General features: G+C 41.2%; 3 protein-coding genes across 7 annotated transcripts; 1 reads left to right on the top strand and 2 right to left on the bottom strand.

Moving 5' to 3' along the window:
• Positions 1-13,340: 13,340 nt before the first annotated feature.
• On the bottom strand, positions 13,341-27,451 carry dedd1 (death effector domain-containing 1). Of its 3 annotated transcripts, XR_004555333.1 has the most exons (8): positions 27,352-27,451; positions 26,849-27,024; positions 25,415-25,922; positions 25,172-25,252; positions 24,680-24,820; positions 16,400-16,818; positions 16,037-16,137; positions 13,341-14,597 (listed from the first exon to the last, which is right to left on the bottom strand). XR_004555333.1 is itself a non-coding variant. In XM_034124009.1 (7 exons), exons 3-6 carry the CDS (start codon positions 25,887-25,889, stop codon positions 16,430-16,432), a joined length of 1,086 nt encoding a protein of 361 aa, XP_033979900.1. In that variant the 5' UTR covers positions 25,890-25,922; positions 26,849-27,024; positions 27,352-27,451; the 3' UTR covers positions 14,978-16,137; positions 16,400-16,429. The 3 variants fall into 3 exon arrangements, 2 of the variants coding, with proteins under 2 accessions (XP_033979900.1, XP_033979899.1); XM_034124009.1 differs by lacking the exon at positions 13,341-14,597 and having other exon boundaries at positions 14,978-16,137; XM_034124008.1 differs by lacking the exons at positions 13,341-14,597; positions 16,037-16,137 and having other exon boundaries at positions 16,148-16,818.
• Positions 27,452-28,075: 624 nt separating this feature from the next.
• On the top strand, positions 28,076-33,210 carry rabac1 (Rab acceptor 1 (prenylated)). Of its 2 annotated transcripts, none has more exons than XM_034124006.1 (6): positions 28,076-28,179; positions 29,414-29,549; positions 30,078-30,290; positions 30,553-30,650; positions 31,408-31,509; positions 32,212-33,210. In XM_034124006.1, exons 2-6 carry the CDS (start codon positions 29,428-29,430, stop codon positions 32,298-32,300), a joined length of 624 nt encoding a protein of 207 aa, XP_033979897.1. In that variant the 5' UTR covers positions 28,076-28,179; positions 29,414-29,427; the 3' UTR covers positions 32,301-33,210. The 2 variants fall into 2 exon arrangements, with proteins under 2 accessions (XP_033979897.1, XP_033979898.1); XM_034124007.1 differs by having other exon boundaries at positions 28,085-28,179; positions 29,417-29,549.
• A 1,843-nt stretch (positions 33,211-35,053) lies between these two features.
• On the bottom strand, positions 35,054-58,709 carry atp1a3b (ATPase Na+/K+ transporting subunit alpha 3b). Of its 2 annotated transcripts, none has more exons than XM_034124004.1 (23): positions 58,478-58,709; positions 58,270-58,359; positions 48,428-48,538; positions 47,825-47,884; positions 47,383-47,586; positions 47,144-47,257; positions 46,818-46,952; positions 46,070-46,187; positions 44,892-45,160; positions 44,377-44,575; positions 43,240-43,484; positions 42,242-42,434; positions 41,380-41,555; positions 40,675-40,811; positions 40,432-40,582; positions 39,775-39,943; positions 39,516-39,670; positions 38,687-38,810; positions 38,312-38,457; positions 38,091-38,221; positions 37,617-37,718; positions 37,159-37,250; positions 35,054-36,651 (listed from the first exon to the last, which is right to left on the bottom strand). In XM_034124004.1, exons 2-23 carry the CDS (start codon positions 58,273-58,275, stop codon positions 36,623-36,625), a joined length of 3,066 nt encoding a protein of 1,021 aa, XP_033979895.1. In that variant the 5' UTR covers positions 58,276-58,359; positions 58,478-58,709; the 3' UTR covers positions 35,054-36,622. The 2 variants fall into 2 exon arrangements, with proteins under 2 accessions (XP_033979895.1, XP_033979896.1); XM_034124005.1 differs by having other exon boundaries at positions 48,428-48,499.
• Positions 58,710-72,089: the final 13,380 nt, after the last annotated feature.

The raw sequence follows: 72,089 nt of genomic DNA, 5'->3' as shown, positions 1-72,089 counted from the left end.
GAATTACTGTATACCAATGTGATATTCTCACAGCATGACAGCTGCATACAAAAACACCCTTTAAATCGCATTCAGACGTACAAGCTATTTGAAAAGCTACACCCGGCCCATGCATGTTTTTGGAATTAGTTATCAACCATGCACATTGTAGTGTGACAGGCGAAGCAAAGCAAGGATAACCGTCTGTCTTTTCCGATCACTTTTCTTCTTGACATCCTTTCGGGCAATCCTTTTTCACACGTTAAACGCACAAAGAGAATGGAAGTGAGAGGCGTATGAAGTGGAGAGGGTTTTTTCTTTTTCCTCTCTTCACAGACTGTATTTCCATGGTGGACCTAGGGAGGCAGCGCGACATGACTACGTTTAGGCCCTAATCCGCACCTCCACACTGTTGTGCTGGGTTATGATGGAGATGGAGAGCGAGAAACTTATTGAGAGAGAGACATAGAGGAAGTGTGAAGGCGTATTGTTGAGATGTCCAAGGCCAGTCCAGATGCATTGGTTCCGTATAACATTCCTATTCCACTTTTAACAGAGGGATGCTGCAATTCTGAGGGAACGCAATCCTGATTTCTCGCTTGAGACCTAATATCTGCACCATACAAAATAGGAGGGTATGGAGGGAATGCGATACAGACTTGGAATATGGCTCTTTCTTCTTATCCTGCTCAGCCATATTGATGTTTTTTGAGCCTTTCATTGCTCAGCCAAAATGAAGTCTTTCAGGGCCGGAGCTATTGACAGATTAAGAAAACATATCCTATTTTGTAGGACACGACAGAGGCTTTCTTGTTATCTGAATAATATGAGCGGTGCTGAGGTGGCACGGAAACGCTATTTGTGAAACATTGTGTGGTTAAACTCAGGGGTGAAATTACAGCCCACTCTCACAACAAAAAAGTGGAACAGTGGAAGCGAAAGTAGTTTTTTTTTTTACTGTGATTGTAACATCAATTTAGTTTTTTTTCCCCTTTTCATTCATCAGCTTGCAAGGGAAAAAAGGTCATTACACGCAGTAATTTTGTTATATAATTGATAATGGAAAAATCAGGCCATGATTATGCCTCCATATCCACGACTTCATATTCCTCGCTCAGCCCTCGGATACGGTTGAAAGCGTTGAGCTGCACATGGCAACACAACAGAGAGACTGACAGGCTGCAAATCACTGAAGCCAAATCACAGAAAATTGATCACATCCAACAAAATGGCCGCAGAGACTAAAATTGGTGTGAGCTTGAGCTTGCTCAGGACAGAAAAATAAAATCTCTGACAGGTGCATTGTGGCAACTGAACTGGAAATTGTTCCTTCATAGAAAATTGATTTTTGTGGAGCCCTAATGAATTTATTCTGACATTCATTGTGACAGTGGCATTAGTGACATTTAAATCTGGCACTAGTGTAGACAGCGAGCGACATAATGAAAAGAGGGGCTGGTCAGGGGCAATAAGTGGATGTGTGGATGATAACAAAGAAAACAGGGGAAAGGGTTCAAGAGATGAAGGAGAGAAAATAAGGTGTGCTGCAGTCATCTGGAGTGTGTAAAAGGGTTATGCTGAGAGGTGGCATGTTCAGATGCGATAGACAGGAAGGAGAAGAGGGAGGAGGTGGGTAACAGAGAGGTACAGGGAGAACAATTGAAAAAAGGGCCTGGTAGAGAGGGAAGAAGAGATTTAGGATTAAGGAACGAGTGTGGGGTAAAAGGAGAAGGATTAGGGGGTTTGGGTGAGAGAAGGACAAAGTGAGAGGCGGGCGGGATGGAGGAGGAGAAGAGACGCAGAGAGAGAAACTGTACAGGGCTTTTTGACAGAGAGAGCAGGGATGAAAAGATGTATTTTCCTGCTTCCTCTGTTGTCCTCCCTCTCCTCTGGGCAACTTCCCGCTGCTCTCCCCCTCTCTGCTGCCTTCCTCCTCTGTCTGACACAGTGGGAAGATAGGTAGGAAACCTAATGGAGCCAGACACAGGGGCTGCTCTCTGCTGACACTCACAGGCGGAGGGGGGGCACTGCATATTCAGCTGACCAGCCCCACAGAGACCCTCTCACCTATCGGCCGGAGAGACCATCAATCCGGCACAATAGCTTCAGGGAGGCTGCGGGAGATGGGATGCGAGGGAAGAGCGATGCGGACCTGCGATGCTCGGCGGGTTACGCACGGCACTAACTCCTGTCAAGAATTAGGACTTTAATTCCTGCTGGGCACGAGAGAAAAATATGTGTCTATACCTGGCATCCCTCAAGAACACTGTAGAGAATGATCTGGCATCTAGTAAAACAAAAAAAGAGAGCAAATGATACAAAACAAATAAAAATGACTCCTGACAGCTTTAAGAATACAATAGGACTGGTTGATTGATTCATAAAAAGAAAATTGGTTCAAGTTAAATGCAAGATAAATACAATTATGTGTAGTGATTTGAGTATTTTACAAGAAAAAAGCACTTTCTAGTTGCATCTTCATAAATAGGGAGAATGTAATCTTAGTTGTGTTTTATACAGGATTTTGTAATTTACAGTAATAAATACATTACATGTTTTTACTGCATTAAGTTACCAATGTCATTTTAGAGTCTGAAAACTGGTGGTTGGTATCTGTTATTAATTTTGACATTTAAATGTTTAGATACAATTGTAAAAACATTAGTCCATAATTAATATATACACTAGCAGCAATAAATGGAAACGTACATTAATTTGCCATATAGGAGTTATAAATAAAACTGTAGGACTGATTCTGCTACACATTCAATTTAAACTGGTGTATTAGTAAACTGAATTTCAGGAAACTGGATATTGTTTATACATCTGGTGCATTTTTTCTGGCAGCAGATGTATATACTAAGTGTAGCCGTTAAATGCAGTTACATTTTCTTAACATTTTTGCAGCAATATAACTAGTACATTGTCAAATTAACCAATAGTCCCAGCCGTAAAATACACCGCTAAGGCAAGCTGCCACCGTTGCGTTTCACATCCATGTAGTTGTTAACCTTGGTTTCCACAAGATGTTCGAGGTTAAAATGATTTGGTTTAGTTTTTTCATGTGAAATTATGGACTCTCTGAAACTTTAACTCCAACTACCGTAATATAGAAAACATTATTTAATTGATGCGCTCACTGCCCTGCATAAGCACATTAGTATTTATTTGAAGGTGCATAATCACACTGTTATGGAGTAAAAAGCTATAGGTGGTGGGACCGGCAGGATGCCAGGACGGAAGCTTGTTGGGGATCCAAAGCTGTGGCAGTGGGGCCGACGGTGGGCTCCGTCCTGCAGGTAAAATGGATGAGGGTCAGTGTGTGGGGGAGAGTCTGCCTCCCTGGTCATTGTGTGGGGGGAGGTAGTCATTACAGACTGACCGTTAGGGTGACAAGCAGTGACACACCGAGGCTCCTCTCGGGGGAATTAGATGGTGGACAGACGATGGGATGTGCAAAGGTTGTGTGGACATTGTACACCGCGCTGCATTGTTCTTTTTTTACTCTCTACACATTAAGTGTGTACATGTGTGATTGGGATTCTGTGTTGCTGTATATATATCTCTGTGTGTGTGTGCAGGCTAGATAGCACATATTTGCTAATCTGGAGGGGGTAGCAGGAGGAAGGGGGTAGGGTCAGAAGCTGGGGTCAGGTGTTAATTCACTGCTTCAAACCAGCACCAAACACCAAAACCAGGGGAGACTGCAGCGGAATAGATGGACTGAAACCACAAGGATATACTCAAGGTCCACTGTGGTAGCCACCTCTGTCTCTCCCCCTGCCGATTTTCCTCTTTAGATTCCCCTTCGCTCTTATTTTCCACCCTTCTCTCCTAAATTTCACCTCCTCTAATTCCATCTTTCCCCCCTCTCCCCCTACCTCCCTTCTCCTCTCTCTGCTGGTCCGGTACGCCACCTTCTCCCCCAGCTGTTAGACCCCCAAAGGTCAGTCTGTCTGCAGGGTCATCAGTCTGGGATGAAGCTGAACTCTGACCCCAAGCCCTTGATGTATTCCAACCACAACCCGCAGACACACTCACATAATGGACATGTGTGGCCCCACAAGAGGCACGTTTTATTGTGGTCATTTTTGATCGATTTATCACTTCTTTTGTCACTTATTGAAGTCCTGTCTGTGCTGCTGGAGCCTCGGTGTGTGCGGTCAGGTTAGGAAACCCAACGCCATCGACAACCGGATCTTTTCGGATGATTAATCCAACTACCATTTATCAGCTAATCGATGCGGCGATGATCGTGAATTGACTATTGATTACATTCAATAACCACAATTGATACATGACTATGTGGGGGGGAAACACGTTCCTCCACAGGAAACACACACATTAAGAAAAATGGTACCTACATTAAAATTGTAGTACCATTTTTTTTCATTACTTTCTATGGCGAACCACCCTTGATGGAGATATAACTGGCATTGAAAACCGTGACAACATGTCTGACTTTCTGCTTATCCTTGGTGTTTTCCTTATAAATGTATTCTGTGAAGAAAAATTCAAACCAACTATAAACTACAACTTAAATATAAAGACATATTTAAAAAAAATGTATATAATATTTAGCACAATTTCGCAAAAAAATATGAGTACGTAAAGAAATTATTTAAGAAATTATTGAAAATATACAATTTATAGAGAATTTGTTTCTGTTTGGGGTGAAAGTTTGATATTCAAGCAAATGCTACATTAATTTATTCTGTATATACCGGTCACTGCTGGCCCTTTCTTGTCACAGAAACGATGAATCGTGCAACTGCAATCTTTCCGCCTTAATTGAGGAACTGGCCAGGCGACCTTTGACCTCGGGGTCATTACCGCATTGTGCACCGGGCCGCGGAGAGCAGCCACACCATTTGGGAGGGGAGTCGTGCGCGGAAAATGGATTAATTTTGTATTGCCTGTGGTGCTTGATACCGAGTGGAAGTGGCCAGTATAACACAAATGTATAGAAAAACCCTCCACATCAAAGCGTATACACGAACGATTTTGCTTTATGACGCCAAAAACTGAGCCAATAACCGGTTTATGGGACGCGCTTTTGGACAGGCGGCATAGACTTTCACATTAACCATAAAATTGAATGTATCGGTTGTGTGGTCTGTTTCAAGTTGATAAGGTGCAGGACATGGCGTCAGGGTGCCAGTTCTGCAAAAAAGAAAAAGAAAAAAAGAAATGACGACAGCCAAAGATCATGCACAGGCTTTTCATGGTAACGTGCATCTAAATCCTATTTGGATAATCTTCAAAATATCAATAATCACGTTCCAGGAACACGCTGCTTTTCAAATCCACGCAGAATTATCAAAAGATACATTTATGTTGAAAACAAAATCGGACTATCAGTTGCAGGTTTACATTTCAAATGGTGAAGGTCATCAATTTGTTAACAGTCTTTAAATATGCTGTGTTTTATTATGAAACTTGATGAAACTGCAGGCCTATTATAATGATCGTCCTTACTTACACATACGACCCAATTTCAACTGCGCATTTGTTTTACTTCTTCAGTTTTCCCTCGAAAGAGAAAAAAACCCATGTTTTCTGTACACGTAAAAACGCTCTAAAAAGCCAAGGTTATATTTGAAAGATTGTCTAGTGAAATATGTTTAGAATATGAACGCGTCCGGATGAGTTTTAGTCGTGTCTTGGTGCGATAAACTGTAACTCCGACAGTTCTGTCTGCTCTTCCTGTTGTGTTTTATATTTGCAAGAAGACGAAATATTAAACAACTATTTCCGTAAATACAGACCTGACAATTGGTAACAGAAAAAATGAATATATCCCTAAAAGCGAAACACACCCATTACTGTGCAGGTGAAATAAGAGGCCTGCTGTTTGGATATGGGAATTAAAGTTTCGAAATATTCCTGAACTTTCTTACAAAGGATTTTATAACTTCGAAATTAAAATAGAAATTGTGAACACCCCTCATCTGAAGGATGTATTATGTTGTCAGTTTACCTGAATGCAGATTTAAATACCGAAGATATAAATAATAAGGAATAATTTTGTATTTGAATATTATGCATACATGCCTAAACATACATTTTTGCGCAACAATGTCTGCAGAATGAGCAGCAACATTAAAAACCATCAGTAGTAGCAGTTTTAAAAATATATTAATATGCAGAAAAGATATGCATGAATATTTGAATATTCTCTGACAAAACGTAAACTTAAAAACCTGTATAGACTGATGATTTAAGACCTAAAATGTTCAATGTATGATTAATAAGTTTGAGTCAATTTATGGCTACGTATAAACCGTAACAGATTTGGAGATTTAGACTTGTTATGCAAAGCAACAGTGTTCAAAGTTCTCTCCACAAGCGCAGCACAACTCAAATGAAATACCCTTTAAAATGATATTACCACTTACATTTCCATTAATTTGCAAATAATAAGGTATAGATATTTAACTGTTAAATTACGCAGAGGAGTTGGAATGGGGACACACACACATACACACACACACACACACACAAACCTAAACACACACACACTAACATTTTTACTTGATGAATACTTAAAAAATATAAAGGAATGGCAAGGTGAAAACTACAACCCAAAACAACAATTATTGACGAGCCTTAATACAATTATTCATATAACTTCAGGACAAGAGATGAAAGGAAAGAACAGCCAAGAAATATTTTCACTGCCACACATTAAGAAAATCTTTGGACAAATAAAACAAAAAATGCATTAGTGTTACTATTCTTATATAAAGACTCGCTTTAGGTAAGTTAAGGGCTTTCCCACAAATAAAGCACCAACCTAATGTCTGTCTCAAAGCAGCATGAATATGCAACAACGTGTTTGTAGTAGAAGATGCTCAATTGCGTGAGTGCAATAAATGCAAACTGTGGTCAAATAAATTATCCCAAAATACGAGTGTTAAAAACCAAAATGGTCGGTTTTTCTTGCCTTACAGCTGCAGTCTTAACGAGATCTGTCTGCTGAGCCAACGTGCTGTGTCTCAGTCTCATGGGGTTCACAGTCATGTGCACTGGGGTTCACACTGCTTATGTTGGGCTGCAATTCAATATAATTCTAAACTGATTTCAGTTTCGTGTGATTTTTATACAGGGGAACTCCTAAATGAATCTGCATAACACGAGTCAAAATACACACTGACAATAGCACGTGTATTCAAATTACTCTATGCACTTAGCCAAATATTGCGTGGTGCTGTGCCACAACCATGCCCAAAGCCTGGCAGTATAATTGATCTACAGTATATTACCTTTATGCCTCCCAATTTAAAGATGCACCAATAGGACACTCAGGCCTTATGCATTATACAATTAATTCATTTCCTGGTCTACTTTTAAACAAGTGTGAGATTCTGATTGCCAGAATAAGACGAGGCACTAGTGAGTCCACATGTAAATATGACTTTGCAATGTGTATCATTTGAATGGAGAGCAAAGGTCCAGCAGAAATGGACAGAAATGTGTTTGGTGACCACATCTAAACCCAATCACAGATATGATTATTCAGCATCACTGCAAACCATCTGATTGACCACGATATCTCAAAATATGTGTAAGGGTCATCCTGGTAGAACAATGACAGGATTCAAGGACTTGGCTACACGGATTTATACACCGTCGTTGGATGATCATAAGGCTCCGTGCAGCAGCGGACAGCGGGATCTCAGCCAGGCGGAGACAGGCACCGGCAGGGGGGAGTCCACCATCCGCTCTCCCCTCTCCTCTCCTCTGCCAGAGAGAGCTCTCTGCTCGGCCTTATAAAGCCCCATAGACCCCCTCCTTTTAATTGATTTTCTCATAATTAACTCAGTCTGTCCATCGATTTCCCTTCGGCGGCGTATCAGCCATCACCAAGCTGAGGTGTTATTGTGCTATCTGCGGCCATCGGGATACCGACGAGCAAATATCGACCACTGATTAAGACCCTCACTGCGCGGGTAAATTGGGCCGTAAACTGCGGTGTTAAAAGCCTCATTATGCACGAATTAACACACAGGTTGCCCATTAACAAACCGGCCTGCACGCCCACCTGTGCGTAAAGAGCTCTCATGACGTGACCTTTCAGAATAAGGAATAAAGCAACGACGAGGAAAGACGAGGAGATACAGCAGCAATACAGTCTAAATTGTGTAAGTCAATGTCTCTATTTAAACAATTCCTCCCTTCAAGCCAAACTGTGCTGCCAGGTGTGCATGGACTGAAATGTGAACGAAATTACGCGCAAAATCAAAAAACTGCATCCACTCAACATCCTCACATTCACTCACATCGTTATATATTAGGCAGACAATGTGCATGACACTCGCAGGTGATGGGAGAAAGCATTGCAGGTGAACAGGTGATGTTTGCATAACACACAGAGCATATTCCAAATCAAACATTCCCGCGATAATACAACATGCAGAGCGAGCGAGGAAACACAACGCTATTCGTCCAAGGAGCAAAGGAGCAAGGGAGGAAAGGGGTGAGAGAGGGGAAGAGAGAGAGTGATAGAGATAGAGAGTCGGAACACGAGGGTTGCCCCCGTGAATTAATTTCTATCTAATCAATACAAAAAAAAGAAAAAGACCATCCCCGTACAGAAAAATCATTAAGACCGATATTTCTGTAGCCCCTCTCTCATCTCTCCACTGGACGCTGCCATGGAGAGAGCATTTTGAATTGACACAGAAGAGAAAGAATTGGGATTTGAGAAAGGGGAGAAAGGGGGAGTGTATAGTAGGAGCTGAGGAGAGGAATGGTGAAAAGACACATGGATGAAAACAGAGGTTAAGTCTGCATATCTGAGCCACCGCGAATCATTTCCTGGTTGGTTTTGTTATGTTTTTGTGGATGTGAAAAATTTACCAGTGCTTCCATCGGCGAACGTCTCCATCCCCGCCATGCGAGCAGCCTGTCTGGACAAGAGAGGGATGGAGAGCAACGAGATGGGGGAGAGGGTACGGGAGGGGGGCCAGTGTGTGGGGCGGTTGATCTGAGGTTGGGGTCTCAGTATTAAACTGAGGGGTGGAGGGGTTAGAGGTGAGAGGAGGAGGGGGGGTTTGGAGGGATATGGCAACACCCTAACCTTTCATGTCCCCCCTTTTCTCTCACTCTCTCTCTATCTCTCTCTCTCTCTTCTTGTCCACCACCCTCGTTGTCCCTGTTTCTCTCTCCATCCCTCACCCTCGACGTGTGTCTCTCAGCGGTTTCCATGGCGACCCGGTGGCTGTGTTGCTGCTGCTGAGGAGAAAGAGGCGCGTGCATGAGACAGGCAAGGAGAGAGCGAGGCAAAGCGGTCGTTTGAAGTGCAAGGAGGGGACCATGACACATCTGAGGTAATAAGCAATCAGAGGCATTTATAGGTTAAATATCACTGCAGAGAACTCAGGTTATGTTCTCCAAAAGACGCATGTTATGGTGCTCATTTACTTTGTAGATGCTACATGTTTAAAGGCCCATCAGCTATGAGTGGACTGCATACAAATACAATAAAATATGCAAACACACCTTAAAGTTCTGCAAGTGTAAGTTTAAAATCTCTCTGAGTTGCTGGAGGTTTTACTCTTAGTTGTGTAACTTCATGACTATCACGTGTTCCTGATGTGACACAGTGGATATTCAGCAGGAGAGCTGCTGTTTTGAATATGAGGCCTCCTCAGATGTGTGATTCATCTATATGCTGCCACCTGCAGGCCACAGAAAACACCTTCAGTCCTGCTCAGCATGCAGATAATCCTGCATAAACGTGGTTTGCATGATAGATTTGATTAACCAATGCAACTGGTCTGTTATACCAGATTTTGGGCAATGAATAATACTCTGTTTATAACATTCCTGTTGTCCTGGGGTCAAGTCTGACCGGTTCGAAGTGTGTCGGTTTGACAGGTTCTTTCATTTCTTTGCCACAAAAACAACATGGATGGTTTAATACCTCTTTTGAAGAAATAAGGATGATATAATGTGGTAAATGTATAGCATCTGGTGTCATTACGTGCTGCCATTAAAGATTTGAAATGATTGCAAAACCTTGACATATAACAGTCTGTCATAATCTATGAGGATATGGTCATTCGAACTATTATCAAATTATTCAAATTATTTGTCTTTTCAAAATTCAAAAGTACGCTTTTGGTTTTGTGTAAATTATGAATTAGCCATAATTGCAAAAAAAAAGAAAAATATAGTACAATTTATGCTAATGAGTTTGATTGAAGTTGGCTTTGGAGGTGTAATCCAGATTTGGGTGCTTTTGAAACAGTCAAAAATGTTGCAGAGTTCACAAGAAATCACAAACGTTGAATAATTGAATAAGGAAAACATCAATTTTTTTTAAATCAAATATTTTGGCTTAATAATGATAAATTAACCAACTGGGACGAAAAAAAATCCAAATAACATTACCTGTAATTGGAAAAATGTGCTCATATGTTGTCTTTAAAAAATGTCCTTTGAAACCCGGTGGGACCGACTATACCAGCTTTACAACCACACACAGTGCAGAGGCAAACCAAGGATGAAGGCTTTGGTCAAGATCACCTAATCTAATTTTCTCTCCTCAATAAAAGCCATAGAATTTCCCCCATCAGAGAGATGTACCATATGCTGCAGGGTATACATATAATAAAGGGAGCCCCAGTGGGCCGGCAGACGGCTGTAGTGTCTATCAGCTTTAGATGACACGTTTCGATAGGAGACTGATTTAGGGCTGAGCTACCGCAAGATGACTTGAGTCTCCATCCAATCAAGGAGGTGCGAAGAACACCTGCGGACAGTGGAATAAAGTCTACAGAAAGATGATGACCGGTGTCCTGCCACACAAACCCAGCATTGCATTAGCTTCTGCACCCCAATACAATTTGCACCATGGAACACGAGACTACCTCTGATGTCTCTATGAAGTGTTTTAGGCAATAAAACTGAACAGTCACCCCACCAAATGTCCACAGTGGGCTAGGGCCGCTTAATATATATATATTTGAGTCCAAGTTATTCCCCACTGCAGGTGATAGAAAATGAAAACACATGTTGAAACTGATCGATTCATTAAGGAAACAATAGGGTGGTGTTATTTGCAATGTTGGCTCCATCATTGTTTCTTTTTTTGCTCTTACCGTGGCTTCCCCTGGTTGTTTTGGTCCCTGGCTGACTGCATCACGGTCCTGCCCAAGCTCTGTCACCATAGCAACGGGATCTTTGACCCCGTCTCTTGAATCCTTGACCTGGATGTAGATCAGCGAGGCAGCGAGGGAGCCCATTGGCCGAGAGCTGCTGCTGCTGCTGCTGAGCCGAAGCTGCAGAGGAGGGGTGACTGTGGAGATGGGGATGGGGTTTGGAGGGTCAGCAGCAGGCCGGAGAGATTCAAGGATTCAAGGCTTTTATTGTCATGTGTACATAGCTACAGTGTAGTTATGACAATGAAAATCTTAGGTCACAGGCTCCTCCAACAGTTCAACAGATAATAGTGCAAGTAAATAAAATGAAATAGAATATAATAGAAATAGTGCAGAATAGTCTATATACAAGTAATTTGAATATTGATATTTATAAGTTGCAAACAGATGAATGTTATTGATGTTCTTTCAAAAGTTCAGGTGTTTAACAGTCTTATGGCCTGTGGGATGAAACTGTCCCTAAGATGGGAGGATCCGGGGGTCCGCTGCTGCTGACAGACTCAAAACCTCCCTTCAGCGGGGGCTCATGCAACCTTGAGAACTGGAGCTTTGGACAATGAGGGTACTCTTTAAAGTGTAAAGACATTTGGATTCCATTCTGATCCGGTACTACTCTCATGTCTGTCTGTGAGTATTAAGGTAGAGCCAGCAGCCAGTTATCTAAGCTCAGCATAAATACCTGGGTTAACAGCTAACCTAAGACAAAAAAGATCCACTAACCCTAGTTCTCAAACGGGGGGTCGGAGAGTCTGGAGTAAGATTGTTGATAGAAGAAGGCCAGTATTGGTTATTGGCTGAAATATGGCAATGCATTGTTTCCCATTTACAGAGCCAGGATTGTGAAGATGTTTAAAGCACACAGAGAATGTTCAGCAAGACAATAATCAAAAGTGTATTGGCTTAGAATCGCTAACTATATGTGTTAAGCTCACTAATTAACTAACCCTGTGTCCGTCCAATACATAATCTGCCAACTAATTCTTAGTATTAGACCGTTCCCCATTAGTTAACTCAATGGCTAGCTAATTCACCACATGGCACATTGTTTTATGTCAATTAATTGATAGTGTCCATTTATAATATGGTAAAAGTTAAGTTTCTGTCAGCATATAACATCCTGGCGGAGGGTACCTTTTATATTTATTTTGGTTATTTCCCATGATTTCCTATGAATTGCAATGGATTTGTTCCCATTTTAAATATGACAGATCTTTGCAACCCTATTCCAGAGCGATTCGAAGATTGTGGAAAGCGTTCTACTCTAGATTTTTCTAGGTGAAACATTTCTGAACTGAGCAACGAGGTTCAGTTATCGCCCAAAAGTGATGCAGAAGCCTCAGCATCATTTTGATAAAGTTTTACTGTAAGATGAAAGAAGAGGGTTGAAGAAAAGTCAGTAAGTGTAGAGTGGGGTCCGAGGTTTAGCAGTCGAGTTGTTTGAGGAGTCTGATGAAGAAGCTTTAGTGAAGACCTTCAGAGTTCTGATTCCTTTGGAAGAGTGCAGTATATCAGAAAGTAGGGTGTGACTTGTTAAAGGTGATCTGAGTCTTGTCCTTTTGATATTTGTGAGCATTTTGTTACTGAGTGCTCCAGATATGCGCCCGATTTCTTTGTCAAACAAATCCCTCATAGTGGCAGGGTCATCCGAGGGTGAGTCACTGTTCAGAGGAGCAACACGGCAGCGTCTTTTGAGTTGGACCTCTGTAGTTTTCAGAGTGCCTGGGTCTCCCTGTGGGCATCGCATCGCTGGTCTTGCTTTAAGGCTGGGTGTGGTGAGAAGCGGCTTTCAAAAAATCTCAGTTTTCCCCAAGGCAGGCCTGGGGCAGTTTAGCTGGCCATCAAACGGGCCAGCTCTGAACAGGGTAGAAACGGCCCTATCAGGTTTTTCCCCGAGGGTTGGTTCCACTTATTGTCCTCGATGATGGCGAGTCAATAATAAAACTTAATTTAGACACTCTGCAGTGCAGCAAGGCCGGGTGTGGTCAGAGTGCCCTGAACTGACATTATAATGGTGTCTTTAAGTCAGCAAGTGACAAGGAAGTAATTGGCACTAAATATTTAAAACAAAAAGAGGCATAAAGAGGCCCTAAAATGTATATAAAAATGACAGTAATTTAGCCATTTGTGTGCACAATGGATTACATAAATAAAATAATATAATACATTAAGTATGACCTTCAAACATAACAAATCAGTTTATTTCCCTGTGTCAAAATCACTGGTCTAAAAAAACCATTTTGAACTCAATGTAAAAAAAGTCACCCGTCACAGCGCCAGTACAGAGTGCAAGCTTAGATTTCCGAGTGTAATGAGGTGACTCTTCAAAGTGCCCTTTAGCCGGCATTTACATTATTTATTCATGTGCTTGTGGACTGTGTTGCTCTACATCAGAGGACTTAATTATGTCCAAGAAGGTCCAGCTATACGTCAAAGACCCCCTCAATATCATAAAGAATTGACACGTTTGCATACAAAACTATCATTTCTTTACTCTGAATTGAAGCAAACTACTGAAGAAATTCTGCAATTCCTTATTCATTTTAAAACTGATTTAGAAATAAAATAAAATGCTCTCTATTTAAATTGGTCCTCCATGATTACATTCTGAGAAGCTGCCATATTATTTGTACTAGAGCTAAATAAACGTTATGTACATTTAATGCAATACAGAAAAGTACATTTTTTGAAGCTGAAAGAGATGAGCACAAATCTCACATTGGACTTTAGCTGTACGAATGTTACCAATGTAATCTGGAGCAAGGCTTTGGAGGTATTTGAAAACATAAGGAGAAGCACCTTTCAAATCCATTTCATAGCTTAGAGGAAGCCATGAAATAGATTTTACTCTAGGTGTCACTCATTTGGGTTTTGGTAAAGATCCTTTCTGGTATCAGCTGTTTCGCTTTTATTTTGTGGATAAAAAAAATGGAGGTTAAATGTCCAAAATATATCGACTGTTTGTTAAATATTCATAAGAGAATTATATTTTTAGGTCCCATAATCTATCATGGAGGAAGATGATAAACTTCAGATAAAGATAAGCATCTCAGCTGAAAATATTATATATTGTTTGAAGACATTGTAAGTGTACATTTGAGGTGATTGCATTGTATATGAAGCAAAAGAAAAAGGCACATTTTTACTGACAATAAATAAAGCGTCCAACATCACATAACATTACAACTACTACACTGCAATAGCCGGGCCTACAAGCAAGTGGAGGGAAACGTAGCACAATGGTGGGTAGTTTAATAAGATGTTTGAAGCACACACCGTTCTTGGGTCTCATCGTGCTGACCGCTTACAGCAAGGAGAAAATAATTAAGGATCTGATCCACGGTGACCTGCATTCGATGGACCTCTTCAGACCGTCCGGGGGCGGGGGCAGGAGCAGGGCACGCTCCACTAATACAGGTACGCAGGGCCAGGGAAAACGACTAAGTGAGAAAACTGAGGAGAAAAAAACAGACAACTAAAAATTCAAAAGTGATTTCCGGAGATGCAAAGAGGTGCTTTAGGGGTTTCAGTTAGATTTTTATAAGGCTTACGTTTAATCTTTCTACAGGCAGAATAGTCAAAAAGGACTTGTGTTGAGTGTCATTTTTTTCAAATATACAGTAACAGCTGTCTGGTTTGGTTAGGATTGTTAAGCAGCTTTTCCATAAAATGTTGTTTCACAATTTCTATGGACGACTGTGGTGCTGGAGTGACGGAAGTGATGCATTTACAAAGTGCTTCGCTTGCATGACATTGACAGCAAAGATTACAAATGGAGCATTTTACGTTTTTGATACAATAAAGGTCAAAGTGCAAAAACAGCTTTAGGCCAGTGAACTTTTATTAATAAAAAAATTATAATATGTCATATATAGACAGACATCCACAAAAAGAATTGGCATTCCAACAGAAATTCTTATTTTTAACAAAAATGTTTCCCTGAATTTGTTTTTCCTTTTATGAATATACAGTACAATCAAAATTATACGTACAAATTCAGTATCAAAACAACACTTAAGCAAACAGAAATATGTCCATTGTCCCTCCCTCTGCCTGGCCTGCCTGCCCTTCAGACAGTAGCGAGTCTGCCTGCTTAAGTCGTGGCTGTTCGGAGGGGGGGCTTATTGATCGTCTTCTATGAGTGAAGTCCAGGCATTAGTTCCAGCAGGGTGAGTCGACAGCTGTCCGTGAGCCACTCTACTGGGCCTACATAGCAGGGCTGAGTGAGCTGGGATGTGCACTTTTGATTTTGATCTCTCCAACATCACTTCTATTGACCGACGCGCTGTCCTGTGCTTTACTTGCTGAGAGAGGCACTTGCCGAGGCCTAGCTAGAAGCACGGGCACAAGCCACCGTTGCATTATCTGGGTGTCTGTTGACAAGCTTTGGATGATGAATCTTCCATGGTCTGCTGAGGCCTAGCCCTAATCACTGCTGTCATCTACTGGCAACTGCCGTATCCACTTGACCACGGCAATCACAAGTGGAGTTATCGTTACACACAGGGCTGAGAATCCCAGTGTGTTATCTAGGTGTGTATGCGTGTTCTCGACTCTCCAAAGTTGGACACAAAGGTCAATCTTTACCGAGCGAGGACCACTTTTCCGTCTGTGCTCAACTCTGTCATTTTTTTTAAAGACCAGAAACTTAACTTGGCAAGTTTCTTTGTCCTTTAAATCAGTTTAAATAAAGAAGTGCTACTTAGAACTATAAGTATTCTTCAAGTACAACATGCTCTTGAAAACGAAGCACCTTTCTCATTTCAGGAGTGTTTGTATGTTGTCTCAGCCCTAAACAGTATGTAATTATTTTTCTATCACTTGTTGAACATAACATTTATTTCATAAACTTATTTTATATTTATAATATTATAATATTATATGGGGCTTACCACTTATTTTGGCACACTCTTGCTTGCTCTTGTTCTCACTGAGTCTAAGAAGACATATCTTGATGGATCCTGCCTCATCCTGGTGTCCTACAAAGTGGCACCTGTTCATGAAAGCAAATTATTATTTAGTTTTCTTTAACAAATAGGTCATGTTTTTTTTTTTAAACACAAAAACTGACTTGTGAAAATGTAAGGCCGATTATGATTTCAAACAACCAATGGTAAGAGCTGCCATCTAGTGGTTATCACATGGATTGCAACTTAAAAAAAAGGAGGCCATGAAAATGGTTGCAGATTAACCTGTAACCATTTATTTTCATACATCATTTCTTATTATTCCATCATTTAAAGTCAATATCTTACACTCTTACAAGCCTATAATCCCAGCGAGTCTCAGTCCACCCCACCCTTACTAGATGACACCATTCTCCTCTCTCTCAGCAGCATTCGGCCTTCCTCATAGTCGTCCTGGTCCACACTCATCATCAGGCGGACGTCCTCCCTGCCTGCGGCCCTCCTCAGGGAGTCAGTGATGAAGACTCCCTTCATGGCCTCCAGCAGAGCTCCGCTGAGGTAGTCTGCCCAGAAGGACTCCAGGTTGTCAACATCTGTGAACTTGATGACGCAGACGAGGGTCCCGAGGTCTCTGGCGTGAAGCAGAGTGTTGGCTTTGCTGAACAACTCAAACTGCCGCTCCAGGGGCTGCTGTTTGTCCGACGAGACTCCCTCACGGAGAGCAGACTCGTGCTCCAGGTATTCGGCCCGGACACGCAGGCGGATATCTGATAACAGAAGGGGGAGGAGGAAGCCAAAGGTGGAAAAGTGTGGTGGGAGAGAGTAGAGGGAGGAAATGAATGGTGGGGGAAAGGTAAAGATAGTGAACAAGGAAAAGGGAGAAAGTGGAAAAGGGTAGAATTGGAGAGGCCCACGTCCAGAAACAGAGAGAAAGGGAAATCAAATCAAAACAAAAAAGGGAAAAAAAACAGGGACAAGACAATATTGTTAAAATATGTTTATATTGTCGTTACACTAAGCAAGGGTTCAACAATAAATAAGGGGTTTGGAGAGCACCAGAGTTCCCAAAGGTGATTGTGACTACTAACTGGACTAGAAAATGTTCACTGAAATATCCTTTGACAAAGTGCAGATATAATGTTGCAGGAGAGCAAGGCAAACTGGTAATCATGAGAGGCCCTGTGGCTAGATCAACCAGACTGTGTGCATTTGTTGCATTATGTGCAGCTGCAACCTTGTTTTGGTGAAAAGTGACCTTTTGGAGCATCGAGAGAAATACTCTGCAACTGAACCATTAGTGTCGTCTCTTTTCTTCCCAGGCAATTCCAACATTTTAAGAATAATGTCAGCTGTTAGCTAGATGACTGCCGTCGGTGAATAGAAATGGCATCAGAATTTTCAGTGTCCTGCACGGTCTAAATAAATCGGGGCTGTTGTTTGTGTAATGAGCATATGGAAATTAACTTGAGCAAATTCTGTGGTGGAAGTAATGAAAGCAACTTAGCAGTGTGAAGCCCAGGAGAGGCTTTCTGTTCCAGCCTGGAGTTTCTAAAGGGCAGATTTTTTCTGATCAACATGATTGATGCGGAGAACAGATAGCTGCTGGAGATCCGGAGTTACAGGATTGGTGGTCATGCAACAGCGCAGCGAGAAAGATCAGAGGATACATACTGTACTGAGTAAGAACACCGCTGAGATCGTCCACCATGTCATTATTCCAGGACTTCGAGTGGAAACCAGCGGCTGAAGACTTTTGCTGCAACAAAAATCCATCCCTCCTACTCAAAACCCCTAGTAGAGGTTAACAGTATCTACTACCATAGGTAGATGATGACATCTATTTCACTAGAAACATGTTTACAAGCTGTTTGGAAGTCATTCTAGGTTTTGCAAAACCTCTTTGGAGCTCAGGCAGACGTTAAAAAAAAAGGAGAAATGGAAACAAAACACTTGAAGACACCATTAAAAAAAAAAAAAAAAATGCCATAAAAGCTCAAACGTATGACTCTGATGTGAAGATGATAACTGGAGTCTCGGTTAAGGTACAGAATCATTACAAGAGAGCACCAAGGACCCAACTTGAAGACTTATCTCATCTGTACATGGTAACCTTTACAGTAGCTAGGGCTCCACAGTGAATGTGTTAACTCCAGAGTCACGTTTACGGCCTCTTCGTGCATATTTTGTTTGGGGCTGTGGGGAATGGCACAAGGCTCCAGAGGGAGAAAGTTTGGAAAATGTCAACATTAGAAATGCAAATGTTGAATCAAGGCATTGATTTTGCACGTCTTAACATTTGTAGGAGAGCGATAACCAAACATTGGCATTTGCATTCATGCTACATAAGGCCGTAATTAGATTACTATGAAAACAGAGCACTGGATAAAAGGAGACGCTTAATCGATGAGGTTCAGGAAATGTTAAGAATATGCACGGTTGGGGATAAGACTTGCAAATGGAAATCATTCAATTCAACTTCAGCTCGCTAATACATAGAAGGAAAGGTTTCTTTTTATAAAGGCATTATGGTACAGGAATATGAAACACTGACATTTTACAGGAATATTTGATTGTGATTTAACAAATTATTAAACCTTTTTTCTATTACAGTGTCTTAAATAACTGATATTAGTCTGCAAATCTTACCAAAACATACAGATAAAAGTTTGATACATTGTTTTGTCATAACATAGATCATGACTGTCTTCAGAGAACGTAAAGTGCCAATACTGAGAATGAATTCCCCTTTTTTCATGGTTTATTGTTTTACAACATTGATTAACAGTGGACTTCAGCTATTGGTTACTTGAAATAAAACATTACACAATAAAATTGCAACTGTTTCTGGTTGATCATTTAAAAGTAATACTCATGGGAAGGGTACAAATACGTAGCAAAGCAAATGGTGCCCTTTAATACAGTCAGAGCAATCCCAAAAACCGGGCTTAGGACATACCGTATTTTAATACTTAACCATACCGGGAGGCCTAAGAAAACTCTTAAAGAACTAAGAGGGGAATTACTGGTGACCCTCAGACAGATTTGAAATCAGTATTAAAAAAAAATACATTTACAAGACATCTCTTACTCAAAAGTGCTTTTATGCTCTGACAACGCAAACAGCGTAATCCTGGAGGAAGCACCTACTGCAGTCGGGAAGATAACCCTGACAAAGAAATGTTTTTTTAGCACAATAGACGTTTTTCATGGCAGACATTTTGACATGTAATAGAAGGAAAACACAGGTGTATTTAGAGTTATTAATGATATATGCATTTCACTAAGGGGAGGCCCTGTTGTTGTATATGTTGGCTCACTGGGACAATGTTTTGGAACCTTCTTTTTGATTCAAGAAGCATTTAGCGATTACAACCAATATGTTTATGATTCAGTTGTTTACTTGGCATAAGGTTTTTAATTCTTCTAGCCTCTTACTGTTACTCTTCAAGTGCAAAAGTGTAATGTAACGCACAATTACTGAACCATGTAAAACTAGAAGTCCACTACGGAGACTTGATGATTTTACTCATCTTCTTTCGCGGGGAAGCCTTATCAAATTTGCTTTTTCTATTCCGTCAACTCAAAATGTCTGCTGTGATAAAGGTCCATAACTTAGGAATTTGTGCAGATTAGTTTTAACTTTGACAAAGTGCACTGTTATTCAATGTTGTAAAAACAAGGTGGGGGTTGAAAACATCTTGCAGGCCTATTGACTAATGCAGATTTGTTTCACCATTTCTGTACTTTGATTTATCACAAAGTGTCCATCAGTCTGTCTGCATGTAACCTAACCTTTAGCTCTTATACAGTGTTCAGTATGGACTGAGTGAAATATTAAGCCAAAGCACCGTTAACAGTTCGACCTTTTTGGATCATTACACTGTGTGAGGGCTGTGGCTATGATAAACAACCGCCCTTCATGCAATTACTGTATTTATGGATGGCCTCCATTTCGGCCTTCCCATTTCATACTGAGCAGGATGGAGGTAGAGATAGTGGCACTGAGGAGAAGGCCATTTAAAACCACAGGAACACCATGATAGTCATTTTGTTAGGGTTACAGAGCACTTCACGCTTCATCAGACACAGAGACATCCACTTAGACAGGACATTAGGAGGCACAGCTTTCATTTTCTCACTTTAAACACCAAGCCTGTTCGGCTTCCTTCATCTCAACCCCAACCCACTATAAAAAATAAATAAATAAAAATAAAAAAAAGTTTAAGTACCCATTTACGAGGAGTCACTTGGCAAGGAGAGCTTCAACTCTTTATCGATCCGTTTTTCTGCTGAATGACTGACCAAGAGAGTGGAGAGTTAGGGGAGTATTGAGAGACGGCAGACAGAACTCTCTTTTCCCCCATAGACAAAAATCCCCCTCTGTACCATTTTGAGCGTGGTTTGAGCATTTAGAGTTCGTTCTCTCCTTCTGATAGTGTGTAAGGATACTGTTTTCCTGACACACATGTTGGTCTGTTTAGAACTGCGAACACAGAGAAAGGAGAGAAAGAGAAGAGAGACAAGCACAAGTGGGTTGGACATCTGTCGACTGGGTCGTTTTTTTCAACATCAAGCAGGCATGGCACAGCACTCACTTCTCTTAGTTGTAATGAGGTCTGAGTCAGGGCAATAGTTGGTACTGACAAGTTAATCAGCTCAGCTTTACTGTTGCTCCACAATATAATATACACTAGAGTCTAAGTGGGATGCTTGGGACTACTCTTACCTTGACCAATCCCCTTACCCTCACCTTCACCGACCCATTATTTAAGCTACGAACACAACATTAATCAGACGTGTCCATTAAAGCAAGTAAGGCCTTCACAAGCACCCCATTTAGATAGAACAGAGCTACTTCTGAGCTCAGGTAACAAACACCTTATGGGCATTTTGTAACAGGCAGTTGTCATTGTCAGCATGTAATTGAGACACTTCACTGAAAATGATCTGAGAGATGAGTCATGAAAAGAATTGGAGGTCTGTTTGAAAGCTAGGGGCCAGCGTTGGACTGAATCTATCTCTGCTCCCTCTTGACAAACGCACACCCAGGGCTCACACGGGGCAGAGATAAGATACAGCAGGATCTTCCTTCAGCAGAGCACTGTTGGCTTATTTTTCCTCAGAACTGCTTGAGTAAAAGGTTACATGGGCATTTTCGAAACAGCCGTCCAGTTTAGATTCTCTGAATTCAGGACCAGGACCCTTTTGAAAGGACGAGGATCTGTGAAAAATGAGCATTTTTCTTTTGGCTTTGGACTCCATAGCTGGCTTACAGGAAGTTTCAGTAAGCCAGGATGAATTGAGTTGAGTGAATATTAAGGCAGATGTTTAAAACCACTTGTAATGAGGATAGTGTGAGAGGAAAGGATGGCCCAAAAAGGCTTCCCACATGCGGCAAAAACTGACACCTTCACAAACATGTCCAACGTATTTTTATTCGTCATGCGATATTGTTTAGATTTAAGTATATGTATTAATTGCCCTTTACTAACACCCAAATCTATGAAGCTAAATAAAAGCTTAAAAAGGTGGCATCAGAACATGTAATCCTGTACTGCTCACTGTAAATATCTCCTAACAATCCCCTTGCTTTCCATTCTTTGTGTGCGCAAAAAAATGATCTGTTGTTCATTCACATAACCTGGACGAAACCAGTTGTTTGGTTAGCATAACAAATATAACATTGTTGCTTTAAATAAATAAATATAATTATGAGCAATATTAAGCAACAACTTTTTTGACGCACACATTTCAAATGTCTTTTTACATTATACAACACATTTTATATGTAGTAAACCTAACTTTTGTGTTTCTATTGTCGTATGGATGCCATACATATAAAAAGTGTTGATCTCGGGCCTCAAATCCTTACTGGGTAACAAAGCCTGACCATTTTTTCTACATAATCATGTAGTTGACCTCCAAAAATGTATGAATGTGTCAGAATGTCAACACTTTTACTATGTACATTTATGTGTGCCACAGTGACGCGTCCTAAAACCCGGACGTAAGTTAGCATTTTACCACATCCGGTTCCTTCGACAAAAAGCAATGCAATTTCTCCATAGGATTTTGGAAAATAGCTCGAAATAAGGTCTGTGGTTGACACAAATTGAAGAGACAGATCACGTTTTGTTCAGCCGGATAATCTCCACATGTCTACCCCTACAACCACAGACCTTATTTCGAGCTATTTCCCAAAATCCTATGGAGAAATTGCATTGGTTTTTGTCGAAGGAACCGGAAGGAGTTTACTTCCGGGTTGTAGGACGCGTCACTGTGGCACTCTATAGTCCCAGCTCTACAAAGACCTAGAGGTTAGTTGGCCACGTTTGTGAATATGTTCCGCAAATAAATATCTTTCTCGACATTAACCGCCATTACAGTGGTTATGACTGAGATATGAGCTGATTGAGGCTTACTGCTGAAGAGTTCTGTGAAACACTGACACCAAAAACCCTCGTCAGAAATAGATAAGGAATCATCCACAGTGCACATCACTAGAGAACATTACAGGATGATTTCTTAAGGAGCAAATTATGTTTCCTGAGGGGGACAGGGGAGGGGGCAGCTACATTATGAAACACAGGCATCGAATAAAGAGCAAAGTGGCAGCACCAACCCCTGCTGTAACAAGGGGGAGAGCCTCTTTTACCTTAGGCATCGGCCCAGACTTGTGATTGAGCGCATGACTGAGATGATCACACACACTGCAGTAAGTATGGACTTAGTGGAGTGACAGACTTTTTTGTTTTGTTCCTCAGTCTCTCCCTCTGTCTCCATGATCCATTCTCTGTTACTGGATCTGAGTCACAATCCTGAGACAACCTGGTGGAATCAAATGTGGAGTGAAGACAGCGATATGTTTATAGTCACAGGCACATCACGCATCTTGAATAGCTAAGCGGGCTTAAGGTGATTATATTTTCAAATAAAAAATAAAGCTAGAATCATCAGTCCTTTCTTGTATTTCTGAGCAACAGGCAATGATGGAGGATAGAAACGGTTGGCATGAAAGACTTAGCAAACGTCACACAAAAGGGCAATTGATGTTAGTGTTATCTCAATCTCACTGGGCTCAGAGAAAGTAGCAATGATTGATTCAAAGACAGGCAACAGTTAGATCGTGGAACAGGACATTGCTAATGGATTACAAAGAGCAGCTTTCCACTGGAGTTAGGTTGTTTCGAAGAACTGCATAAAACATGTTTCAGGAATTTATATGATGTTGGACAGTTAAATATTGTGACAACTTTGTATCAAGCTGGACATGAATGCAGAACAAGGGCAGCGTTTAGCGGTGACTGGACAACTTTCAGTACAGAGTGGACAAAAGGACAGGAGACAATCTACAAGTCTGCGCTCATATCAATAGCAGCAGCTGAACATAGTCCAATGGGTTAGAGAAAAGGTGAAATGAGCGGAAAAGATTGTAAAGATGGAGAAGTGGATACAGTGACAAAATACCCCTGATGTTGCATGTTTAATTACGACGGTTAAGGAGATACTGCAAGTCTCAACATAGTAGGAGCGTGAAAAAAAAATGAAAAACATGTGAAACCACAGAACCAACTGAAAGGGATGTAAGTGTCCAACAGCGTAATCAATTGTTGAAAGTTGTCAATCAGACAAAGTTTTATTAATTGTTTGGTGTTTGAGATGTGAAGCCATAATTCGCTGCAGACAGTGAATACGTGTTTGACCTTCTAGTGCCATTAGATACTTCAGACGAAAATAATAATTGTAAAATGTACCATGTCAACGAGCAACTTTTATTCAAGTGCTTGCTCCAAAAAACTCGTAGTGCAATGACCGTGTTGTTTCCTATGGTAGCAGAGATAGAGTCTATTAGCAGGTGATATAACCAAAATCAAAAGTTAAGTTCTTCAAAATTAAGCTTTTTGTTCTAATGCGGTCAGGATGAGTTACGCCGATGCTGTTGTGTTCAACTCCTTCTGATCCTGTGATGTCGCCATGCTAGCTTATAACCACACACTGGGGCTATGCTAATGCTTCCGATTTTTGTTCAGTGTGAAAACTTTAAGCCGGCTTAACGGCGGTTCTTTTTACGTTGCGTATCTCTGTGTAAAATAATTCTGTGCGGTGCTTTTAACACTAATAGTATGTTGACATTTTGGAGGTAAACTCCCTCCATGGTTTACTTGTGTTAGTGTGACTGGTGCTTTGCTTCATGATATTTACTGTAGGATCAAATGGATTATAGTAATTGGTCCAGTTCTTTTAAAGTTTGTAAGTAACATGTTGCTCTTAACAATTTTTCTCCCCAAAAGAGAGAGAACAACCATAGTTGAAACACTTATTTGGAACGCAGATGTTTCGCAAGGAGTTAAAACCAGTGGACACGCAAGATTTTTGTGCCTGAAGGTTCTTTGGTTTTTCATTTTGAAAAAAAAGAATCAAGACTCCTTAACTCGAGCTGATGTTCAGCATAGACAAACAACATCAGAATCAGGGAGACAACATAGAGAATGTGGTGTTAATAGATTGAAAATAAGGAAAAGGAAAGGAAAATGATGGATGAGAGGACATGGCAGGATGAAGATAGGAAGGCAGAAGATGAAAAAAGCTAACAGAGAGACAGGTCAATAATGCAGGTGTGGGACTTACTGCAAAAGTCTTGATGTGCTTGTGGTGGAGGGGGCAGAGGTGGGACAGTTCTTCTTGTTCTCTTGGGCCTGCAGCTCCAGCCATTACCCCTCCTCTTCCTCCCCTTGCTAGCAGATGGCTCAGTCACAGGGGGGATAATACCTGAGAAAGTTGCATGTTATTGGTTTGTGGAATTCGGACAGTGACACATACGCTTGGACATGTTTGGGGGTCTGCTGTTTGACAGTTGTACTTCTGTTTCTAATTATGCATATGTGCATTCCTAGCACAACAGAAATAATGGAACAAACTAAATGTCCATTTCTGATAGGATGCCGGTGCCTCATAACCTAAAACAGGTACTGGCTTTAAGTGCATCGTTAACATGTTACATGCTGTGGAAGGAATGATAAACACTGGTACTGGACAGTACGTCTTCTTGACTGATTCAAAGGTTTATAGTAACACTGAAGCCTGTACTTAGAATGAACCAAATACTACCAGTGCACTTACCAGTTCTCAAATGATGTGCACAATATGGTTGAGGTATTTCTGTCTGCTTTTTGCTGTGAGGCATCGGCCTTTCCGGAGTTACTAAAAAACAAAAACATTGATTAGTACTCATCAGGCTACAACTCTTAGTACAGGAATGCAGCTACTGCTGACATGTTCTAGCAGGCCATTGTAGAGAGATGTCCCCAAACCCACATCATAATTTTAAAATCTGATATTGGTACTCCTGTGATTGAACCTCACCTGTCGGTCTTCTCTTGTGCGACGCTAGCGGCAGCAGGTCGTGACGAGTGAGGACTCTCAGCAGTTGCAGTAGTGGTTCCAGATTCCCGTCGCTGAGGTAGCCTCGCTTCTCCAGCTCTAACAACAGCTCGAGCCCACTCTTAGGGGTGCATGAGGCCACTAGGGGACCCTGGGAGCCCTGAGGTTTCAACTTCATCCAGGCCTTTAGCAGCTCAGGACTCGGAGAAACACCTGGGTCATTAGGATCGTCCCCACACGGCTCAACTGTCCACCCTGTTGGGTCGAGAGGGTGAGGAGCAGGACAAGCTTCATCCAGGAGGAACGACAACACCTCAATGTCAGTTTGTGTCAACTGACAACCAACTACCTCAAAGACCTCATGGAGTGACAACATCCCATAGTAGTTTTGGCAGTCTGTTTCATCCCAGAAGAGCGAGTCCCTGTGTGGACACCCCGGATGATGCACTGCAGCCATGGGTCTGCCTTTAGCCCCTCTCCACCTTCCCACCTACATAGGATATAAAGAAAACATACCAGCAGGACACCAGATGTGTAAGACATTAACTATTGAACTTTAAAAAAAAAAAACACATTTGTGTCCAGTCACTATGAGGCATACAGAGAAAGCAATGGGTCTGGTGAGCATTCCTTTGACAACCTGTTTTTGTAACTTTAGATGTAAAAACAGGTGCAGTTGGTCCATAGCTATAGGGACGACAAAGCTAGCTGTTGCCTCTTACTTGACAATGGCCGAAATATGGAAATTAGCTAGTAGCTAAATCACCAACACAAATAAAGTAATGCTGTACTGTACATTAAATTGTACTTGCTTTTTCCTTTAGACACTAGGCTTGCATTACATTTGACCCTTTGTTTCATGGCATTGTGTGTACATCTACATTATTTGCCATACAGGAAGTCGTTAAAGAAATATTGTGTTGAAACCCGAAAATAGCACGTCTCAACAAATGACAGACAAAACCTGTTAGCAGTGTTGGAAAAAGTATTTCAGATTCTATACTTGAGTAAAAGTACCAATACCACACTGTATAAATACTCAATTTCAAGTGAAGTAGAATTTTGAGGGACTTGTACTTTACTGATGTTTACTTACTTTGCAGATTTGGATTAATGATGTGAAATATAATCAACACTTAAATAAGACTTGAGTTACACCTGGAGTAAATTCACAAGCTACCCTGCAATATACAAAGTCATTCAAACTAGCTGCACCTTTACCAGCTGGGACTTGAATTGGAACAGAGTGTTCCTACACTCTGGTACTTCTACTTTTACTTAAGTACAATATCTGAGTACTTATCTAACCTCAGCTTTAAACAACGGTCATTGTTATGGTTACATTTCAGCGTCACGCGAGTTCCCTGGATTATACTGTTTAGAAAAGTACGTTTCAGCAAAGCTCAGCAGTCCTACCTGTCTTCGATGTCAGCTCGACGCTGTCTTGTAGCATGCAGTGTAGAGTTCTGTCAGTGTGAATGTGTTTTGTTGGCGTCGTTTCACAGAGTATCTTCAGCAGCCAGAGACCTTTAAGTACTCAGCAGCAAACGTTGGAGCAAATAACCCTTAACCTGGTACGTCATCACGTTTGTCTGGGGGGGGAAACATAACAAGCGTAAACAAAATGCACTTCGAAACAACGGTTTAGCTAAATAACCAAACTCAAATGAAAAAACAGTGCTAACAATGGTGTGATACGTCATACATATAACAGATATCCTGTTAACTGTGGGAAGAAATACGTGACGAATGTGCGATAAAGCATAGTAACGTTAATGACTTTGAAGCTAGGACCGTAACCAGCTAACGTTAGCTGCACACGCACCTAAATAAAGACGGTGACATCTTTTATAACGTGAATAAAAACGGGTATAAAATGGTTACATTCATTTAAAGTGATGTTTAAAAACTGAATGTACCTGAATTCTCACGTTCCTGGACATAAGCGTCGGATCGTCTGAATGCTTCCTCAGCAACTTGCAGTACTGCTAGTAGCACAATAACATAGAGAAACTGTCCAATCACAGCGCGCCGCCTGCCAAGTCACGTGTTCTTCTAACTGATCTGGAGTCAGATTTTCTCTCACAGCGATTTATAGAAAGGACTGTAACTGTAAAAACCACACCCGACCCCGAGTCTGCTGCTGTTTTATCGAATTTGCCACAGCTGTGTTGCTAAGAAAAACAAGGCAAGCTATTTGTAGATTTTTCTAGGACAATGCCATCCATCTACTGGAAAATGTGCTTTATGTTAATCACCCCACATTTTTTGTTGTTGCTATGTTTAACATTCATAAATGCACATTTGCTATCCTAACCTTCCATATTATCAAGATGTCAAATGCAACAAAATAGTACAAGTGGCACACAATACAAACATGTAATTTTTAACAAAATATGGCATGTTAGATACTCTATTCTATTGGTATATCTCCTGTTGATATGTATATATTTACTGTTTGTTGTATTTTTAAGTCATGTTCAATGGCTTGTTTACATGCTGCTGGCTGTAAGAAACACTTAATTTAAAATTATATATGAATTCTTTATTGAGTGATGATCACAGAAAACTATATGAAGCTGCAGGGTACATTTTGTTTTTTGTGCGGACAGTACCTCCCCGGGGTGGACACAAGATGGCGCTGTTTTTGCACTCACACAACCGGAAGCGAAATAACATCCACATCACATCCGTGAACAAGAACAGCAACAAAACCTCTTAGGCAGTCCTGTCACAAAAGTTCTGATGTAAGTATATACTTTTATAACGTGATTTTAGAGAACAAAAATGCAATATGTCTTATTTCTATCCGCGTAACACATCCTACCTCCACCGTGTACATTATCGCTGTTATTATCCGTAGTTAAGATGAACGTTAGCAGAGAAGCTAGCCGTTACAATCTTTTCAACTAGCAGAAAAGTCGTTTTTTCTACACACTGATTTTATTTATCTATAAAACATGTTCTGGATTGAACAACACTATCTGAGTTACCTCATAAATGAACACTCTATGGGTGGATGCTAGCACAGGTTTCCTCAGTATCCTGTTTCTAGTGATGTGGCACTGACCAAGCCCTGTTTACTAAGATTTTTCCATTACCCAAATACTGCTCTGTAGCTAAACTAAGCTAGCTTTAGTGTGAAGTGTAGGCTTCTTGCTCCTGTTTTAAACAAAGTAGTAACACATTAATTACTACTTACTTTTGAAATAAATGCACACGTTTGACCTTTTCTTCTGAAATACTGTGATACTCTCTTTCAAGACTTTTGAAATATTAAGTTCACAAAAAAAATGATGCCACTAGCAATACATATTTCAACTCATTGTAATTTATAAAGTAATCGACTCTTAACCTTTGTGAAGCTAAATCCAGAATGTTTGGTGTTTTGTATTATTTATATATATATATATATATATATATATATATATATATATATATATATATATATATATATATATATATATATATATATATATATATATATATATATACACACTGCATATTAATCACTGTAGGGACATTCTGGTGTCATAGCAGCAACAGAATAAGAGAAAAACACAGATAGTACACATGAGAATATAAACAGGGATAATAAGAATGACAATAACAAATAAAGTAAGAATAAAACATGTAGAAGCAGTATGAATAGAAATAACATGAATTAAACTCGGATCAGGTGAATGTACATATATACACATATGTGAACATTCATCTAGTTATTTATCTGAACTTGACTTGACTAGTTATCTGATAAACAGAGAACTGGTTAATCAAGTGTGTCAGCAGCTGGTCAGCAGTAGCGCTTGTAATACCAGTCGTTCAGAAGTTTGTTGATACTCAGGTGATCACTTTGTTGGTGCCTGATAAAACATCATCTTTAGGCCTATTTTACGCTAAACAGCAAATACAATTTTAGATACGAAAATTGTGTTTGAATGGTATTTATTTATGTGTTTTTGCATTACTATTGCTTTGCAGCAGACAGTCTATACATGCCATCTGGAGCTCCGTCGGGGGAGAACTGCCTTGTAGACATGGACAGCAAGGCTGGAGATATGTTCGGGTCTGAGGACGCTCATCCTACTGGGACAGGTGGAGCTGGAATCCTGGCAAAGTAAGGGCCTATACATTTTAATTTTTAAGTTAAATGTGCGCTAAATGTTTCACACAATTATAATGATGATGCTATTATCACAGGGGCTTGTGATTTATATTTTTATCAAATGTCTTCCCTATAGCCCAATGGAACTATGGGTACATATAGCCTCCAACTAGTCTCTGTAGGCCTGCTTATGAATGTTCTAATAGTAAATAACAATTGAGATAAGATAAGATAAGATAAGATAAGATAGGACTTTATTTATCCCAAAGGAAATTGTTGTGCCAGAGTTACAAAAATACAATAAACACAGCAGCATAATAATAAAACTGTATACTAACATTGCAGTAAAAAGAGCAATTAAATATCTACAGGAAACATAGACGGTCACATAATTAATGTAAATATTAACAGTAATACAGGCTTCCAAAGTTTTAAAAGGTTTACAAGGCTGTCAATCTTAAAACTAAATATGGAGTTAACACTAAAACAAAAATGTATCACTATGTAATCAGTTCTTAATATATGTTTCCAATGTTATAGGCTCTGGCTCCCTAAAGGCTTCTCGATCAGTATGGCTAAAGAGTGGATCGACAGGCGTCGGTTGTCCATTCGCCCTTGGAATAGCTTCGTGGATCAACGCAAGTTTTCCAAACCCCGCAACTTTGGAGAGATGTGTCAGAGGATGGTGAAAAACGTGGAGACTTTCAACAGCAACTACACCTTCATCTTCCTGGGTCTCATCCTCTACTGCATGTAAGGCCAACGAAAAATCATTAGTGTTGATTTGTCTGTGGTAATGTTTACTCAGCTCTTTCTCACACACTCTGTGTCCAATACACACAGGAATTTACTCGAAAAGTCCAGGTCACAGGGTATATTGGAAACGAGAAACAAAACAATATGCGTGGGATTAGATTGAAATGTTAAATACACAAAACATGTACGATACAAATAAAAAAAATGCTGCTGTAAGTAACACTGAATGTATTTGTATGTTTCTGTTCCCTCTCCTCAGTATCAGCTCCCCCATGCTTCTGATTGCCTTGGCTGTGTTCGTCGGTGCCTTCTACATCATCCACCTCAAGTCTCTGGAGTCCAAACTGGTTATTCTCGGTGAGTAAAGCTGTCAGGTGTGCTTTGAGCTGCAGTCTGTTAATTATATAACTGCCTCATATGCTGAATTCTCAAAATTGCCAGGCTAATTGGAGCAGTATTCTAAAATGAACCTCAGCGTTTGTGAGTGTTTGCTAAAACACCCTTCCCAGATTATATCAAATATTTAAAATATTTGTTTTGGAAATATATACACTTGATGTTGTTACTGTATTTATTTTTTTGTTGCAATTTGTCAAGTGCCACATGTTTTCCTATATATATCTTATACATATTTATATATATATATATATATATGTGTGTGTGTGTGTGTGTGTGTGTGTGTGTGTATATGTTTTACTTAACTAGGTAAATTAAGAGTGACCTGGCTCAAAAGAGCAGCATAAGCATTGTCACAAAAAACGACAAAATAACAGTCAAACATTACAAATAGTGAGCCCTCCTTGCAGTTAATATGCAATAGAAATAGAGGTAAAATGTACAAAAACAGGTACTTTTTTCGGAATTAATTTCAGTCAACATTTTAGAACAAACACATCGACCAAAAATGCTTTTTCAATATATTTTAAAAGGGACATGAAGTGCTCCTTAGTCATCAGCACAATTTTAAACAGGCAGGTGAATGACTACACTTATTTAGTACTAGATGAAATGCATGTCTTGTGCTAGTATAAGAAAATATAAGGTGTCGCATAGATATTTGTTATTAATGGCAGTATTTTGATGTTGCTAAATCTGTACTTCTTTTGTCTACCAGGCAAGCAGCTGACCGTCCCTCACCAGATGGGTCTGGCTGGAGCCGTTTCCCTTCCTGTGTTCTGGTTGGCTGGAGCCGGAGCCGCAGTGTTTTGGGTTCTGGGTGAGATAAACTACATTAGCTGTTCTTCTAATTCGTTATTTTTCTGGGCATGCAGGAATATTTATTGGAATTAAAAGTTTTGTGTTATATCATTCCAGTATCCAATCATATTACACCGTTACATTCAATGAAAAAATGACAGACTTTATTGTCATATGCACAATATCAGTGTAGTCCCAGGCTCTAACAATGCAGAGATGCAACATTCTACATACTTAGGACATAGAAGATCAAAAGACATAAAATAGTGCAAATGGTTAAATTAAAAGGGTAAGTAAACTAGCTACATGTAGAATAGACTAATGTAAAATTAAATACTGTACTGTAGAATAAAATACTCAAAGCCTCAGTGTTATAGTGTCAGTTAATTACCTTAATGTAATTGTTAACATGGACATTCTCTGTCTAACAAGAATCTTCCTGCTATTTTTCCCTTCACATTCCGCTTTTCAATTTGTCATGTAGAATAGAATTATGTAAAATTAAATACTGTACCCTGGAATAAAATACTGAAAGTCTCTGTTATAGTTGTTTTTCGTTTCTGATATTTTTTGGCTGTTTTTCCAGCAGAGCAGGGTTTTAGCATAGTCAGTTAATTACCTTAATTTAATTGTTAATAAGGACATTCTCTGTCTAACAAGAATCTTCCTGCTATTTTCCCCCTTCACATTCCTCTTTTCACTTTGTCCCGTCTCCCTTCAGGAGCGACGCTGTTTGTGATCGGCTCTCACGCTGCGTTCAGGGAGCTGGAGGGATCGGACATGGAGGAGCTGCTGATGGATCCGGTGTGAAGAGAAGGAGCCGCTCCTCCATCACTCTGACCCTCACGGGTGGAGGAAGGACTGCTCCCACATCTGATCCTCACTATGTATTCCCTGTATTAGAATGCACCTTGTCTTGCCTATAAAGTAGTTGATGTTACAGACTGTATTGACATTTATGCAGACGCATTCATACACATAACTGGCCAAATGCACACATTGTAATTTGTTGTATTTAGGCACGTTCTTATACAGATTATATGCCTTTCTCTACATATGTTATACCTTGGATGCCTCTGGTTTGTGTCATCTCGCTCGCCATAATGTCGCACAATCACATATCTTAGTAGAAGTACTAGTAGTCATTTACAGTTTCCAATAATAATGCATAAATACATAACAATAAGGGTTTCATTTGAAGAAAAAATAAAATAGAATTGTCTGTGCTGTAGATAGCTTCAGGAATATCTTCTATATCCAACCCATCTGACAAGTTTGCTGCTTCTTTATTTAAAGATACATTAAATGCAATGTTTCCATTCTAAACAGCTAAAGAAATATAGATTTTCCAAAGGAAAAGTGCAATGTAAAGCTTTAAAAAAAAATATATGTCTTTGATGATGATCATATACAAAGTTATTGTTTTATTCAGGGGGATCAAAAACAAATCTCAGATACGGTACTTAACATAGACAGGTTGCTGAAGATACATCTTTAAAGGTCAGTACATAATAATGTTGTCTTGCATCGGATGATAATATGGTATCTTTGTGACTGTATGCATATTTATCAGCATTCAGGTCAGGTTTCCTTACCTGAAATATTTCTTTTTTGAACTCTGTTATTCATTGGTTTACATTTCTATGTAAAAATGGGTGTTTTTTGTATTTAAATTGCATTTTCAGAACTGCAATAAACCCTTAATGTAAAGAAAGCTTCATATCTGCTTCTTGTTATTTTGCCTTCAATTAACTCGCATGGTTTGTTGTATTCACTCACTTTGTGTACCTATTACAGAAGTTGTAAACTCAGTGACCCTTAGCACTCAGTCCGTACATTTCTTATTATTCTGCTCGGGTCTGAACACACTGGACAGTTTCAACCCTGGTAGCTCTTCTTCTATATCTCCAGCACACACTGCAGCGCCCACAATCCCCCTCTCATCCCCCCTGTGGTCCCCCTCCTGTCCCCCCTTTCCACGTGACCCCTGTGACCTGTGCTCTGTGACAGCAAAGCACGAGGACCCCTTGCTCAGGTTGCCATGGCAATGACCTTGGTAGGCCCCAGTCAGACACACACTCGTCCACAGACACACTCGCTTACACACTGCGGCAAAGGCGATCGATATTCTATTATACGGAGGGTGGCGAGGGGGGGGGGGAGAGTCGCACTGCAGCGAGCTCACTGCAGAGACACAGGGGAAATTAGAGAGAGGGTGAGAGTGTGAGTGTGTTTGTCAGGGAGAGTGACAGAAAGTGTGTGTGTGTGTGTGTGTGTGCATGTGTTTGCAGGAGACACTGCACTTGTCATTGGGCAAAGCGGTCCCAGAAAGTTTTTGCTTCTTCTCACTCACATGTCCTAAATGCTGACAGGATGTGGCAAAGTGACCTCTCACACACACCATATCATCATCACATTATAAAGCTCTATGTTGTGTATATTCATTTGTGTACAAGTCAGGCAATAAGAGGTTCATTTAAAATAGATGACCCTTGTGGAACAGTGGTAGCCTGCCCCCTTAACATTAACATGTATTGCCTTGCTTTATTTGCTGGAACCTTTGGAAAATCGCTTTTATTAATCAAATATGTTGCTTTCTGAACACATGACTCATTTTCTATTTCTTATAGTATGGGAACATGAGTTTGGAGACATTGTTCCCTTGGTAAGACTATCAATAAGAGCTTATGGATGGTAATGTCAGACGCAGCTGACACATTTAGGATTTGGTGCATTACCCTGGGCTGCTGCCAACTCTTCCTCCTTTGACATCATGCAGTTTGCACGTTGAAGTGCGTATACATTCACAACACTAGGTGGCATCCCATCCTCATATTTCCTGCTGTGTTTTATGGACTCAAATCAACACATTTGCACTTTAGTGGGATTAAATAATGTCAGATAATACAACCTCATATTGGATTTATGTGTTGAAATAATAGAAAGTCGGATATATATGAAATTACAATCAAAGAGAATTACTTTGAGGCAGAGGCGGACTGGGACTAAAAATCAGCCCGGGACACTCGACCGGCCCACTTCGGTACCGCTACTAAATTGTCAACGGGGGGGACTTAGCCGACCGGCCCACCACGGTACCGCTAGTAAATACCGCCAGTAAATTGCCAACGGGGGGGGGGTGGTGCTATCCACATCGTCCGACCGGCCCACTGCAGTACCGGCCCATCGGGATTCGTCTCAAACGTGTTGATGGCCACTGCTTTGAGGTATTGATTCACGTGGGAAGTTATCCCAGGATCATGGGTTCAAAGGGGTTGTAAATCATTAACACGTTAAAATCGACGTTTTATTATAAATGAGATGTTACCGAAGTGATAAACACCTTTATTGTTCATACTTAATTAAATACTGTAGCAGTATTTCATGTCTATTGTAATGGATGCCTTTACATTCCTTTACCTTGTCATAATATGAAACCTTGAGTGATAATATGAAACCTTGAGTGATTAAGATTATAAGTAGTAGGCAGATAAACATGGTGTGTGTAGTGTAGTTTTTCACGAGTAAAAACAGAGACAGAGAGACACACACACAGGTCTGGGTTGTATTAAATGTTCTAGATGTTTTATTGGTGTTTTGTTTCATTTATTTGACACACATGTTCTACTAGTTGTGTTTTTTTTTTTCTTCTTGAATTTTTCATCTCTTGCTGCCATCTGAGATAGACCCAGCCTGAGACCGCTGGCCCTTCGCTGGTCTCCAACACAAACATGCACACAGACCGGGGCCAGACCGGGCCGCACCAGGACCTGGACTAAACCAGAGCTGGACCCAAACCCGGTAACAGTCCCGAGGCGCATGGTCTCCTCATCGCCACTCACCACGTCACAGCCCACTGCACCACATCATACCTGCAGCGACAGGAACCTGAAAGCCTTGGTTGGTGTCTTGTGTCTTTTTGTAAAAACACAACCTAAAACCCTGCTCTGCTGTTACAGGTTTAGAATAGCCCCCTGGAAAAACAGCCAAAAAAGAACAGAAACCAAAAACAGAAAACAGAGACACATATCTCGAGCTTTTTTTTCCTAGTTCACCAATATTGTGGATGTTATTTTTCATGAATGTCTCTCTTGAGCTGTTTTTCAACATGTGTTTTTTTATTGTTTCATTTAAATTCAGTATAGAATTATATAGATTTCCTAGAGCACACAGAAAGATTGAGTTGTATTTACCAACTTGGGGCGGGGAGGGGAGAGGGGGGGGGTGTACTGTAATAGTTATTAACAAGGACAATGGTTCACACTGTGCACACAAACAGAGACAAACGGGGCGGGAGGGAGGGGAGGGGAGGGGAGGGGGGGGGCTGTGAGAGACATAGGGGGGAGAGACGGGTGGGGTGTGCTTTGTTAGGCCTAAATGAGGAAAAGCAGCTCTCACGTACCCCCCTTCCCGTCTTGGAAATAAAAAAAGAAATCATCGAAATCCCCCCGTACCCCACATATTAAAAAAAAAACAACAACACGGTGGCCGTTGGGAACGGAAGAGAGGGAGGATGGAGGGGGTGAGGAGGGAGGACAGGGAGGGAGGTGACCCCCCCCCTGCTGGTCCTCCACAGACAGGAGATGGCAGTCGAGGTGGTGTCGGCGGTGGGGTCTCACTGTGTGATCTTTACAGCTGTGTGTGTGATTGGACGACAAGCAAAGGGTTGGCGAGGAGAGAGGGGGACGAAGGTATAGAGACAGACGAAGGTGGGGGGGGGGGGGAAGCAGGGGAGGAACAGGGAGGGGCAGGAGCTGGTTGGCCCTTTTTTGCAGAGCGTAGACACTCCCTTTGTATCCTTAGCTCATTCAAATCTACATACACAATATGCAGCTGCCGTTTGGTAGATATATTGGTTTATGTACACAGCAGTGAGAGAACACATGCAAAGAGTATCATAGGAGGGGGGGGGCAGAACGGGAGGGGGGGAGGGTCAATGTAGAAAGTTGTAAAGGTGCTTTTGCTGTTTTTAATCTTTGGGGCAGTTGTGATGAAAATTGCTTCAAAGCGTTTTTTGTCTTTAAGAGGGCGGGGCGTCTGGAGGTGTGTCTTGCCAGGGATGAAGTGACAGGGGGAGGGGGGGGGAGAAATAAGTGGAGATGTAGGGGGTTTGAGCAGAGATGCTCCATCGATCAATAGTATGTCTCCCTTTCCACCCAACCTGGATATAAGAGAAAGAAAGAAAAACACAGAAAAGTTCAGTTAATAGTGATTTAGGATTATATTCAAAAAATGCATTTAGTGATATCATGTTATAGACAAATCAAATATCAAGTGAATAATCCAGAAACTACTGCTTTTACTTTATTTCCAGCAAATTTCACTCCTATTTTGAGAGGGGTTTTACTTAATGATGTTCAAATTTAAAATCTATGGAGAGCTAGATAATATTGTAATTATGAATTATTTTAGCTACGATATTCGCTAATCTGATATTGGGAGAGTTTAAAGATAAGAAAATAGCACTTCTGAAACTCACTAATCAACCATACAAATGTCATATCGTGCTTTAAAACTGTGGTTTTTCAGGCGCTGGACATTTTCTTAGCCGAGTTGAGTTTTTGATAAAGTCACAGCTATAAGCAAAGTAAAAGTCCAACACAACGTCCTTTAAAAGCAACCTGGTTAAAAAGGGATGAAGAGGATATAAAGTAGAAAAGATACTGACCTCCGGGGTTCCTACGGAGGAGGAGTTTTCGGACTTCATCATAAACAAAGATGAGGAAACTATAGGGGAACGCACAGAACCACCAGCTAGGCCTGTAAGCAAGACAAGAGAACAGCGAGGATTAAAACACATCACAGATTACAAAATATGTCTTAATGGTAAATGGACTGTACTTATACAGTATAGCGCTTTATCCAGTCTTTAAGACCCCTCAAAGCGCTTTACATACTACAAGTCGTTCACCCATTCATACAGAGCAGTGTACCTTGCTCTAGGAACTAACATTCATACACATTCACACATCGTTGGGAGCAACTCAGGGTTCAGTATCTTGCCCAAGGATACATCGACATGTTGACTGCATGGGCTGGGATCGAACCCACAACCTTCTGGTCGCAGCCACAGTCGCCCTCAATGTCAAAGTAAAGCATATGTTGAGATGTGGTACTGGCACTCACTTTAGAGGATACATCCTGAGTGCCACATCCATGCCGGGGCAGTAGGACAGGAAGGCAGCCAGGGCTGTCTCTTCAAACAGGCCGAAGATCAAGATCTTGTTCCTGAGTGGGAAGAACACAGCAAATATTGAAGAGCGGAAAGAAAAAAGTGATGCAGAAATTGAGATGCGTGTCATTATGATAATGGCTAAAAAAGATAAGCCACTCAGTAGGCCTGTTGTAAAGGAATTTAGCTGTACATGTATATAGTATGTCATATAAGTATTTATTGATATAACAAGTTGCCTTTGTTTTTATTAATGCTATCACTTGCGTTTATTCATAGTTTGATCATATTTAGCGTTATTTAAATTGGGTTTTATCGATGTTTGTACATGTTTTCTTTGTATAGTCTTGTTAGTTTTTGGTGTGATTGTTTGCTAGTGGTTTGTTAATGTGTTATATATTGTGTATTATACATATAAGTGCACATACCTCATGCCCTGCTGGAACACAGAGTTACGTCGGGTCTTGCAGATGATCACATCGGCCCATTGCACCACCACGATACTGACGAAGAAGGCTGTGTGGCAGGTGAACTCCACAATCTTCCTCTGCTCGTATGTCTGAGGGCAGGGGAGTACAGGAACACAATAAGATAAAAGTAATAAAACCACCCAAAAACTCACTTTAACAAACTAAAACTACACCCTTACCCATTGCTGCCCGTAGCTGTCTTCCAGGTCGTTGACAGAGCGGTCGTCCCAGTTGAGCCTGATGCCGACTAGTCGACTGGGCAGGAAACCATTTTCAGCCAAGATGACAAAGTAGGCGAAGAAGCCTGCAACAGCCTGGATCATACCTGAGGAGAAAACACACAGAAAGATTAAGTTACATATCCAGAGATTAAGTTATCTATCAAACACAAAACTAATTTCTTTATAGGCAGAATAAGTAAAAACAAGAAACATGCCTTGTCGTGTGCCTTAAATAAGTTATTTTAACATGAATGTAAGACAGAAGGGAGAAAAAACCAGGAAGCCTAGAAAATAATAGTAAGTAATAACAGCAGCCATCTTTGTTTCACTTACCAATTTGTCCATAAGCGATGCTGATGAGCCTCTCGTTCACCAGCTTGTCCCTGAAGGGGTTCCTGGGCTGACGCTTCATGATGTCGCTCTCTGCGGTCTCATAGGCCAAGGAGATGGCTGGCACCTGAGGGGAGAGGGAGACATGTGAACGTTTAGTATATCATATCTAGGCCTGTCGCAGTTACAAACTTTTTTTAATATTCTCATTTTAGGACCATTGCTTAAAGGTAGGGGTAGGTAAGAATGGAGAAACCAGCTCGAGTGCGCTAGAATTTGAAAGTACGCAGCCGAAAAAAATCTGCCCCTTCCTTCAGACTTCCTTACAGAGCCCCTCCTCCAACACACACGAACGCGCACATGACCAATGAGGGCACGAGATAAGTTTGTGCACAGATGGAAGGCTGACAGGCAGGTAGGCCATCCAGTTATTTTAGCCGGGCCGGCTCAGATGATTGGTCGTGCTTTTTACAGTACTACGGCTTCCACAGATGACATTTTTTTAATGTATTTATTGTCAAAGCATTTAATTTATTCATTGCTATCGGGATGTTAAGAGCATTCCATGGAATATAACAAGAAGTGTTTCTGAAGTGAATTACATACCCCACCTTTAATGTAATGTTAAATAAATTAATACAGGGGCGGTTCTAGGGGGGGGCCAACAGGGGCCAGTGTAAAAAGGTTACAATATAACTAAATCAGATCAGAGACCCGGATGTGCAGTGGAGATTAAACTCTCCCCCCCCCCAGTAAAATTGGTCTAGAACCGCCACTGATCTAATGAGCTGTGTTTATTGTAAAAGACAGTGAGTGTTTGATCCGCTCTCACCATGTCAGTTCCCAGGTCAATGCAGAGGATGGTGATGGTTCCCAGGGGCAGGGGGATGTTGGCGCAGATGAACAACAGGAAGGGGGTGATCTCTGGGATGTTGCTGGTCAGGGTATAGGCGATGGACTTCTTCAGGTTATCAAAGATCAAACGACCTGAAGGGAGGAAAAACAACACAAGTCACACCAGGAACTCAGTCACAGTGTTTGGCTCTCTGTGAAACCACACGTTCATGTTCAGGTCCTCGGGGTCTTCTCACCTTCTTCCACTCCTGTCACAATGGAGGCAAAGTTGTCGTCCAACAGGATCATGTCAGCGGCCTGTTTGGACACGTCTGAGCCGGAGATACCCATGGCAACACCGATGTCGGCCTTTTTCAGAGCGGGAGAGTCATTCACACCGTCGCCTGTCACGGCCACAATGGCACCCTGGGAGAGAAGAAGGAAAGAGAGGAGGTTATATAAAGGAAGTTATATTTCATCCATCATTGATGACCATGTGATAGTTTGAGTTTAAATGAGAACTATGTATCTTAGAAATCTATGATTCAAATGTTTCAATTTAACTAAATGTATTCAAATGTCAGAATTAATTAATTCAATGTAATCAAATGAATCTAAAACATGGTATTTTAAATACATATCAACATTCAGATGTATTAAAATAATCAGTTGTAATTAAAATAATTCTTACATCCTTTAAATTCAACTGTCAACTTCAAATATCTCACTGTCAGGAAATCCTCAATCAATAACTAACTAGCGCCCTCTGCTGTTGTAAAAGTAGAATGTTACTTATAGCGCCAGCCCCTGGATGTACTAAATATAATAATATCATGAAAAATAAACATTTGATTTTATTATAGTAACATAAAGCAACACTGCTTGGGTTAGAGATTTGACTCCTATGTTCTCACCAGTCGCTGGCAGCCCTCTACGATGATGAGCTTCTGCTGAGGGGACGTCCTGGCGAATACAATCTCTGTGTGGTTCCTCAGGATGTCGTCCATCTGATCCTGAGACAGATCTTTGAGGTCTGTGCCGTGGATCACACAGGCTTTGGCATCCCTAAAAACACAAGAGTGAAGCGTTGATGTGAGTCTGGTAATTTGCCATCATCTGTACGACTGCACGTTTGTTTTTCTGTGATGTTTCTTTACCTGGGGTTGACCTGGCTGACGGGGATATTGAGACGAGCTGCGATGTCCTCCACGGTCTCGTTGCCCTCGGAGATGATGCCCACTCCCTTGGCAATGGCCTTGGCAGTGATAGGGTGATCTCCAGTGACCATGATGACCTAAAGAGAGCAACACATCAGATTCAGTATCAAGTACATGAACAAGGATTTGCTTTTGTGTATAATGGTGCATATATAAACACATTAAAACAATTCATTGGGAAAGCTGTGCCGTTTTGAAGAGAAATGTGCTCAATATACAGAGAAATGTGCACGGTTCACAGTATCTTGTTTGAGAGATGGCTCACGTGTGTGCAGAATTGTTTCCAGTTGTTGTCGTTTTGTTTGAGTTTTTTGTGCTGTGATTTCAACCATCTGTTTGTCTATCATTTTAAAGTGTTTTTGTACTATTAAGTCTTATTCTGTAGGGGGGGGGTTAAGAAAATGGACAACCTGCACACGTGTTTTTTTTTTGTCATTGAAACTGTATGTGTTGTTTAAGAAAAAGGAAAATAAAGTTTAAAACAAATTAAAATAATAAAAGACCATAACTTCAAATATTGGATTTTATATTGTAGTTTATCTGACGGTATTTACTTCCTTTATTTAAAAAAACGTTTTGTTTGTAGTTGTGTAGGATGTGTTAACGTGAGGTTAGTGATATATTGGCCGTGTTAAAAAAACTCACCTTGATTCCAGCAGATCGGCATTTTCCAACAGCATCAGGCACAGCAGCACGGGGAGGGTCGATCATGGACATGAGGCCGATGAAGCAAAGCTGGTCTGTCTGGAAGTTGACATCATCCGTGTCGAAGGCGAAGCCCTTGGGGTATTGATCCTCTGCAAGCATCGTGTGGCAGAAACCTGGAGGGGGGGGGGAGACATGTGGGATTTAGTGTTTGATTATATCCCCATAGTTTAGTTCATTAAATGATTCTATATCATATCAGGCCCCTTGTTCAAAGTGCATTGATCTCAACAACATGTTTTGCTTCAGACTTAGCTAAGAGCGAATTTCCATTTTCAGACATTTCCATAAACTCTGGTTTTATCATCAGATCTTTTAACAACAAACAATATGTCGCAAATGATGGAATTTGCAGTTCCCTGTAATGCATGTATATGGTTTTCAAGCTAATAAAGGACACTACTATTACTGCCACTACTGTCCTTTGAGTTACATATTGTTAATCTCCTGTCCAAAAAAGATGCTTATATATACTAAAATATGTTTATTTGTGTCCAAAATGGTGGAATGAGCTCCCCATGGACATCAGGACAGCAGAAAGCCTACACATCTTCCAGCGCAGACTAAAAACTCATCTCATCTTCATTAGGATCTCTGGTTGACAGTTTGTGATAGTGGAACAAATTTAAATGGAAAGTAAATTGGAATGTTTCACTTCTGTTGAGAAATTGGATGACTGTACAAAAGCGGATTTGGTTTTGATTGCAAATGTTTTTGTGGCTATTAATGAGGGTCATAGCATATTTTTAAACCTCAGGTCAGGGTTAGGCTCAGTTCTCTCTCTCTCTCTCTCTCTCCTCACCCAGCACTCTCTCTCCCAGGCCTCCAAGCTCCATGTAGGCGTTCTGGAAAGACTCCTTCAGCTCTTCGTCCATGGGCTGCTCCTTGCCCTGCACCATGATGGTGGAGCAGCAGTCCAGGATCCTCTCGGGGGCGCCCTTCATCACCAGCAGGTAGCGGTTATCATTGGTATCCTCCGTCTCGTGTATTGACAGCTAGAAAGGAGCACAGAAAGTTCATTTGATCTATTGAATAGGCTGTTTGAGCATTTACTGTAACATAAGAATGCATGTCTTTAATCTCTAATACTGTTATACACCATTTTATTTGATCACACACATATGTTATGCCTCCCAGTACATATCAGGGATGCTGAGTCTATTGAACTTTTTAAATCTCAGCTAAAAACTCACCTCTTTGCACTGGCTTTTAATACTAGTTGAACATAACATTTTTACATTTGTATGTGTTTTTATATGTTTCTAGTTATTGCGCTTTTTTGTCATGTTTTAATTATTGTTTTAATTATTTATTTGATATTGTATGTATTGCCTGTACAGCACTTTGGTTTGAGATTGAGATTATGCGTGTGTACAATGCTACATTTGTATTGATTCATTCACCTCATTGCATTATCTCACATACTACATCAAATGCTTTCTAATCAATACACTTTTGCAATAACGTTGGATAATCTGTCACTATTATTGTATTATTGTTTTTTGATATAGCTTCAGCCAAGAAGAGACGGATAATAAAAAGATAATTACGAATAAATTAGCAATTTGGATTTTTTTTTAATGTATTAAATGTTTCTCTTTGACTCAATCTTTTTTTTAACATACATGTCAAGATTCAAGGCTTTTATTGTCATGTGTACACAGCTACAGTGTAGTTGTGACAATGAAAATCTTAGGTCACAGCAGGCTCCTCCAACAGTGCAACACAATAAAACAGATAAAATAGTGCAAGTGAATAAAATAAAATAGAATATAATAGGAATGTCTATCTGTCTCGTACCTGGTATTTGTTGGTGGAGTTGAAGGGGATCTCGGCCACCTTCTTATTCCTGTCCCTGTTGGCTCTCACGGAGCCGCAGCACAGCTCGATGCACTTCAGCAGCGCGGACTCTGAGGCGTCTCCGGCCACGTCACGCTTCAGGATGGGCAGGGCGTCCTGTCCCGCTTTGAACTGAGCGCGGTTACACAGACCAGCGACACGAGCCAAACTCAGCCACGTCACGGAGCTCTTGTCGAAAGAGGCACCTGGAGAGATTGAAGAAGATTATTAACAATCTATTCCCTGGTCGACCCTAGGGCTGTGCGATTATGGCAAAAATCATAATCACGATTATTTTTTGGTCAATAATTGATATCACGATTATTAAAAAACGATTATCCATTTACTTTGAAAACATCAATTTATTGGAGAAAAAAAAAGTTGAACAGTATGTTTTGAACAGTTGATTACCCTGAACTTTAAGTATAATTCAACTGAAAAACCAATAAAAAAATTTAAAAAAACAATTACATATATATTTTCAATAAAATTAATAATCGTTTTATTTCAATTACGTTGTTTTTGTAATCGAGATTAAAATACGATTAATTGCACAGCCCTAGTAGACCCCCCCACACACACACACAACACCTCGGCCAATGTGAAATCATGATGTGTAATATGTTCCTTGCTAATATTATTGTTACTACTGGCTGCTACTCTTAGTTATTCCATCCATTAATGCAACAGGAATCTGTATGTGCAATAATAATTGTACTACTCTTATATACCACACTTCAATTTTATAAATACTGCGACTTACTTATCTACCTGACTGTGTACTTCTAGTAATAATATCTATTCTAAATACTAAGTAGCTATCTTCTATATTACGAGGGTTTCCTCCTTCAGCCAATAGATAATTATTACTATCTAACTTGATTTTGTTGTTGCCTGAGCTGTTCTGTTTTGTGTTGTATTTGAAAAATGTAATAAAGATATTATATAAAAAAAATACTCTGTGCATGCATTTATATAATAGTGTTGTATTTCTTTCGTTTCTATCTATACTTTGCTTTAACAAAGTACATTTCCCGTGTGTGGGACAAATAAAGGAAGTGTGATTTGAGGAAGTGACTGTGCCCTGTCCTCTCTCACCAGACTGGTCCTCCGTGGTGTCGGCCTCGTGGATCTGGTTGTCGAACCACATGTGGGCCACGGTCATCCTGTTCTGGGTCAGGGTTCCTGTCTTGTCGGAGCAGATGGTGGAGGTGGAGCCGAGGGTTTCCACAGCTTCCAGATTCTTCACCAGACAGTTCTTCTTCGCCATACGCTTAGCAGTCAGGGTCAGACACACCTGCAGGCAAACATTCATGATGTCAGACAACGTTTATCACATTAACACACACTCATACCATTCATACATTACTCCTTTTCCTTGCCTCATTATTATTATTATTATTTTAAACATTATTTTTCTTTGTTTCTTTATGCTGGTGGTACAATTAAATAAGAAGCAACACAATAAATAAGACAAAGTAAGCACTTCAATCAGCAAACTAAAATATAATAATAAAATAAAGGACATGATATTTGTCCAACAGGAAACAAAAGTCTATAATACAGAAGAAGTATAAATGGCTTATGCAGTATTTTATTTTTCCTCCACTCACAGTGACAGTAGCCAGCAGCCCTTCGGGCACGTTAGCCACGATGATGCCGATGAGGAAGATGACGGCCTCCAGCCAGCTGTAACCCAGGACGATGGCCAGGATAAAGAAGGTAACGCCCAGGAAAACAGCCACGCCGGTGATGATGTGGATGAAATGCTCGATCTCTTTGGCGATGGGGGTCTTTCCGGTCTCCAGGCCAGAGGTCAGAGTGGCAATGCGACCCATGACTGTGCGGTCACCGGTGCAGATAACAATACCACGAGCTGTGCCTGGTTTGGAAAAAGAACAGAGACACAACATTGTAAAATATATTCGCTGCAACAGTTAGTGTGTCCTTTAAACAATGTCTCAGTTACAGTAGATACTACATTTTGGAGTAAATGTTTAGATTAGGGCTGGAAACCTTAACGTGTTGAACACAAATTAATCACATTACCAAGTTTGCTTTGGCTAAGTGTCAGAAAATGTACAGACATATAATTCCAGAATCATTAACACTAAGCTGAACTCTAATAAAGTAAAAACCTTTGATTTCTCTTACTAGTTTTGTAAAATAATTTTTTTACAACTTGTTAATAGTCATGATTAATCGCAGGTTTTTTTAATGTGATTAATGCAATTGAATGTTTGAACCGATTGAAACCACTACTCAAACCATATGTGCACACAAAGTTATTAACCCTTAGATGCATAAGTGGGTCTTTTTTGACCCGGTGAGGTGGTTTTCTTGAAGTATCTTTGTAATTACATTTTTTTTTATCATTTCATATTCCAGTTATTCCTCAAAAAACATGTTTTGGATATCATGCCATTCACATTTTAAATTTACATTTTAAGAAATTGTAGTTTTTGTATTACTACCCCAAGCTTCCATAAGTGGGTCAAAAATGACCCGCATGCATTTTCTATGGGAAAGCGGTTTTTTTCAAAATGTAAAAAAAATGTCTAAAATTATAAATAGTGAAAAATTAAATATAAAATATTTCTAGTGTGAACCAAAATATAATACTAAATATTATACAAATGATTTTTCTTAACCAAAATGACAAAAATGGCATAAAAACACATATTATTCTAATACGGGTCCCTTTTGACCCCCTTATGGAAGAGTGTAGGGTCCAGTCACTCGTGCATCTAAGGATTAATAGCATGTTATATTATCGCCGTGGAGACCATACCTTCCACACAGTTGGTGGAGAAGAAAGCGACGTTTCGGGTCTCGAGGGGGTTGTCATGGGTATTGTCAGGTGACCGGCTCTGAGGCTCTGACTCTCCTGTTAGGGAGGAGTTATCCACCTGGAAACAGAGAGAGAGAGAAAACATGTAGTTGCAAACAAGAAGACGTAAGACTTTTAGGATGTGCAACGTGTATATTATTGGATTTGCATAATTCTGTCATGCCTAGATAATATGCCCAGCCCAAACAGTCTCACAAGACATCGTTTAGAATAAAGATCAGAAACCCAATAAGATTATTATATTCTGTATGTTGAATGTTAAATATAAATTAGTGGTTTATATGAAAGGGACAATATCTAACAAAATGTGATGCATTTCTGTTATTAACTGGCGGATAATAATTGTTGACTTCTTCGTATGATATGAGATGCAGTTCCATAAATGTGCTTCATTTTATTATGATTTTGCACATTTGGTTGTAACAAGATCTCTTTAAAGGGCTAATATGACGGATGAATAGCGTAACAATATTGAACTAATTGATACCAACATGAAAGTTCCATCAGTTGATTACCTACATTAAAACACGTTTTGTTTAAACATGCAATGAGACTTTATCTTATGCTAACTGTAAATTGAGGAGAAATCCAGTGAAGTTTAGAGTCTGAAAGTTTGTATGACATCTTAACTTTTTCTTCATATCTAGCAAGTGACTGTTTTTGAAGTTGTGTATAAGTGAGTGTGTACCTTGCAGCCGTGAGCAGAGACCACCCTGATGTCAGCAGGGATCCTGTCTCCTCCCTTCACCTCCACCAGGTCTCCACCCACCACTTCCTCAGCGTTGATCTGCACCTTCTCGCCTTCACGGATCACCAACGCTTGCTGCAGGGAGATATTAGCGAGGGTTAGAAAAAATATACACATACCACACAACATTGCACACTTTTGCACCCACTTACACTTATAAACTAACTGACTAAGTTATTCTTTAAATGAATTTGTTGTGTGCCTCTCCCACTCTTAAGCTTTCACACTTCACACGTCGTTCTCTAGTGAGCAAAACACATCTTTACCTGAGGCACCATGTTCTTGAAAGACTCCATGATTTTGGAGCTCTTGGCCTCTTGAAAGTATGAGAAACATCCAGTGATGACGACAACAGCTGTGAGCACAATACCTAGGTACAACTGGAGAGAGAGAGAGAGACAGAGTCAAACATATGTGAGTATTGGATAGAATATGTGATGCTGAAGTCGTTGTGCTGAGGTTTTTCCGCTCTAGATGTGAATATTTGAGTGTATGCTTTGCTCACATTGTCTCCTGCAGGATCGTCCTCAGTGGCTGCCTGGATGGCGTAGGCCAGGAAGCAGAGGATGGCGCCGGTCCACAGCAGGACAGAGAATCCACCAAACAGCTGGCGACAGAACTTGACCCACTCCGGGGTGGTGGGAGGAGGGGTGAGAGCATTGGGACCATCCCTGATCAGATACTCTGCTGCCTTGGCATTGGTCAATCCCTGAAGGCAGAACACAGGAAGTGAGGTGTGAAGCAAGCAGAGAAAAGCAGGTCTGCTCTGATGCAGCGCCAACACAAACACACCTTTGGTAAAGTCCTATATTTATTTAGTTTGGACAAATACATTGGAGTTCAGAGGACTGAACAATAGTCAAACACTGTAATAAAGAACCACCCAGTGGTCAACTACTAAACAGGTCTCAAATCATGGCTAAGAGGAATAGATCATGTCAACTCACCTGGACGCAGTCAGTCTGGAATTTCCTGCATACCTCCTCTATAGACATTTTATGTTCCGTCTAAAAGAATAACAAATCAAATAAAGGGATGATTAATACTTTGCCTAGGACATTATGTTAAGTCATTGCAATGTTTTGCATGCAAGGACATTTCGTAGAAAATTGTCCAAATTGAAACAATAACTATGCTAATATGTAGCTTCTTTTTTTTGGTGTAAATTATCTCCATGCATGCAGTTCACCTGAGAGATAAGAGTATCAGGGCAGCCAGATAAGCCGACCCAGGTGTTTCTTGCGCTGGCATCGAAGTGACGACCTCCAGGTAACAAGTCACCCCTTCTTACCAGTGAAAATACTTTTTTTTCTGGCCTGCGTGAGAAATATTTCCCTTTTCTCGAACACAGTTGGTATCAATTCACTTTCCTTTACTATATCCTCAAAAAGGGGATGCATGGGTGTGTATCAATATGTTTTATATTAGTTGTAAATGCCAACTTAATCAACTTTTTGATTGATAAGATAGAAAGTGAATTGGTCTCAAACTCATTTTGTGCCAACATATAATTCCACAAGTATTCACATATAAGAGAAGGTTATACTTACAATAGGAACCTCCTTCTTGAGCTCGTCCATGTCCTTGCCCCCCTTCTTCTTCTTGGGGGATTTATCTTTGTCCTGTGTGGTGGCAACTCGGTAACTGTCTGACCTTCCATACTACAGACATACACATATGTTTCAAACATGCCTTGGGACTAGTTTAAGGGGAGGGTAGCCTTTCACCTTTATGAATAACCTTAGCTGGTCACTGGGGTGATGGGATAATGGGAAATCGTATTAACAGAATAAAACTATACTGTCTCAAAAAAAGACAGCGGGCTTTATTGAATTAACTTTAAGGTGTTTATCTTTCACTGCACAGAAAAAGGATTTTGTAACCTTGTGAAGTGGCCTTGTGAAGTAGCCTGTATTTGTCAATTATTATGAGGAGGAGGCTGAAGAAGAGCATTACAATACAAACCAATTAATTATTAAAGACATGAAAGATAATGCGTTACCCTGGTAGTTTCTTTATGGACCCAAAACATCTACATTAAGTAAGACCACACATGAAAGGCTCCTTCCTGCTCTGCCACATCCATTTGATGTCTCCACTGATCAAATCATTCTCGCTCTTATGTCCACAACAGCCTGATGTACACATCAAAAACATAAACAAGTTCAAAGGGTTTAACCAGTCATGTTTGAACTTATCCCCTTATGTTCTTTCATTTATCTACATGCAAGGACACGAGAAAGAGGAAGCAGAAAACCAGAGTGTATGCTCATCAAAGGCTTTCTAAATATATTCCAATATGTTCGACACATCACAGACACTTTGATGTCTAGGTCAGGAGTAATTTATGTCTTAAGTATGTTGCACGGACAGACACATCAGACGTCCTGCTGTTTCCAGGAACTCTCCTCACTATAATTGATGCCTCAGAAATCGGCTTATCTAGACTATTAATAGCCCCGATTGTCCTTGGCACTGCACGTTCTAGTCCCTTTAGGTCTATAAGTGTAACTCCAGCTTGTGGAAGGAGAGCAGCTTGACTGCAGTGCATCATCAATACAAATGTTCCTCAACAGAGGTCAGAGGTGACATGGAGAAGCGGCAATCCCTCCCAGGAGGTGTGAGCGGGTCCTATAGGTCAGGCCCTGCACGGACAAAGGTCATAAAGGAAACTGCCCAGATCAGATCAGATATACACTGATGGTTGGATGAAGTAGCAAAGTCCAGCTGATACAGACGCCACATCATCATACTCTAAATAAGACAGAAACATCAATACCTATCATCGGATAATCAATAACAATCCTCCTATAACTAAGATATGTGTGTGTCCAAAGAAAAGAAAATTAGCTAAGTGGTATTGACTGCGTGGCGCTTCACAGGATATCAGAAAACTACTGTGTGCTGAAATTGACTGAAATAAAGTCAGCACCCTCTAGTGGTAGGATCAGGTGGTAACATCATGAGGAGTGCAGCATACACAGATAACTGCTGCTGGACCAATTTGTTTGCAATGTTTCATCTGTCCTTTGACATAATGCTTAAAACATTTACTTGGAATTCTCCTCTCAGATTTGAAGCACCAGCGAGGAAGCATGAATTGAGATCGAACATCTCACACACCAAAACACACACACACACCTGCAGTGTGACAAATGTAACCAAGAACCTATGCATGTCCCACTTTGTGTGAAAACACTTGTGAAATGTTGCCCCTGAATCTGTATGTCGAAACAAGGACCTGTCTTTCTGGTTTCAACAACTCGCTCTAATTGTAGAGAAATGCAGGCTGCTCAACGACCGCCACTGAATTTAAAGCAAACAATAAAAGCCATTTGTTGGAGCATGTCAGGCATAGAGCAACATGTCAGTGTGGGAAGGAGCTGTTTGACTTGACTTCAAGTGCACACACCCACATGCAAACACAAGAGCGCTGTGACAAAGCAGCAGGTGAGCAAATCTCCTGCTGCAGCAAGACCAGGCAGGCCTGAGGAGAGCAAGGCTGCAGAAAGCAGAACTGATGCAGTGGAAAAACACTGCTACTCATCCCCTCTGAGACCCACCCTGGATGTGTGTGTGGGTGAGAGAGAGAGTGCATGTATTATATTTATTCATGGCGCCTCCATTTAGAGATAAGAAGAGATGTTGAACAATCGGGACAGTTACCAATTTGCCAACTAAGTAATCAGGTGTCAAAACGGCAACATAATCTATCAGATGACAGACGGTCGGGCCAGGTGTGTAAAGTACGCTTCATTGGTTTAAAACGTTGTTGTGGCTAGTGGATGAGGAACGCTCAAATACGCATTTAGGGAGCATTGTCCGCTCATGGCGCACCTGCTTTTCTCAGATCACTGAAACTGATAGTATGAACACACACTCGGGTGTTTATCTCCCTATCGCAAACCACACATATGCCTAGACACTAAGAAATGGGTGGTAGGAGTGCTTAACAAAGTGTTATGTGGTGAAAAGTGAGGACGTGGAGAGATTGGATGTGAAGGCGGCGGATGAGAGACACGCTTGGGCACATGGAAAGGGAGACATCAGTGGGAGGTGAGAAGCAGGGACAGATGAACAGGTGGAGAAAGGGACAGAGAGAGAGAGAGAGAGTGTGAGTCAGGGAGGAGAGCCGTTGTCATCCTTCTCTCATGCCTCTAATTAGATATTGACCAGCAGTCTTTGTCTGCTGGCTCTGTGTCAGCGTTTGACCCACAGTGACCCCACTCTAATAGATTGCGAAACCTTTCTTATGGTATGTGTGTAGGCTGTGGCTCAGTAGATAGTGTGCTGGACTTCGAATCAGGGGATAGTAAGTTCGAGTCCCACTGCAGTCAGCATGTCGTTGTGTCCCTGGGCAAGACACTTCACCCCAAATTGCTCCTGTGGGGATTGTCCACAGTACTGAATGTATGTAAGTCGCTTTGGATAAAAGCGTCTAACAAATGACATGTGATGTAATGTGTGTGTGTGTCACTTGTGTGTTTGCATATGCTAACTGATTACATTGTGGAGTGAGTGTGCATTTGAGACTGAAGAGTTATCAGCATGACTCAGAGAGAGGAGAGATGCATCTTCAGTTTACAGTATGTTGAGAATGTTAAGTGCATTACTGGCTTTGTGCATGTGAGTGTGTCCTTCCCCCCCCTCCACACACACCCTGATAAGATGTGTCTGTGGTCCACCTAAAATATGTTGCTATTCTTAAAGAGTAAAAGGCTTTAAACTGTACGTCGTTGGTTTTTACTGGTCTGTCTATATATCTTTCTCTGTCATCTCCACCTTGATTATTTAATTATACAGTGTAGAAAAGATGGAGGCAATTTTGTGTACAAACACAAATTGAGTCTCCTTTCATTTGCAGGAAATAACAGAGTGTGCCTCCCTGTCTGTGGGTGTCCAGCTGTCCCACAGTATTCTGGGTAATGTAATGAACCCCCCGAGGTTCTGAGGAAGGAAACAGAGACTCGTGGCTGGAATTACAGACGCCCGATCTCCCACAGGCACACAGACCAACAGACTGATGACTGACACATCTCTGACAATCCTCAGGAAATGGAAACATCGGATGCTCCTCTGTCTATGGAGTGCAACCACCCACACCCGGTTACATATTGGCTTATTAAAATCTGCTTAAAATATCAATAAATCCACACAGCCAATTGCCTCACATATCCGGTGGTGTGTTTGTTTGTGTGTTGATTGTAAATTATTCTGCTCTGGCTATCCAAACATAATGTTGCTCTGATGAGTGCGTGTGTATGGAGGGAAAGTAACCATGGGGACCGCCATTGGCATGGTGACGAAGCTCAGCAGTGGCTAGGCACTCCTTGCTAGGATCCCCTGATGTGACCCGAGACAAGAAATGATTTATGCATCTGTTACTGGACACTGTATTCACTGCTGTATAATATAGACAATTCATTTGAGGAATTGGTAGATGCTTGTGTCTGTCTATGTGTGTGTGTGTGTGTGTGTGTGTGTGTGTGTGTGTGTGTGTGTGTGTGTGTGTGTGTGTGTGTGTGTGTGTGTGTGTGTGTGAGCAGAGGTGAGTCACTGTGTTGGCTATAGTCCGTATGAGCAGCGTCTACACGCATTGCGGCAGAAAAATGGAGAAGGTGAATGAGAGAGAGAGACAGGTTAAAAAATACATTAAAAAACAAGTAAGACTTAACTTAAAACATCCAGTGAGTAAAGGGTGTAACTGCCTCTCTATGTTAACACTGCATTTCTCAAAAGAAAGAGAGCTGGCTATGTTCAAGAGACAAGTTGCTTCATTTCGGCAGACTGAGAATGTGTGATAATAATCTACCAGTAACTGTCATGTTAAAATAACTGTAGGAGTGGCACCTGACGATCGTTACAGAACTACGGGTCGAGGCATGCCCACTGATGGGGGGATCCACTGGGACTGGCATGTTGTTTTCTTTCAAAAACGTTTGTTTTTCTTCATGTGGAACTAATATAAGGAAGTGGTTTGTGAATGGAAAACCTGAGTTCTTTTACCATTAGTAACGACCACAAAATACGTCACACAACGAACACTTCCTCTTTGTACAGCATGGCCTTATTACCTGTTTTCCACTATGACCATGGCTGTAAAATGTACTGCTAAAAAAAAGCTTACATCAAAGAACACACATTAGTCTCTTCACTCTGAGCCTTTCTGAATGTTTAAGCGGATGTTGTATTAATATAAACATCTACTCCTACCTGTTTTTACGGTTAACATTAGATGGATATTTGGGTCTAATCCATGTAATCTTCTTTTGCAATCGTGTAGTAGTTGGGTGAGACAGTTAAATGGCTGTGTTTTGCAGGATGGTTTTTAAATAACAAGGCCTCCTTAAGAGTCAATTCATGAACATATAATTTCTAACATGGATTATTGAATAAAGGGGGGGGAAATAAAAACGATTTTTGTGAGAGCCGTTATGAAAAGTGTTTGAGTGTTGGATTTAATTTCTGCATCTGTAGACATACTGATGCGCGCGTGTGTGTGTGTGTGTGTGTGCGTGTGTGTGTGTGTGTGTGTGTGTGTGTGTGTGTGTGACATTGCAAGGTCATTGGGCCATCTGCTGTTTCTTGCAGCAGGATGGCAGGCGGGGGGGGCAGTAGTCGGGGGGTCAGGCTGTGGACCGATGGACATTGCTGTTGGGATTAGCTAGTCTGATTACTACAGTGGATTAGCCGATGCGACCCCCCCTCTCTTTGTCTCTCTATCACTCTTCTTTCTCTGCAATCCTCTCTCAGGGAAATCCAATGTGCAAATGCAATCTCTACATTTATCATTAAGTCCTCCTGCACTATCACTCCGGGAATGTCGTTTAAAAGTACTGACTAAGCAAATAGATTAGATTGTTACTTTTACCAGACGATAAGGATTTGAATTCTTCGTAAAAGAAACTGTTAAAATATTTATTTCACTTATCTGTAAGAGACTTGATAGTGATAGGTAGGTTTCGTATCTTTTTGTTGAACAAAGTGATCAGATATCAAAAGGAGGAGATACCAGATATAGAAGAAAGGGAAAAGATTAAGATTTGTGTGGTTCCAGGGGACGGGGCAGTTAAAAGTTAAACATGTACGCATAGAGTATTAATCCGATTGAATGGTAAACAGAGAAATGAAAAGATGGTGGCCGCTCAAGAGCACTAAACATAAATTCTTAATCTCTGAACCACATAAACATATAGGGACGAAGGAGATTAACTCTCTTTAGCTCTCATCATGATCAACCCAGACCTCACATTTAACAGAAGTCCTTCCACTTGCTGCCCCTCTCCCCTCGGATCACTTCTGTCCATCTGTCACCCAACTGAGACCATTTTGTAACTGTGTCTTTAGTTCTTTACAATGCACTGTCGTCTCTTGAGGCTTATATGTGTCTTTGAATGGGGCCTGGTCTATATTAGTGCCATAAATCTTGGTTCTTTGGTGCTTGTATAGTGAAGATGGCATCTGGCCATGGTGTGAGTGGGGGCACCTAGGACTCCTGCATTTGGATGAGTTGTTCAAATTCAAACTGCAGTATGGCTTTGTATCCATGTCTTTTATACCTGTGATTTTATTATCTTAAATGCCTGTTCTTAAATGTCTTTGATCTTATTTTGTAAAGCACTTTGGGTTGCCGTGTGCTGAAAGGTGCTGTATAAATAAACTTGCCTTGCCTTGCCCGAGCAAGCATCTGGTTTCACGGATATATCCAGATGTGCACGCACGCACATACAAACATCTGCTGACTGCACAACTAGAGCAAATACCCATTAACATTTGGCATGTGTCCCTTTGTGATTCCAAACCAGGATTGTTGTATTTAGTATGTCTGAAGGAAAGGAAAACTATTCATAATTCACTACTCAGAAATAAAATGAATGTGATACTTAGAATAAATGTTATCTTCTCTGCTGAATTGCAGCATTGCAACATACAAAGCAAATGTTCCAACTCGTTGTAAAATGATCTGTTTTTTATTTTAAAAAGCCTTTGTCCATTGTGGCTGCCCATTGTTAGACGTTGGGCTTTGGTGTATTCACACAGGGACACACACTCTTCACACACACACACACACACACACATCTCCAGGACAACACCCTGAATTAGTCATGTCGTTGTAGTCAGGCAACCTAATCCCCTGAAATGCATTAATTATGGGAGACCATTAACACGTTACTGTTGGAAAACTGTCACTGTGCCTACGGTTATCTGTTCTAAAGTAATGTATGAAGAGACAGTGCTGACCTTTACATTTTATTAGCATTACACAAGCTGTATTGAGCTCACAGCTCAGGCTGGCTAGCTCCTGATTTTCTGCTGAGGCACAAGAGAAATCTGGACTCTGTCCTTCAGCAGGACTCTCACTGAGGACACTGCACTCATTACAGCGGATATTATTGATCAGAGACCTACAAGAGGCTTGAAGGGGACAATAGAGGATGATTCAAAGGTCACCATATTGACCTTAATTGACCTAGGCCGCAGGGCAAAGATATCCCAGCAGGCTTTGCGGTCAGGGAGATCATGCGGTTGATCAGATCCTATATGGACGGGCTTTACTATTGGTCCGTGCGACATGTAGGACAGATCAGTGCAGCCTATCAGCATCAGGCACAGTGGGGAGGGATGTGCAGTCCTCTGCACCAAACTGAGGGCTGGGCCTCTGCAGAGATCCAACTCCTGAACTGTCTTACACCGTAGATCCTTCTCCTTCCTCTCACATGCCTCACTGACTGTTCTAGAAACATTTACATCATGTCAGGTAATCAGAGAATCAATCAAGCCCTTAGGGGTCTCGGCAGGTTCTCCTCACTACAATGCCTTCCAAGCAGGTCAACCACACCCCTGCTCACCAGCCTGCGTGTCCTTCTGTCTCGGGGCTGCTACTACACCTTCATCCATCTTTAATACCTGCCCACTTTAAACCTCTCTAACCTCTTCTCTCCACCATGCTCAACCTTCAGGTAATGTCCTATGAAGATCATCCACCCAACCACATCCCTGTTCCCCCTATCCCATCTGTTTCCTCCTGTCCTCCTGATAACCAATCCTACATGTGCAGCAAGAGGAAACAGGAGCCAGAGTAATGTGAGCCTCAGGTCATTATCCTGTAACAAGATATACCGGCAGGCAGGCAGCCCTCCCCCACCATTTTAAATCCCTCTCTCATTCTCACTCTACACCTGCAGACCAGCCACTACTGAGCTGCCCTTCCTCCCTCCCTCCCTCTTGCTCTCTCAGCACTGCCACCCTCCCCCACCAGTGTCACGTGTCTGAAGGTGAAAATCTCCCCCTATAGTCTCATCAGCATCCGCCTTGTATAGCTGCACCAATGCAGAACAATGATCAAGGTGGGCAGGTGTGTGACTGAAAAGACATTCCCTCAGAGATAATCTTCCACATTTAGATTCACCCCTTTAAATGGTCTTTCTGGCAAGCCTGACACATGCCCAGGCTTTGCTCTATAGCATCACTGCTGTCTCTAAGCCCTGTCCTCTCTGCGTGTTCCCGATGCCAACCTATCACAGCTCTTTACAGGGAATTTCCACATCACAGGCCCCGCCCCCAGATTGACGCAGGAGGCACGTCGCTACTGATGCACCCTGCGGCCTTGGGAAAGGACAGCTGGCAATGCCATCGCACAGTGCACCAATGCAAAATTAAGGGGGAAAATGACAGAAAGAGCGAGAAGCAAGTGTCAACCGGTGACTGGTGGCATCCATTTACTCGCAACACGAATCCATCCATCACTGCATCCCTTCATCCATCTCTCCATCCCCTTTCCGTTTCAGGGTGACCTCAGCAGGCATCGTGAAAGTCAAGGAAACACCCTTCACAGATCGCCAGGCACACTCATATTCTGTTTTATAATGCCAATCTCCGGAGAGCTGCGGCATCTTCCCAAATCCCACCCTACATTCCTGACAGCAGCGATTCATGCGTAATACTCCCTTCCCATTTGACGCAGTGCCCAGTAATGGTGCCGGTTAGCTTCCCCCAGCATCACGGGCTACATCTCTACCGGCAGAGGCATTTCAGATGCTTGTGTAACTGCAACGACATTGACTTCTGCCTCTGCAGCGGTGCATATCTCTCAGAGCCGCATCATCTCCTGCCTGCAGCAACACGGCTCCTCGTTTTTCAGCACATATCATATTAAAAATGACAACTCCTCTCTGCATGATACAGAGGGGGGGACATTGCGTAATATCTCACAATTACACTCATATCTACGCCTTGGCATTTTCCGGGAACGCGGGGTTTTTCCACCAGCTTCCTCTAATACCATTTGCATGACTAATACAAGATAACAAGAAACAGATGCTTTTTTTTTTTAACTGCGCAAAGCGGATGAAATTACTGTCAAATATAACGTTGTACTATTCGCATCTTGAATTGAATCGGTAGTAAATGTGATCACTGTTAGCGATTATCGAGTAGCTGTTACGTCACAAATTAAACGGGGGAAATAAACTGGTGAGGCGCTTATTCCCAGTAACCGCATTATGACGCATGGGCCATCGAGGGTGCCCGGGATGAAACTGATGGCGTCCACCGGTCAGCATCTCTCCTGCTCCACCACCGGATGCTTCTACTCGGTTGACCGGTCCGGAGAGGGCAGTGCCAACGGGATATACAGCAACGGGAGGACATAAGGGAGAGGAGAGGGGGGGGAGGAGGATGCGCGGGCATGGAGGAGGTCACAGTACATCGTGTTCATCTGACAATGTCATAAAATATGTGCCTTCAAATGCAATAAAATGTTCAAATAGAAAATAAACCACAGTTAAATGAGGGGTGATGAGAATGGGTTTTAACAGGTACACCCTCCCCCCCACCCTTCATATCCCCCCCACCACCTCCCCTCCCCACCCACTAGAGCTCTCGGTAAGAATAAACCGATTAGGCCTAGCATGGCTCGCAAGGTTATAGTGACAGTAAGGCCCATCATAGACCTGGAATATATAGGATAACCTCTAAACCACACAAGTGACACCTTGGCATCGTTCGTATTTATATCGGTGCCAATGAATTGACCGAGCGAATAAGAGAGAAAGGCGCCAGCAAATATAATATTATTATTTCTATTCGACAGTAATTCAAGTCAAAAGCAGGAAGAATTCATCTCAGAGATCGGTGTTATATCTCTGCTTCATATAGCGGCACCACAGAGGAGCTACTGGCTACATCAATTTGTCGCAGTCTAGGATACCAGGCTAAAACAGAGTTCCGCATTACAGTCAATGTCACTCAGGCAAACGGGATTTCCATAGAGGAAAAAAAAAATGACATCACTTCAGCCCTTCCTCGACAGGAGTAACATTTTAAGGCTATTTTCTCAGGCCACTTCAGGGGGGCTACAACGCAGTTATAAAGTGGAAATCGTCAGTCTTACCCCCATGTTGGCGCAGTCACTCTTCTCCTCTCAGGTGATGCACAGCTTGAGAGGTGTCAGCCCCTCGCGTTGAATATCAAAATGCCTTGCCTTGAAAAATATGAAAGAGAATATGCTCAGTTTTCAGGGTGGCTTAAATGAAAAATGAGAACGACGTCATGGCAGTTGATCTGACAAAATGCTTTTTTAAATCAAAACGTTGTCAAACCTTCCAAAAGGGTTCGGCTATTCTGTTTCCCTGTGAGACGTCTTTCAAATGAAATGCTGTGGTCTCAAGCGGAGCATCACGCGGGGTGCGCTTCCTTCCTTTGCTCTCTGATACTTGCGGTGAAAGACCGGCAAAAAGGAAGAGCCGCAGAGCTACCTTTTCAGCACTTGATCTCCCTCCGCGAAAGTCCCGGTTACCGCAGTACTCCTCTAAAGCCGCACCACTCCGCCAATGCAAGAAGCTCCGCCTAAAGACAGTACTGAGCTGAGAGGGGGCTAAGACCCGCCCATTTGTCATGCAGCTGGCCAATCACAAGCCTGACCGTGCATTCTGTTGATGGGTTTGCTGACCAATCGATGTCATGTCAGCCTATAAACCGACCAATAGAACGGCCAGTCTGCCCCTCCTGCTTTACTGCAGAATTCCGAGGCTTGCATTCAGCAGCATCGCGAATCTCTAGGCTGAAATGTTTTAAAAATGGACGCACAAGGTTAGACTCTAGTTGTCGTGATTGTGTTTGTTCATCATGAAATGTACTTATGTAAGATAGAAATAGTGGATTTGTGTGCATTAGTGCATGGAATAAGCACCCTTGGATGTCTTAGCAGTCCTGTCATGAGCATGTTGTGCACCTTCATATAGTAGGCCTTGGTGCAGCAGAAAGACGACACAGCAGTGTAGCCACAGAGTGTGTATATGTATATGTATATGTATGTATATATATATATATGTGTGTGTGTGTGTGTGTGTGTGTGTGTGTGTGTGTGTGTGTGTGTGTGTGTGTGTGTGTGTGTGTGTGTGAGAGAGAGAGACATGCAGATGACAACTGATTTTCAAAATCAGAATCAAATGTAATCCTTTTAGTCTACATTTCGGTTATTAATGTATTACTGCACATCAGGGGCATTATGGGCTGCAGACAACCTGCAACCTGGCAGCCGTGCATCAGCAGTTGTACAGTTTTAAAGATGCAGAGTCAGCAGCATAGTTGATGTGGAGAGACTTGTGGCAAAGGCAAAATACTGATATGGGCGTACCTCAGTGAAAGCAAAGACTTCAACCTGGCATTTTGTCTTTGGAGCTACTTGACATTTTATGATGGCAGTCGACAGTCGTAAAGACTTCTGTCTACCGTTGACATGTGGGACAGCAGTAAGTACCACACAGCAAGAACAAACTTTTCTAATAAATCAGATTACATTCCTTAAACACTGGACAAGTATTCAGAGAGACAGGGGGGAGGAAATGATAGAAAAGAGACTGAGAGGGAGGCATACCAAGGGCAATGACTTTACAAAAGATGAGAACAGGTAGGATTGTGCATTTTTCTGTAACAATGCTACATAAATCCAAAGCATAAAAGAGAGTCAGAGGAAATACAAGAGGAGGGTGCCCCATATGCAGCAGTGCTTTGCCATTGCAGGCCCTTGGTCACGTTTTCCCTTCGTGCACTACACTGAGGGGACGATGCAGCAGTGAGAGCACACGCTCAGAGTCACTGGGTTGCATATGCACACTAACAAATACACACACATTCATGCACACTAACCCTGATTTGCAAGGGAAAGCTGAGAGTCACGCTTCCCGTCCCCGCAGCAGATTGTTGCCATGCCTCACTGGCTTCCTTGCTGCAGGCCCAGACGATGACCACGCAGCACCGTGAACCAACGCATCAGAACAGTGTGAGCTCAGGGTTAGAGGACAGTCAGCCAGAAACTTCATAAAATGTGCTGCTCAAGTGGAGATGACTTACAAATATCACTCCAATTCAATTTTTGTTTAATGTTCTGTTACTTTGTTGAACTACCAGATTGGTGGTTTCAAATCTGTTCCCCACCATGGCTTGCAATAACAGGAAGTGAAAGCACATTTTGATACATTTCCACTTTCATCACTGTATACCCAGGTCTGGCTTCTAAAGAACCATTTTGTAAAGCTTTTATGAATGGCTAGCAACTGCACCAACCTAGCAGTAGGTAGACATTTCTAATAAAGGAACATGAATATTCTGCGTATACTGTATTGTTAGACCTATTTTGATCATATAATACGTTGTTGAAAAAGAATCCTATGCAGCTGAAGAAGTACACATGTGCAGATTATTTCCAAATGAATTCAAGGATCTAAAAAAAACGGATTTATTTTAAATTTAGGTGGACCACCCCCCCATATAAAGTGAGCATTGGTGTTAGGGTAAATCATGCTTTACATGAGATAAAGAAAATAACATTGACTCCAAAACATTTCAATATCATTTCAATCATTTGGTTTGAATTGATGGATGGAATATATTTATTTTTGGGCAGCTTTATAGCCTCTTGTTTCTATTATTCGCCCACATAAATGTCTACAGTATGTCTATTTCCCTGTGGCTGCCAATTCATATCTTTATAACATATGTATTTATAGCTTTATAAAACCCTGGCACACTGGGAAGTGTTGAGACATTTGAACCATTCAGGAAACTGTGAGGATTAACAGACAGAATTTGATCCTGAAGCCCACAGTGCTACCCATGAGGGTGACATTGTTATCGTGCTGCTGCTAATAAAGTTACATTCAATCTCATTTCAACCAAAATGGCTGCCAGTAGTATCCCTTTTTTAACCTCCGACACACCTTCATGTTTCTCACTCCTTCCTGCCCCCCATCACACGCCTCCCTGCCTTGCAGTACCAGGAAAAAAAAGGGGGAGGTAAAATAAAATCCCCCAAATCTCGGTCTCCACAGCAACAGCAGTCAGATGACCTTGTCTCCGACTAGTTTTGCTGAGTCAGAATTTGAGGGATGGGTGAGGGGGATGAGAGTAGGAAAGAGAAGAAGAGACAGATGACACAGAGGGAAAGCCGGTGCTTATTGTTATTCAAAGTGATCGGCTGTGTGGACGCTGCTCTTGCAGACAATGCTGTGTCATTCTCATTATCAGGAAGCTGATGTCTTGAAGCCTATAGACGTCCCCACAGGACTCGGCCAGGCGACATACAGGTCCTTTGCGTGTGTGATAGTATGCAGTGATTTTGATAAGCATGATGCTGAGGTGTGAGTCAGAGCTGCTGATAAATATCATATGTCCTGAAGCGTTAGTGTCATGGGCTGTGTTTGGGGTTTAGGAAAATATGTGTGGGCAAGATTAAAATAGTGTCTATCTTTGTGCTGCATGTGTCAGTGTATCTATTTATATGAAGCCAATAGTATGTAGATGACCATGCCTCACATTCACATGTGATTGTTGAGCAATACATTTCAATATCACACTCATAACCTGGCCTCAACTTTGGATTTAGAAATTTGATCCCATCCGGCCGTAAAAGCACTTAGTGAGGTTTGAGACTGATGTCAGGTGTTGAGGCCTGGCTTCCAGTGTGCATTCCAGTTCATCTCTAAGGTGTCGGATGTGGTTAAAGGGATCTGAGCAGGAAAGTGCATACTTTTCTCACCACATTCCAAACAAATAATTTATTTATGGACTTTACATGGACATACACAGTAAAACATTTGAGTTTGAATAGGGATGTACGGAGTGATTGTGTGTGTGTGTGTGTGTGTGTGTGTGTGTGTGTGTGTGTGTGTGTGTGTGTGTGTGTGTGTGTGTGTGTGTGTGTGTGTGTGTGTGTGTGTGTGTGTGTGAAGGTGATCCTAGCTAATCCGGTGTTATAAATGTCTGACATAATCTGTGTTCCACTCACAGTGCACAGTGAATGAGGAAAGGAGGCAGAGACAGAGAGTAGAGGGGAGGGGGAGGGAGAGGGAGAGAAAAAGAGTGAGGGGAACAAAAAGAGGAGAGGGCTAAGATCTCCGGGGATAGATGATGGAAAGGTGAGGTGTGAGGAGGGAGGGAGCGAAGATATTAAATGAAGAGGACAAGACAATAGGACAAAGATGAAGGAGGGAAATGCTAGGTGGGGGGTGGAAAATTCCTCTGGGATTTAGCGTGAAAAGAGTGACAGATGACGGTCAATGAAGGTTTAGTCGTCATGGGATGGCAGATGTGTGGTTGAGTGCAAGAGAGGAGCGTTGCAGGCTAGAGCGGAGTCTGTATTCAGATAAGAAATGCAAAAAAGCAGGAGGGAAAAAAAGGAATCTGCCCTAATAATGAAAAGTTAGTTTGTCAGGAATCAAAATCCCTTCATGTGTTCAAAGGAGGGCGGATAATTGGTGACTTGAAAGAGAGGAAAAGATGAAAGAAAGATTTATATTTAGCAGTTCTATCAATACATACTCGGAGAAATAACTGACATTTCAGAAACATTTCACAGTTTAAGGGAATAAAACAGAACAACACATTAAAGTGCACTTAAATCTGCCTCTCCTTATGTATTATTTTTTGTTTTTCACTACCTGACTCATCAAACTATATTCCTACAACATTTCCAATTTGCAAAACCTGAATTTTGTTGTTATTCGTTCAAAAAACCTAAATGATTGTGCAACATTGCAATCCGCATTTGCAAAACTGCTCTTAAAGGTGGGGTAGGTAATTTTGGAGAAACCAGCTCGAGTGCGCTAGAATTTAAAAATACACAACCGGAAAAGGTCTGCCACTTCCTTACAGAGCCCCTCCTCCAACACACACGAACGCGCACATGACCAATGAGGGCACGAGATAAGTTTGTGCACAGATGGAAGGCTGACAGGCAGGTAGGCCATCCAGTTATTTTAGCCGGGCCGGCTAAAATGATTGGTCGTGCTTTTTACAGTACTACGGCTTCCACAGATGACATTTTGTTATGGATTTTTTGTCAAAGCACTTACAGTAAGATATTCATTGCTATCGGGATGTTAAGAGCATTCCATGGAATATAACAAAAAGTGTATCTCGAGCCGGTTTCTCAAACTTACCTACCCCACCTTTAATTAAGGTTATTATACCAATAAGGAACCATTTTACCAGGGAAACAGCTACCATTGATGACAGGTCGTGTATTTTGTTATACAAAAATATGGGCCCTGAGGCTAGTAAACATATTGCAATTAAAAATAAACACATGGTGAGTCATTTAAATACTTTACGATTCCACAAACGAACAATGAGGTGACATTAACTGGTGCTTTCACTTCACACTGATTTTGTTTCTGGGTTGAGTGAAGCTATGTTGGGAATTACGTCAGCAAACTCTTTGTATTAATAAGACAATAAAGAAGCTCCTTTTTCCGACACTAAGACGTGCAACAAATCAAACACAAGAGGGAGGAGGTATCAATCAAGGACTGATTTTTACAAACCCACACAGTGCTGAGAGGACATCCAATCAACCAAAAATAATAGAATCACCTCTGTGGGTGTTTGAGTGTGCAGGGTCAGAATGTTCATTCATGGCTTGGATATCAAATCAAAGTTTAGTAATGGTTTAACAGCGTCTAAATGGGAGACCCATACTACCATACTATTTAGTATGCCAAAAATAATATGTCCTAATACCGTATGTTAAATACAGTATGCAAAAATACCAGGATGTCCTTCTTTATCTGGTCGCAGTTTGCAGTTTGACAGCCAACATGTTTTTCTTGCTATTCTGACCAACAGTCCTTATGCATAGAAGTTCTTGATTCAACACTATCAAAAGAAAGATTGTCCTAATAGTATGCATATTGCATCCGCCAGTACCTTGTAAGAGCAGCTGCAGTATATTAAAAATAATGTAATTTGGGAAAGAGCCTTGACTTCAGTATTTCTTGGCAACAGCCCTGAATTCAAAATAAGCTTTTCAACTGGTCTTGGAAGAAAATAAAAAGTGTTACTGATATCTTTAACAATGGCTCCATGCCATTTTACTATCCTAAAAATCTGTGGCAGCCAGCCTGAACCTGGGACAGCTAATACAGCCTTAAATCATGTTATTAATTATACCTGTGCTTTTCCTGCAATGACAAGGCAAAATGTCTGCCAGGAATATATCCAGAACTTTCTCAGGTCACACCTAAATGCACACATTCATGGACAGTTACTGAAAGGTGTATGATATAATTAGCCCAAATGCCCACATAACTCAACGTACATTATTCTTCTACATTTATGGTTATATAATCTTGGTTTTATAGCATTTCGCTCCGTCCTCACTGACCCCTCCTCCCTCTCTTCTGGTAGCTGTCCTTTCAGCACCGCTGCCACTGCAGCAAAACGCTGCTCCACCCTACCTTTGTTGCACGTTTTCTTTCTTTCTTTTTTACTACTCCACCTACACGCTAGCTATATAACACCACTCACAGGCCAGTCTGAGTAATCTCTGCAAATAGCCAACATAGAAATGGGAACAACATGCCTCGAATGTGAAGCATCGACTCTCTTCAGAAAATAAAGTGTTTTTTGGATTTACGTGGTTTTGATTGTTGAAATATTCATTGCTTTTAGGAGGTTTCCCAGGAAGATCATCAGCTGCTAATTTGTTGAAATTGAGTCAGCGGTCTCAATGTTACATCTTTTTATTAACTTAGAGTAATGGCTGAAGGATTTATGACTCAATCTGAAATACATTTAGTGAAATATCTTAGTCTGCAAGGCCATTAGAAGACAAACATCCATCCACTTGTTTTCCATTTTATGCCACTGCTTTTTAGGAGGTATTCTTAGTATGCACTTCAACTTCCATTAAGACTTCAAACACCATTATATGCTAATATCCTGTAAATGGTACCCTTCTCATTCTTTCCTTGTCATACACACACTAAAGAATCTGACAGCAGACTGACAGAAGGGTTTTCTATTTTAACATTTGAATATAAAATGATAAGTTAAACCAGGCTTTCTGTATCAAATTAAGGTTGTCTGTCTTTTCATAAATGTTAAACAATTGTTCAGTCAATTTTATGCCTTCACTTTTTAGGCATTACAGGGATTTTCTGTGCTGCCCAATCATTACTTTAGCAGTCAAACTGTTTATCAGTGCATTATGCTTTGTCACTGACTAATTCTGTACTCATTATTTCTCTCTGTATTACAAAGTTGGGAGCACTAAAGCTCTGTAAAATCTGGCTAACTACCTTACATTTCAATCTTGTAACTTTGATAAGGTCCAATAAATATGTGACCTTTGATATGTAAGCACAAGTCTTGCCAGATCTTGTTAAAGTTCTATCCTTTTTTGTTTTAAAGCTTTATTATCTGATGTACGACTATTGATATTGTTTTTACTAGTTCTTTGTCAATTGTGGTTGTTATTTTTGTTGTTGTTATGTGGTTGTCTGATCATATTCTTGTTCTCAGGTCTGTCCAGATGGTATATATTATTCTAAGCAGGAATAATGCCTAATTTTGACAGCTGATTTAAAAGAAAGTCTCAATTCAAATAATACAAAAATCATTGTTCTATATTCTATAAGAAGCTCAAATGTGTTTCACCCAATGTAATATATTTTAAAAGTCAATTAGTAGTTTTCTGTCTTTTTAACACCCATTTTCTCATATTCTTTTATAAATGTTCCAGTGCAACTAGAAAGGTGTTTTCAGCTACAATGGCTGATGCCTAGGGTGCTTGGCAGGGTATTACATGCTTTTATAAAACTCTTCTGTGCAGTCTACAAATGGAATAATCGTAACACCCTGAGGTATATGTCAATCAAGTAGTTTGTAAGCGCCCACGCAGTCATGAGAAAAGGCTAATTAAGCAACATAAGTATGAGCACAAAGGTGTGAAGGGGCTCCTATTGTCTTTGTTTTCCCCCCTTTGGTGTTCGCGGTCAAATTTGACCGGTCCTGTTTGAACTGCTATTACATAAACACAAAAACCATTAATCATCACCAAATTTCATTTAACACCCTTTCAAACTGTATATTGTATCAGACTACTGGTATACATGAAAAACTGTAGTAAATATACAAAGAATAGACACTGAACATGTATTGCGTGTGCCAGGTGTGATCCATGTGGGGGGATGGGCACATAAGGGGGGGAACACATATATAATGTGTGTGTGTGTGTGTGTGTGTGTGTGTGTGTGTGTGTGTGTGTGTGTGCGTGCGTGCGTGCGTGCGTGCGTGCGTGCGTGCGTGCGTGGATGAGTGCGTGCGTGTTTTATCTGATCCGGATGGTTACTAATTCCTTTTCTTTATGGCGGTCATGTGACCGGGAGCACCATGGGTTTTACAAAGTTGACTAAATCATCCAAAATTCAATGAAAGTGGTGATCAGCAATTGTATATGTTCAAATGTCTACTGTGAAGGATATCATAAAGCCTTAATGCAATCGAATGTAAAACAAAAAAGTTATGATTGATGAAAGTAGTAAATCGGTCAGATTTGACTCGAAGACAACAGGAGGGTTAAAGAAATACTTTGATATTTTGAGATACGAAATAAGCCTCACTTTGTTAAAGTTGGATGGGAAGATTGATGGCACACTCAATATGGTCTGTATTTTAAATATAAAGCTGCAGCCAACATCCAGATTGCTTAGCTTAGCCTAGCTAGCATAAAGACTTAAAACAGAGGGCCTGGCTCTGAACAAAAGAAAAAGACAACCGGCAGTTTAAGAACTCACTATTTAACAAGTCATATCTAATTTGTTCATCCTGAAAAAACCGCAAGAGCAAGGATAGTTGTTTTTCCTTTATTCCATTCTTTGTGCTAAGCTAAGCTAACCAGCTGCTAGCTGTAGCATCATACTCTATGTTCATTACAGATGTGAGAGTGGTGTAAATATACTTAACTAAGAAAGGAAATCAATTCTGAAATGACTGGCAAGATGACATTAATTAAAGATTTATAAGAGAAGAGCGTTCATGTTCAAAGCCCCAACAGACTGGAATACTTTACCTGCTGCTGTTAGATCTCTTGCATCATTGGGTATGTTTAAACATGCATTATCACCTTTCAACTGGTCTGCACTTGTTATTGATGAAACTGATATTGATGAAACTGATCTGCTCGACTGTCTCTCAAATTGTAATGATTGTAATGATTGTATGTATTACTTGAATTTTACTTAAAGGTAGGGTAGGTAATTTTGGAGAAACCAGCTCGAGATCGCTAGAATTTGAAAATACACAGCCGGAAAAAATCTGCCACTTCCTTACAGAGCCCCTCCTCCAACACACACGAACGCGCACATGACCAATGAGGGCACGAGATAAGTTTGTGCACAGATGGAAGGCTGACAGGCAGGTAGGCCATCCAGTTATTTTAGCCGGGCCGGCTAAAATGATTGGTTGTGCTTTTTACAGTATTACGGCTTCCACAGATGACATGTTTTTATGGATTTTTTGTTTGGCATCTCAAGGGGTTTATCCCAATAAATAAAATAACATTTCTATATATATAAAATGACATAAGTGGTACATTTATCCAGGAGTCATTTGACTATTCAGAGCTGATTTCTATGGTTGGCCTTGTCGTACAACTACATTATTGTTAATAATGAGATAACATTCTTGAAGTACTTAACAACGCAGAGTCATTTGTATCCCAGATGTCAATTTGCTTTCTAAAGGAGGTCACTAGGATGAGGGAAAAGGGCTTTTGAGTATACTATGATTATTATTCAGCAGATTAGCAGATGAGCTTTTCACATAAAAATGATGGACCCTGTAACCTATTAAGTCAGGCTCTCCACTAAATTATCCTTTTCAGTATTGTACTGTTGTTATGTTTTATCTACCTATCCTTAACTCCCCCTTTATTCCAGAGAGCACATTTAGCTAAATGTGGTAGCCATTTTGCTGACAGTCTATCTGCCCAGCTGCTTTGAAGCTGTTTGCTTTGTATTTTTCAGATCTGCTGGGCTTGTTGTGTGTCACGCTCACTTATCGTAAAGGTAAAGGTTTGCTTGGTTCAGACGTAGTTGGCAGTCTGCAGGAATGGGCCGAGTGTCTTCTCACACCCTGCATGCGTGTGTTGGCATATTTCCACGCAGGCATCGTTTTTCACTCTGATAAGTGACCTGTCATGCAGAGTACGGCAAGCTGCGCCTTCCTGATATAACAGCCAAGATGGTCTATGAATGTATTTCATATATTTTGTCAGCCTTTTGCGTGGAATGTATTTGGATTCTCTGCTGCATGTGAGCTGCTATGTGTGCGTATAAGTACAGTAAGCAGCCCGGGGAGTGATGGGAATGATGAGTGTGGTAGCCGAGCTGGAGTGCAGCCATGTGCTCTGCAGGGGGAACTGGCCCTTTAATACCCATCAGCCAATGAAGCAGGGGATGCTGGGAGCAGGCCGTCCTTGGGAACGACCTTGCAGGGGGGCTGTGGGATGGAGGCTAGAGAGGGTAGAGCACACTGAAGGGGCAGATAAAGGAGAATAAGGGGAGGGGGTTGTTACGGAGGATGCAGGGAAGATGGAGGAAGCCGGGAAAAGAATCATAGAAATAAAGCTGCATTCATCTTCACCACAAGGGTATTACTAAAAAACACATGCCACAATAAATAGACGGATAGTTAGATGCAGACGGATGAATGAGAGACAGATAGTTGAGGACACTAAGAGGATTTAAAGTTCAGCTGTCTAGTTCTGCCACCCTCCACCTCTCTGTGACAGAGAGACATGCAGACGTCACCCCGTCCAGATTAAATTGACAGCATGCCGCGCTCTTTTATTGCATAACAATTTTCCTCTGAAAGAGATGAAAGAGAGGTATAAGAATAGGGCCCAGATGTAGAGGTGGTAATTATGTAAGCATGAAAACTGTGCTTGAAGTCGGGGGGAGATTCAGATTCAATAAGACTGGTGAATATTAAACTAAAGTATTCCTATTGGCTGATTCGCTGAGCTTAGATGAAAAGATCTATATCTCCCACATGTCTTCATATTGATCTTCTCATGCAACATTCAGCATTATTCTGACAAGGGTATATACAAAATGTATGCATAACTATTCAATAAAAAATGTAATGTAGACACAATCTTTTATAAAAGTGAGATACGCATTAAAAATATGTATTTTCTGTGTTCAGCAGCGGTTGATTAATCTCAACGATAGCCTAATGATGCGTTCACTTGCAGCGGCCTTCCTCCATATGTGGTGTCAGCAGCAGTCGCAGAAGGACTGTTGCCCCGACAGATGTGCAGCAGTGGGTGTGGCCCCATTCTGTTCAACATGATAGATTGGGAGTATGCTTGGGTGTGTTTGCCGTTGTGCATGTAAGTGAGAGATAGTAGAGGAGAAATTAAGACTCCAGTGCGCTTTACCATGATGGCGTGCTTCTGCACCATGTGCGTCAGTATGCAGCCGTGTGAGTGTGTGTGTGTGTGTGTTTCACTGGTGTGCTACTGCTGCTGTACCCAATGAGTCAGTGTGATGGAGTATTAGCCTGACGCTATGCTAGCTGGGCAACCTCAGCAAGATTTTCAATATCACTGCACCCAGTCACCACAGATATGGGTGGGGCTGTGTGCCTGGACCACCACAAGTGACACACACACACACACACACACACACACACACACACACACACACACACACACACACACACACACACACACACACACACACACACACACACACACACACACACACACACACACACACACACACACACACACACACACACACACACACACACACACACACACACACACACAGTGGAGATTGTAGAAAAAGAAATACGCCTCTGCTATGCTCTCTAATTTTGGTAGCACATTAATCTGCGTGATGTCAGCTGTGTGTGCGTGACTAGCTTTTAGTGTGTGTGTGTGTGTGTGTGTGTGTGTGTGTGTGTGTCCTTGTGTGTATGTTCCCGCGTCTTATGTCTCCCAGGCTTGTCCACTAAATGTGTAACTCTGCCCTTATCCTGAGCTCCTGACAGAAAGAGGCTGATGTGTGCTCATTACTGTAAGACTCCTGCAGACATTGTTCCCTCGGTGGGAGTGTGGAGTGTGAGTAAAGAACTGAGTAATTGGCTCTCCACTGGCCGCTGCTCTGTCCCTTCACTGTTACACACTGCAGCCCAAATGTAAGCTGATGTCTGCGAGAGCCATGACAGGTACTGCTCATATGACATCCATCGTGACTGAAGCACTCTTTATTCAACAGCCACAGTAGGTGTAGCATTGGATATTAAAGGCAACGCTATAGCTGCCAGGGTCACCCCCGTCAAGTCACCCTGGAGACAGGTCTCCCTGGCAACTACTGTCCCTGCTCCTTCCTCCCATCCCCCCTTTCATTTCCCTCCCCGTCACATTACTCATCTGCCACACATGAGAGCACAGGGGAATGCGTAAGAAACATGTAGGGAACAGTTCAGTGTAACAGGCATGTCAGAGCCAATAACTCCACATGCGAGAGGAAAAGAGGAGAAGGAGAGAAAAAGAGTGAAGGTGACGATGTGTGCAACCTGTATCAAATATTCATGCACAATTTTCTACGCACATCTCAAGAAAAATACTGCAACCCAGTGCATCCTGAGAGAAGAGGTCCATTCATCTTCTCAAGGCTGGAGTACGACAATTTATTATGCTTTTGGATTCTTCAATGAGCTACAGCCTGCTGCTAGGATAACAATGAGAGAGTGGTTATAATATTAGTTTCCTCCATCACTTCACGAATGATTTGTATTTCCAAATATGTAAAATCTAGGAGAGAGCGTCGATTTTCCAACCTCTACTTAGACGTCCTTTTGACTCTTTGCACCTCCTTGATTAAGCTCCTCTGTATTAAGGGAAATTAGACCTTAAGCTTTCCTGCATCCCAACCGGTGAAATGAACATCTATGAATAGCAGAAGTTGTTTTAAAACAGGCCTCACTACTGTTTGTTTAGGAGGGCATCTATTTATGGTAAAGGCACTTAATTATTTAACATTCATCTTGCATGCCCTTGCTTTCTGTCCTTTCGCCCCGTTCTTTTTCTAATTTCTGTACTTGTTGTGCCAAATGCTATACTCTGATCAGATATCTTAACGATTACAATACACCACTGTGTATATTGTAATAAATATGTTATTATATTCTAGTGTAATGTACATTTTTTACTTGGGCTTCTTATGTGTATGTAAATATTTGTATTATATTTTAATATATATGTTTCTTGAATTGGGCATTTTACTTTCACTTACGTTTTTATAAATATTTGTATATATATCTTTTCGCAAAATCTAACTTCTTATGTATACATGTTTGTATTATTTTGAATTCATTTATCTTTTATTTTTTTTTTAAATGGAGCAACTGGAAACCTAATTTCCAGAACGATAAATACATTTTTCAGATTCTGATTAAATTGTGGCATTTTTTCTTTTTTTCCATTAGAATTATGCAACAAATACATTATTATCAATACTATCATTTACAAGGTCTCTTGCTTTAGGAAGATAAAGGAGCTGGCCAGAGTAAGGATTTTCTCTTCTATATTTTACCCCATCTTGTGTCCCTCACAGTTCATATTTGTTCGCTCCGTCCTCAGCCGTCTCCCACTCTCCCTCTCTTCTTCTCTCTGCTCCTTCCCCCTCTTCATCCCTTGTGAACGGACTCAATGAAGGTCTAAATTTAGCTGTAACACGTCAGTTACACGCAATATTTTACTGCCCTAGATATTGGGTCTTACATATGCATTTTCACATCCAGCATCTTGAGAGGATGTGTGATCGTGTGTGTGCAGAATGTGTGTGTGCAGAATGTGTGTGTGCAGAATGTGTGTGAGCAGAATGTGTGAACAGATGAGCAATGTGAGTGGGGTGACCG

The sequence above is a fragment of the Trematomus bernacchii genome, unplaced genomic scaffold (genome assembly GCF_902827165.1).
Source record: "Trematomus bernacchii unplaced genomic scaffold, fTreBer1.1, whole genome shotgun sequence".
NCBI lineage: Eukaryota > Metazoa > Chordata > Actinopteri > Perciformes > Nototheniidae > Trematomus > Trematomus bernacchii.
This window is presented reverse-complemented; position numbering and strand designations above follow the sequence as displayed.

Excerpts from the sequence above, each read along its gene's own strand:
- rabac1 (XM_034124006.1), top strand. The coding sequence starts at position 29,428 with ATGCCATCTGGAGCTCCGTCGGGGGAGAACTGCCTTGTAGACATGGAC. Across the intron at positions 30,291-30,552 it reads GGTCTCATCCTCTACTGCAT|TATCAGCTCCCCCATGCTTC; the intron begins GTAAGGCCAACG and ends CCCTCTCCTCAG. Across the intron at positions 31,510-32,211 it reads CGCAGTGTTTTGGGTTCTGG|GAGCGACGCTGTTTGTGATC; the intron begins GTGAGATAAACT and ends GTCTCCCTTCAG.
- atp1a3b (XM_034124004.1), bottom strand. Across the intron at positions 43,485-44,376 it reads CACCACGGAGGACCAGTCTG|GTGCCTCTTTCGACAAGAGC; the intron begins GTGAGAGAGGAC and ends CAATCTCTCCAG. Across the intron at positions 40,812-41,379 it reads GCCGATCTGCTGGAATCAAG|GTCATCATGGTCACTGGAGA; the intron begins GTGAGTTTTTTT and ends TGCTCTCTTTAG.
- dedd1 (XM_034124009.1), bottom strand. The coding sequence starts at position 25,889 with ATGGCTGCAGTGCATCATCCGGGGTGTCCACACAGGGACTCGCTCTTC. Across the intron at positions 24,821-25,171 it reads TGCACATCATTTGAGAACTG|GTATTATCCCCCCTGTGACT; the intron begins GTAAGTGCACTG and ends CAACTTTCTCAG. Across the intron at positions 16,819-24,679 it reads AGCACATCAAGACTTTTGCA|ATATCCGCCTGCGTGTCCGG; the intron begins GTAAGTCCCACA and ends TTCTGTTATCAG.